At 41.5% G+C, this 71,369-nt stretch overlaps 3 protein-coding genes across 5 annotated transcripts; all 3 read left to right on the forward strand.

Annotated features, from left to right (window-relative positions):
• The first annotated feature begins 229 nt into the window (after window positions 1-229).
• LOC142848722 (fructose-1,6-bisphosphatase isozyme 2) lies at window positions 230-14,062 on the forward strand. Of its 2 annotated transcripts, XM_075970903.1 has the most exons (8): window positions 230-511; window positions 3,859-4,021; window positions 5,477-5,569; window positions 10,013-10,153; window positions 11,139-11,276; window positions 12,298-12,323; window positions 12,396-12,489; window positions 13,658-14,062. In XM_075970903.1, the coding sequence occupies exons 1-8, from the start codon at window positions 342-344 to the stop codon at window positions 13,853-13,855; spliced, it is 1,023 nt and encodes a 340-aa protein (XP_075827018.1). In that variant the 5' UTR covers window positions 230-341; the 3' UTR covers window positions 13,856-14,062. The 2 variants fall into 2 exon arrangements, with proteins under 2 accessions (XP_075827018.1, XP_075827017.1); XM_075970902.1 differs by lacking the exon at window positions 12,298-12,323 and having other exon boundaries at window positions 12,370-12,489.
• A 9,906-nt stretch (window positions 14,063-23,968) lies between these two features.
• Window positions 23,969-28,297, forward strand: LOC142848723 (cathepsin M-like). 2 transcript variants are annotated; one of them, XM_075970904.1, is made up of 7 exons: window positions 23,969-24,094; window positions 24,369-24,491; window positions 25,633-25,779; window positions 26,199-26,423; window positions 26,803-26,965; window positions 27,533-27,650; window positions 28,198-28,297. In XM_075970904.1, the coding sequence occupies exons 1-7, from the start codon at window positions 23,969-23,971 to the stop codon at window positions 28,295-28,297; spliced, it is 1,002 nt and encodes a 333-aa protein (XP_075827019.1). The 2 variants fall into 2 exon arrangements, with proteins under 2 accessions (XP_075827019.1, XP_075827020.1); XM_075970905.1 differs by having other exon boundaries at window positions 24,372-24,491.
• A 26,601-nt stretch (window positions 28,298-54,898) lies between these two features.
• Window positions 54,899-58,953, forward strand: LOC142848724 (cathepsin 7-like). The gene is made up of 7 exons (XM_075970906.1): window positions 54,899-55,024; window positions 55,388-55,510; window positions 55,594-55,740; window positions 56,292-56,520; window positions 56,975-57,133; window positions 57,731-57,848; window positions 58,854-58,953. The coding sequence occupies exons 1-7, from the start codon at window positions 54,899-54,901 to the stop codon at window positions 58,951-58,953; spliced, it is 1,002 nt and encodes a 333-aa protein (XP_075827021.1).
• Window positions 58,954-71,369: the final 12,416 nt, after the last annotated feature.

Here is a 71,369-nt window from a genome sequence, read left to right on the forward strand (position 1 = left end):
CATTTTTATTAGTTGGCTTCCTCTCCTCTCACCTGTGGCTGAGCGTGGCTTCTTGGGATCTTCAAAGAGAGGTGCTCACATAGAGAATGAGGCAGTCCTTCCCAGCAGGGCTGTTCTATTTACAGCCTGCATACTGCGCTGTGCCAGCTGCCACACATCAGGGAGGCCAGGGAAGTTTCTTTGAGGGCTTGTCCAGCTATGCGAGTCACGTGGGCTGGGGCCCTTTTCCCTTGGGCCCTGGCACAGTCAGTACGGGTGTCTCTCCAGCGTGCAGGCTACAAGGCTGCTGCCCCAGAAAGCAAAGATTCCTGTAAGGAGGTTTTGAGGTCTCACCTGCCACAATGACGGACAGAAGCCCCTTTGAGACAGACATGCTCACCCTGACCCGCTACGTTATGGAAAAAGGGCGGCAGGCCAAAGGGACTGGGGAGCTCACACAGCTGCTCAACTCCATGCTGACTGCCATCAAAGCCATCTCCTCGGCTGTGCGCAAGGCTGGCCTGGCTAACCTGTGAGTCCCGGAGAGCATGCACGCGCAGGCACAGCTACCCAGAGCCCCAGGCCCGGGCCAGGGTGTGGGACCCACAGCTGCTGGCAGTAGAAACCCGGTCCAAAGCTAATTTGCCTTTTGCGCCCCAAGGATGCTGCATTTAAATCCTTTGCATCTGCTTTGATAAGGCAGCCTTTGGCATATTTTGCCAGAAAAGGGGAAAAATGCTTAGTGGGAAGCTATGGAGAAAAGTGGGATTTTTCCTATGACCACTGATTATAATGATAACATCTGTTGCCCCCAAACCTATGTTGAATTCTCCTGACTTATATTTGCACGAACAGATTCTTACTGGGACTTCAAAGTGTGTTTGGTGCCGTTTTCCTGTACAAGTGTTTGGCTCTCGTGACCTCTGCCGGCAGGGAGGGAGGTAGAGGTCACCAGAACAGATTTACAGGGCCCTGGCTGTCATGGAAGGAGTCTGTTCTCCTCATCTTCATGCGGTCTGTGAGAATCTGGACATGCTGGGCGGGGGCAGGCAGAGCAGAATGTCTCCGATTGGTTCTCTTTTGCAGAATGAGGTCAAGTTCATGCTGGAGCTGCTGGGGCCCACAGGCAGGGCTCTGGTTTTAAACCACGATGAAGAGAAACCAACTTCTTTTGGGCTTCTGTTCTGATTGCAGTAATTCCAGTGAAGGCTCTCTTGGAAGCTGAAGGGGTGGGGTGGTGTGGGAAAACCCCCAAATGGAGAGCCAACAGATTCCACCCATTTGAATATTTATTCTTAACAGTGCGGCACCTTTAATCCCCAAACCGTGACAGTGTTAATATCATAAATGCCTTTATCAAGCCATTAACGAGCTCAGTATATGAGTGTTAAGGACTGGTCGTGGGATTCACGTTAAAGACGTTTGTCTCCTTCTCCTACCCTTAACTGTATCATTACCTCACTTGGCAGAACGGCCAAACTCTGCCTTTAAGAATACACTTCCAGAATGTGAGTTGCCTTCACGCATGATGCTCGCCCTGAGTGATATTAAATAGCACCTCTGCCTCTCCTGTGTCCCAACTCTGCTATAATTAGGGTGGCTGCCTGTGACCCTTCAGGATTCTCACCCACACTTATACCGCTCCTCTGGGCAGGCTTCTCAGTACCACAGCTGCCTTGGCAGGGCTCTTATCTACCGGCTGCAACCACTTCTCCGTGGTTTAGTGTCCGACCAAGGGGTCTTCCCTTACCTTGTGGTTGTGGACAATGGTTTTTTTTCTTGCTGAGACCTCCATGTTTGTGAACTGGGGAGGTACTTACCGCTCTAACTCACAGGGTTGCCGTAAGGGTTAGTAACCTATTGTGATGACAATTCTCACAGTGCCAGGCCTGGGGTAAACACTCAAAAAATGCCACCACTTAGCTACCATGGTTCCAAGCCCCGACTGCAAGAAATTTGAAGCCTGGCCTATGTGGTGATTGACCACTAGGTGGCAGGCACCACTCTAGAAATGGTTTTAGTCTGGGCCGTAGGCCCCTGGACGCGCTCCTCACAGAGGATAGTAGCCACAGCTGAGGAGACAGGTACTGCAGGTGTCCTGGCATTGTCTCGTGTGGGTGTGTCCAGGTGTTTGGCACGGTGACAGCGCACTGTGGTCGACAGATGGCTACGTTCATAGCCACCCTCGGATGCACATGGCCAATGGGCTGCAGGCTGGACATTTGTCCAGTTCTTCATTCTCCAGCAGCAGCTGCCCCAAGGCTCCTTATTACACACGAGCCTGTGATCCTGATGAAAATAACCTGATTTTATCGTACTGTTGTTACTGGCTTGCATACTTCTGTCTTAAACCAAGGGGTCATGCCTTTGAGGTCATGCTACCAGGGTTATTTCCTAGGCTCATCATACCTGACATCAAATTCTGGCTGAGGGTGAAGTGGAATGGGGGCTGTAAGTCAGGAAGGAGAGGGGATGTGTTTGCTGTAGGTAATTATGGTTCTCAACCTGAGCACCTGTTTACATCACCTGAGGGTTTCTTCAACAAACAAGTGAAATTCAAATATACAGAAGAGGGTAAGGAGGCTTTTTTTTTTTTGCTATGCTTTCTCCATAGTGCAGTAAATGTGTATTGTGCACAGACTATGGGAATGCAGACAGCAGGACATGCTCTTGTTCTTAGCAAGTAGATGGTACAGAAGGGCATCCTCCACCATGAGGGAACCCCAGAGGTGTGCCTGGAGCAGAAATGGGACATGGAGAAGTTCTTAAGGTGCTTAGGAAGATTAGAAGCAAAAATCACGTTTTGGGGATGGCAGGAGCATAGGTAAGGGGAGGAACAGCACCTGGGGTGGAGCGTGGCAGACAAAACGGGTCTGTGCTGGTGGAACTGGAGCAGCCCAGGCAGGATTGACAGTCTCACTGCTGGAGTGGACAGTGGAGACACCGAGGCTGATCTAACATGCTGACGTCCATGTAAGGACCTGGCTCTGAGTGTGGGCTAGTTAGCTCCCATGTTGTGGTAAAGGCCATGATCAAAAGCAACTTGGAGGAGGAAAGAGTTTATGTCACCTTACAGCATGCAGTAAGAGAGACGCCAGAGCAGGAACTCAAAGCAGGAAGTTTACGGCAGGAACAGAAGCAGAGACCATAGAAGAAAGCCGTTTACTGGCTTGCTCTTCGTGGCTTACTCAGCCGCTTTTTTTTTTTTTTAAAACAAAATAGAACCCAGAACCTCCTGTTCAGGGGTGACAGCACAACACAGTTGGATTGCCCCCTCCCCCATCAGTCAGTAATAAAGAAAATGTCAGGTGGACACTCCCACAGGCCGATCTCGTGAACCTCAGTTGAGGTTCCTTCTTCCTAGGTGAATCTGGTTTGTTTCAAATGACAACACAATTAAAGTAGCACAGAGTGAGGTGAGATTGAGGCTATTATTGGGAACACCCTGAACAGGTGAGACATGAGAGGGGATGGTTGTATATTACTGTTCTGAGGCACAAGACTCTGGGGAAGTTTAAGGCTGAAGCTTGGTGCTCCAGCGTAGAAAAGCTATGCCATCTTTAGTTATCATGATCGGTGTGTTTTAGGAGCTCTCCCATCCTTCCTAGCTTCAAGCACCAAGCAGGGGCTTGCATTTTCGTGAGGCTGAATTCTGTCAATCTCCCTAGGAGACCAAGGAAATACGACAATTGCCCCAAAGGTGTGAAGGAAGTCATGTTGAGTGCCAGTTCTTTGAGTCATGGCACACTCCCTATATTTTTATAATTTGGAGATGGCAGAGTCACGGAAGGAGAATGGGTATGCTGTTGATTTGGACCCTGGGCACTCTTTACTGGAGTTACGACTCCTTCAATGACTTAATGCACACTATCTTCTCAGGTACGGAATTGCAGGGAGCGTGAACGTGACTGGAGATGAAGTAAAGAAACTGGACGTGTTATCCAATTCCCTGGTCATCAACATGCTCCAGTCCTCCTACAGCACCTGCGTTCTAGTCTCTGAAGAGAATAAAGAGGCAGTCATCACAGCCAAGGAGAAGAGGGTGCGTCCCCGGTGGACTGCAGTACCCTGCGTCGTCAGTAGATGGTGCTACTGGGATGAGAGAGTGGTTATCTTGCTTAGTCTTTTTCCGGAATTTTCTTGCCTTGGCATCTTATGCTTCTTTTGGGGAAGAGCTATCTATACATACAGTACACTCTGATTCAGTCCCTCACTATTTCTTAGCTATGGCCTTCACTACACATGTCCTCAAGAAAACTGGGATTCGTCAGAGGAGGTAGACAAATCCAGGAAATAATTCATGATGATCCCATGCTTTTGACAGAGTTATCCGGTGCAGGGAGGAGGTTTACATTCACCAAATTCACAACTATTTGTTAATGAGTGAAGTTTCTAGTGGCCAAAACTGCAGCCAACATTCAATCACAGTATCGTTCTGGTTAGTTTTTGTCAACCTGACCCCAACTAGAGTCTCCTGAGAAGAGGGAGCCACAGTTGAACTACCGCCATCAGATTGGCTCATGGGCAAACTTGTGGACATTTTCTTACTTTAACATTGATGTGTGAGACCAGCCTATGGTGGGCTGTGCCCTCCCTGGGAAGGCGGTCCTGGGTTGGTAAGGAAGCAGGCTGAACCTGCCATGAGGATTGCAAGTCAGTAAACAGCATTCCTCCGTGTTTCTGCTTCAGGTCCTGCCTTGGGCTCCTGCCTGGGCTTCCTTTGATAGTGGACTGTGACCTTGGAGGTGTAAATTAAACTCTTTCTGCCCAAGAATGGTTTGGGCCAGAGTGTTTTATGACAGCAAAAGAGAAACAAAAAGCTCTGTGTTCTGTGCTGACCTATTATTCTTTGTCACACACACTGGACCCGGGCCAGAGTGGTGATGGTGGTGGTGGTTTCTTTGTAACTGGAAGAACTGTGAAGATGAGTAAAGTCAAATTTATTAAGCCCTTTACCCGTTTTACATAACCCACATCACATCTGCTATCTTCAGCTTTAAATTTCAGCTGGTATGGTTCTCAGCCCTCTCCACCAGTATCTATCACTCCTGCATGTTAGGTTTTGATTGTATCCTAACCTACTTTCTATGCCAGGAACAGTCGAAGATCTGCCTGCCTGGCATTCTTCTGCCTAGTTCTTTGTGTGCCTGCTGTCCCAGCCAGGTCTATCCTCAGATGTTAGCTTTGCCTGCCTTCTACCCACACACGTGCTTAAATTATGCACACGGCACTTGCCACACCTGTGTGTGTGTTTGCCTGTGTATCGTGTTTTGGAGCTTGAACGTCAGTTCCCCCACCTGAGCCCCGCAGCATGTGATTCTTAGAGCATTTTCTAGCACATCACACACACCTGTGGAGCTATGCCCATAAGCAGTGGCTTTCGGGAACGAGGAAATGGTGGGTCCATGGGTCTAAATCTCTGATTAGTGTAGATATCGGTCATGCCATTGTGGTGATGGGCGGGCGAGCTGACTGGGTGCTTTTCTCTGTGATTTAGGGGAAGTATGTGGTCTGCTTTGATCCCCTGGATGGATCTTCGAACATTGACTGCCTGGCCTCCATTGGGACCATATTTGCGATCTACAGAAAGGTGAGTAGATAAGCTGGCATCTTTCCAGATAGTTCTGAGACTGACAGCTGAGCCTGGAGGCCTGTCTTTTCCTCCACTCACTGGACACAACACTACAGGCAGCTCCAGAAACATAGCAAGCCCCTGCCAGGGTTCTCCACTCTCCATTACCTTCTCCTAGTGTCTCTGGGGAGGGCAAAATGGTAGGACTCCCACGGGACCTTGTTTTGATTGTCTGGATGGAACAGACATGCCAGGCACCGCACAGACTGGACATCCTTTATCCAAAGTGCAGGGGAACCAGAAGTATTGGTGTTTCAGGTTTTAAAATATTTGTAAATACATAATGAGTTGTTTTAGGGATGAACACAAAATTCATTTTGTTTCTTACACTCCTTGTACCCATCACCTGCATATGACTTTACACTATATGCTTAGTGCACCTGCAATTTGATCTGCCTACAGCACCAGAACAAGTGTAGAATTTGCCTTGCATGGTCTTTGCTGGCACTTAAAAAGTTCTAGATTTTCGAGGATCTTATTTATTTATCTTTCTCTCTTTTTTATTTCATATGTATTTGTGTTTTTCCTGAATGTATGTCTGTGTGAGTGTGTCAGGTTCCTTGGAACTAGAGTTGCAGACGGTTGTGAGCTACCATGTGGGTGCTGGGAATTGAACCTGGGTTCTCATTTGTAAACATAGCATTGGTAGGTAGTTCTAGCTGGCTTTGAGCTTGCAATAGTCCTGCCTTGTGTCCCCAAATGCTGGGATTTAGACATGAGCTACCATGAGCAAGCAAGTAGGGACCCTCAACTTACATTGGTTTCCTGTTACTGCTGTGGTAGCTTATCACTCTCTCGGAGGCTTTTAAAACACCTGCTGATTATCTGTTTCTAAACCAGACAAGGCTTAGCACCCCCTTACCATTGAAACACTCTCCCTGACACTAGCCCTTGGAAGCCAAATAAGCTCAAATTTTCATTTGATGAGACTGGATTAATATTATCAGGACAACCCAGGGTCACCTTCCTATTTTAAATCTATAGCTCTGATGTGGTGGTTTGAAAGAAAATGGCCCCCAAAGCGAGTGGCGCTATTGGGAGGTATGACTTTGTTGGAGTAAGTACGGCCTTGTTGGAGGAAGTGTGTACTGTGGAGGTGGGCTTGGAGGTCTCATATATGCTCAAGCCACATCCAGTGTCTTAGACTTCTGCTTGGTGCCTGCACAAGATATGGAGTTCTCAATTACCTCGCCAGCACCGTGTCTGCCTGGACACTGCCATGTCCCACCATGAAGATAATGGACTGAATCTCTGAACTGTAAGCCACTGAATTAAATATTTTCTTTATAAGAGTTGCCGTGGTCGTGGCATCTCTTCACAGCAACAGAAACCCTAACTAAGACACCTGAGCATATAGGCAAAATCTGTTTTGGTCTGTAATGCAACAGACAGAGCCTGGGAGTTTACGTACGTAGTCTTGGGGCCATTCTGTTTACCTTATGAGCTTAACAACAGAGAGGATCTTAAGGGTTGGCCTATGACCAGCCAGTATGACCATAAATTCCACACCAGGCATCACAATCCAGACACCATTTGTCTGTACTCCTGTAATGGAATTCCTACGTGTGCCTTGCTGGTGTTCCCTCTAGACTGCAAACTCCTGAAGGAACAATAGAAGAACAGTGGAAGAAGAGGATAATGTTTCAAGGTTAGAGATGAAGAAGTGAAGGGGCTTTGTTTCTAGGAAGAGAGAATGACCTACAGTGTGAAGAGAGATATCCAGGCGTATCTTTAGGTAGCTTTCCATATTGTTTTCTTAGACATCATTCTTCTCCGCACCTCACCTCTGGTGCTATTGCTGTGATAAAACACTGTCCAAAAGCAACTTGGGAGGAAAGGGTTCATCACATCTTACACTTTACTGTGACTGAGGGAAGTTAAGATAGGAACTCAAGGTAGGAACCTGTGTTATCATTCATGATGCGGGTGATGCATGGGTCCCTTGGTGTGTGGGAGACAGACAGATACACCATGCAGAGAGAGCTTGGGTATAGAGTTTATTTAGTGGGTGTTGGGAATGGCATAAAAGTAAGGGACTATGGGCTGGGGAGAAGGGGAAAGAGAGAAAGAGAAGAAGGGGGGAAGGGGATAAGGGGAAGAAAGAGAGGCAGAAGCTGCCTCTTCAGAAGAAGGGGGAGGATTGAAGTGGGCGGGGCTTGTCTCTTAAAGGGACAGGGTACCCAGGTGACAGGCCAGGCCAGCAGGTTACAACAACCTGGAGATAGGAAATGAAGCCCACTCCTCTGGCTTGCCTTACTATAGTCCTTATAAAACCTAGGCTCACCTGCCTGGGGGTGGTGCCACTCACACTGGGCTGGGTCCTCCTCCATCAGTTAGCAGTCAAGAGAACATCCCATAGACATTGCCCACATGCCAATCTGATGGAGGCAGTTCTTTAACTGAGGTCCTGTCTCCCAGATGTGTTGATTTGACAACCACCGTATATGGGCTAGCCTTTGCCTCAGTCCCAGGAAGTGGGTACAGATAATACTGTCACCTTTTGACTGAGGGACAGTGGAAGGACAGGGAAGGAGAGTTAACTCTGCTTAACTCACAGAGTCAGTAATGGCAGAATGTTAATTCACATGGGTTCCCCAATGCTATCGTTGCAGCCGTTAACATCTGGAGACCAACTGTGTTGGAACCAAAGGAGTTTTATGTAGCCATTATGCTCAAATTTAGATGGACTCAGACACAGAAATTTTGTCTTAAATTTTAAACAAAGTGCAGGCTTGATGGCCAGTCCAAATAACCATGAGTCTTCTCAAGTGATATTTTAAAAGAAAAGTACACTTTAAACACACCAATGAAGGTGTGGTAGGGTGTTAAAAAAAGATATATTTCATTATACCATTGGGTATATGGAATACTAAATCATAAAATCTGAATGACAGGGCTGGTTCTGGGTCTGGGGCCACAGTCAGTAGGCAAAAGTGTATCAGTTACAAAATTGAAGACCTGAGTGTAGCCCCATGGACCCACATAGAAATATCAGGTGTGGTGGAATGTGTTTGAAATCCTAGTACTGGGGCTGTGGAGACAGACAGATCCCTAGGGCTTGTTGGCTATCAGTGTAGCCTAACTGACGAGCTCCAGACTAGAGGGAGACCTTGTCTCAAAGAAGGTGGATAAGCCTGAGGTTATCCTCTGGTCTCTACGTGTCTGCACACACACACACACCTCTTTTCTACCCATGCACACACATACATGTGAAAAACACGCCGAGGAGGAAATACTCATGGCTTCTAAGTTTCTATCAACTGAAATATTTCACCACAACATGCCACACGATGTTGTGGGAGCTTTTTGATTACAGACTTCAATTACAAAATTCTTCATTTGTAGCGTGGAGATAATAATGTTGTCTACCTTGCAGGGCTCCTGAGTAAAGATCATTGTACTGGATGAGGACATGGCTTGGGGCGGTGACAAAGGGGACGGCTTGAGCATCTTCCAGGGCTCTTGACAGGATGCAACCTTCAGAAAGACCCAAGAGCAGCCTTTGCTTTGGCTCAGTCTGAGTTGTTGGTGAGCCAGCCACTCACTGCCTCTGGATGCATTTGCTGCAGTTTGCCATTGTCCCCAAGTCAGCCCCATTTTTTCCACGTGCAACCATGAAATGCAGCATGCCAACCATTGAAATGAAGACTTTTTCAAAATATATAGTTAAACATAGGAAGGCGGAAAAGACAAGATTTCCTGAGTAAATTTGGAGTGTGGGGGTCATAGGAGAGGGTAGAAGGGGAGAGGGGAGTGGAGAAAAACGTATAACTCAATGAAAATAATAAAAGAGAGAAAAACATATAGTTTAAACATGAGGTAGCTGCATAATCTTTTCATCATGGTAACCAAATCCATGGTTGCTTGGTCACATGACTTTGGACAGACATCATGGTAGTGGTAGTATGTGCTGAAGAAGATTCTTCATCTAGTGGAGGGCAGGAACTAGAGAGAGACAGAGAGGGGCAAGAGAGAACCATCAAAGACATAACCCCAGTGGCCTCCTTCCTCTGTGTGTTTCTTCTGATAATGTTTCTAGCAAAAATGTAAATTGCAAAAACACTAATAAAGACATGGTGGAACTTTAGGTACAACATTGTCAAGTTTCCATGTCTCCAAATAGTTCCATTGACTGGGGACCAAGCCTTTGCTTAACATGTGAACCTTTGAGGTTAAGGATGCTCCTACCCAAACGGTAACAGCAGCCAAGTTTATGAAGATGGGAGAGCAAATCTCAGTTTTCCTTACTAGCTGAGCTATGTGAAGCAACTGCATTCAGGATAGGGGGTAAGAGCTATAGGGTATTTGAAAAGTTTTACCTCTCTGCGTGTGGCTCCCTTTCGTGGTTTCAGGAGCTCTGAAGTGCAGTCCCTGGTGAAGGTTTCTTCTTCTTTTCCACAGACCACAGAGGATGAGCCTTCCGAGAAGGACGCCCTGCAGCCTGGCCGCAATATTGTGGCTGCTGGTTATGCGCTCTATGGCAGTGCAACCCTGGTGGCTCTTTCCACAGGGCAAGGAGTGGATCTCTTCATGCTGGACCCGGTAGGTACTGAATGCAGCAGCATTTGTTCTCGGGGACTCCATGGGCTTCTGTGTTTGAATTTTTATTCCTTGGAATGATTTTTTTTTGATCATTTGGAACACTTGCTTTTGGAATTAGAGAACTATATCATGAAAAACATGTAATGTTTTGTATAAATAAATTTATTTTAACTGACACATTAAAAACACAAAATTGTTTATATCCAGTGGGTCCCATGTAAGGTTTCCAATGTTTAAATAATGTTAATATATCCTTCAAACATTTCTTCTTTCTTTTTGGTGAGGACACTCAGTCTCCTTTTGCATAGTTTCTGTACACACAAATGCATAGACATGAATACACAGGTGTGCACACAAATGAACACACCTCACACATACATGAACACACACACAAATAAAGGAAGTGAACTAAAGCATCAGACTGCCATGAAGTAAAGACGCACATAGTGACTGAGTGATGGCTAGGAGCTACAGGCTTTGAACGAGGAAGACACAGTACTTAGGATAAAATGAAGTTAGGTTTCTTTGACAAGGAGGAAGATTTGTGGGAAAGGAGCTGTATGGGCTTATTAAGACACTCATTTGGTGATTTAAGGGGGATTTGAGGAGGAAGAGGTCCATTCTGGATGAGGTGTCATCTAGATGGTGCCCTGAAGATATTAAAATGGGGAAGAGAACCTGGGGATTAATTCAGATAGGTTGCTTAGAAATGACGTTGACAAAAAAATCCACATAAAGGAAAAATTATCATGGCCTCTTTTCTTTGATCTGTTTTATTTCTTATTCCATTGTTGCTTGTACATATAATTTTATTCTTCCTATCACTTATGAAAATACCACATGGCAGGTTCCAGATGGCCCCGGGGAAGCCCAAGTTTCTCCCAGCAGGCTGTTATCTTCTAGTATTTCCTTACTGTTGTGTGGTATGCTGTTAGCTTCCTTTCCATGGCCTGGCTCACCTTTCTGAAGTCTCTTATCGCTCCAGGCTCTTGGAGAATTTGTGCTGGTGGAAAAAGACATCAAGATTAAGAAGAAAGGGAAAATTTTTAGCCTCAATGAGGGTTATGCCAAGTATTTTGATGCTGCCACCACTGAGTACGTGCAGAAGAAGAAATTTCCCGAGGTGAGTGAAGACAGCCTGGGACAAGAGCAGGGAGCTGGTGTGGTTAAGGTGAACTTAAATGGAGTCTGTGAGCAGTGTGTTACAAATTGCTTAAGGTCAATTTACACCCTCTGCATCCCTGGAGCTGAGACCGTGAGCATGGCTCGCAGAGACGGTAAACATGCTTCCACCATGTTGGACTGTGCAGAGCCAGGCAGGGCTGCGGAGTTGGTCCTAGCTATGCCCTCTTAGCATTAAAAAAAGGCTCTCCTGGTCAGAAAATGATTACTGATATGTAATAAAGACAGATTCAGATGAAGAATATCTCTAAATGGGTCACAGTGTTGGATAAATGAACTTGGGCTTAAGAGAGAGAGAAGAAAGGGTACAGACAGTCATAGATTAAACGAGTAAAGATAACAAATATTAAACAGTAATGAAGAAAAATAAGCCATGTAAAGATGGGAAATATACAGAGAGTCTTTATTATGTATATTATTGTTGTTTCTTTGAATTTTTTGACTGAAGAGAGACATTTGATTCTGGGGGATGTTCCATCAAACCACATTAACCTGGAAGGAATCCACAGGTTCTCATCTTCTTTGGAAACAAGAGCAGAACCTCTTTTCCAAAGCTACAAATGCTTAGACCCAAATTTAGAAGTCAAGATACCTTTATGTTTGTCTAACTTAGCAGCTCCTTCTCCATTCTTGCTAGTCTTAGCTGGGGTCATCCTTGTGGATTCCTGGGAATTTCCCTAGCCCCAGGTTTCTTCCTAACTCCATAATGGCTCCCTCTCTATCAAGATATCTCTATCATTGCTCCTCCATTCCATCCCTTCCCTGAGTCTACCTTCCCATACCCTCATTTCCTCATCCTTTATCCTCTCCCCTTTTACCCTGAGTTTACCAGCAAGATCTCATCTATGCTAAACTGGGTGGTTCTCATCTCTTCCCTCTTTTATCCTATAGGGTAGCAGTACACATTATGGGGCCAGGTATGTGGGCTGGTGGTTTTCATCTCTTCCTTTTTTGTCCTATAGGATGGCAGTGCACCTTATGGGGCCAGGTATGTGGGCTGGTGGTTTTCATCTCTTCCTTGTTTTGTCCTATAGGATGGCAGTGCACCTTACGGGGCCAGGTATGTGGGCTCCATGGTGGCTGACGTGCATCGCACCCTGGTCTATGGAGGAATCTTTATGTACCCAGCCAACCAGAAAAGTCCTAAGGGCAAGGTAACTTCCGGTGTCCACTGGCTGCCATGATAGTCAGTGAGCTATTGGGATTCTTTTGCTACTGTTATAGCTACTGATACGCTCCTGGTCACATGTTTCCTTCAGAGCTCAGAGGAAGAGAAATACATTTGTTCCTCTGAGTAAGTTTTGAAGCTTCAGTAGGTTTGGGGAAGAACAGGCTAATGTGGCTAAGACGGGCAAGTCTTACGAGCCCTCTGCTCCTCTGGCCTCAGGCCCATTGCTTGCTGCAGTCACAAGGTCATTTCCCACTTCTGTGGTCCTGTGCTCATCTCTCACTTTCTCTAGAGTCACAGGCTTTCATAGGCTGTGTCTGATTTTTATCAGCAGCACTAACTGACCATGGATTATTGACCCCCAGGGAATCAGTCTGTTTCACAGAGAAAGTGTAAGCATGGTCTTTGCGCTTGTTCTAGAAGGGTTTGCATGTACCCTGAGCTCCACATGAGAATTCAGAATAAAACCTTCTATTCAGATGGAAAAACCAAGGAGGCAGCATAGGCATAGGTGTTACCAGACAGATAGATGCGCTGCTTCGGATTCACTGGGCCAGTGGTGCCTCCTGAGAGGTTACCAGTCCATGGTACCCATAGGTGGATACCATCTCATACATCAGGCTCCCATGGGCTGATGGCCCAGAGAAACACTCCTGTGTAGTGGCATTTCAATTGTCTTTTAATAAGTAAACTTTGCCTGGTGATCAGAGAGTAAAACAGCCCCACTGGTCAGCTTTACAGACCAGACAGTGGTAACACACACCTTTAATCCCAGTAGCCACACTAGTTGCTATAGAAACCAGGTGATGCACGCCTTTTATTATAATGGTGCACACCTTTAATCCCAGCCCTAGAGAGGAATATAAAGCGGGAGGAGACAGCTCTCAGATACAGTTTCATTCTGAGATTCCAGGAGGTAGGATCGCCATTTGAGACTGAGGTTGAGATAGGAGCCAGTGGCTGTTGGCTTTGCCTTTCAGGTCTTCAGGGTGAACTCCAATTTCTGTCTCTGAGTTTTCATTAATCATGTTTCACTCATGCTCACGAGTCACACAGACAGCTCAGCAGTTCATGCTGCTCTCAGTATTTAGGGGCACACCTTGGGCTGTCTGGCCATTTTAAAAATGTATGCACCTGTCCTCCTTTTTCTGCAGCTCCGGCTCCTGTATGAATGCAATCCCGTGGCCTATATTATCGAGCAGGCAGGAGGCATAGCAACCACAGGCACCCAGCCTGTCCTGGATGTGAAGCCTGAGAGTATTCACCAGCGAGTCCCCCTCATTTTGGGATCCCCGGAGGATGTGCAAGAGTACCTCGCCTGTGTGCAGAGAAACCAGGCAGGCAGGTCGTGAGCCCGAACTCATGAGTCCACTTCTCTTGGCCTCGCACTTCGTTGTATGAAGGGTTAGATGAATGATCGACAGAGACAGAAGGAAAGGCGAACAAGCCAAGTTTGCCGGTCACTTTCAGAGCATCACCCTGCTGCTAAGGGCAGGTTTAGAAGTCAGAGGCGAAGATACGGCCCAAGGGCTAAAATAAAAGCATGGATGTGAAAAGAATCCCTTTCATGGCCTTCTGTCATGGGCAAGGCAGATGGGCAAAGCAGGACTTTCAGTCTATCTCATATGCAGCATCTACCCAGCCACCCAAGGGTAAAGACACGTGACAGTTAATTTAGCTACTTCCTCTGCCTATATGCATTATATGCATAGTGCATGCATAGGCTTACAAATGTGGTGATTATTAGTAGAGATTTTGTGGTTTATTTTGGGCAGGTTTTGAGTTAGGAATCTCATGACTACTGAACGCTGAGTTCCTCACTGAGCCCCTTTCAGTCTGTAAATTGGATAATTCATAGAAAATGTGGTTACCTTTTGGCAAATCCAGATGTCACACACAGTTTATACTTAAATTGAATACTTACAGTTTTTAATTTCTCTGTGTTTATTTTTTTTTGGAGAAAATATTTTAAGAGATCCTAGAGTCTAACAAAAATGAACTAGCCAAATGGTTCCACCTTTGCCCAAATTATGTCGAGACTAAACAAGTACTTATTTCTCTACAATATCAACTTGTTTTAATGATAGCTGATCCGTATGTGCAAGATTTCACAAGATTTCTACATATTTGACAGTGACTAATCCAAAAGACAAGTGTTCCTGCAGCTCTGCAAAATATGGGTCCTCCACAGGATCAGATTCTCATGGACTTGTCTAATAGATCTGTCAGCTGTACATTTACTGTATGATACCGTGGGCTCACCACAGGAATGGCAGGTTCAAAGCAGAGATATTTGTCACAGTCTATGAGACTGAATTAAAAATTGTCACGCACACAGGTTTGTCTAGCTGGCCCTTCTCTTTGTGAGTGTTCAGCTCACATTTACCAACCTGCTGACCTCAGAACCATGGAGAAATCTGCATAAGAGGGCCACAGGAAAGGAAGACACAACAGAGTATTCTTGCCACTCCTAGAGAATTGGAGGGAATCTTGGGTAGCATCAACAGCAATGGACTTAGCTCCCACTGTAGGTGTGGCTCTCATCAGGACACCTTCATCTTTTGGGATTTGCATAAAAACCTGTGATATTAGCAGCAGAATTTGCAGGCAGATACCTATAACTTTGCTCCTTTTAAGGTAAAGGGAAAAGAGAAAAAAGACTCAGTTGCTCCCACCCATCTCGTGGCAAGCATGAGTTAAAAACCACAATACCTTGCACTTTGCAGTGCACACTGAAGTCTGGGCTGTTATAAATCATCCCAGGAAGTGAAATGAACTGGAAAATTTGGAGCTAAAATAATTTTCCATGTTTTCAATGACAACCCAGAGGTCTTCCAGTCTATAAGAAATATTCACATGGAGAATTATGTGTTATATGTGGAATGGTTTGCATATTCTCTGTGTGCAGAGAAACAGGGAGTTATCTGGAACCCATTGCAGCATAAGGCTGTGCAAAGACTGGTTGTATAATGAGACCACTGATGGTCTACAGTGATTCTATCTTCCAATGTTGGTCTGAAGACAGTGAATTATCTCTACAATTGTCCTTTCCCATAACCTGAGCTGGAATGACAACATAGGTGTTGCAGTTACTACTTCCTCCTAAGGATAGGACTCCTAAATGCCTCCACATACGGAAATGTCCTTCACATATAGGAAAACTGATCAATCATGTCACCAGTGCAGCCCAGGCTTTCCCAAGACTGGGAGAAGTCTAGTAGGTTCTGTTTACTCACTGACATCAGCTTGCCGATTTTTCAGAACATCTGACCTTCAAAAAGCATCTACTGTCCAACAGGAGTGACAGCTGCCATGGAGAGAGAAAGGGTTTCATCTGCAGAGTCTACAGTAGTGTCTGACATCACACAGAGCAAAGCAGCACTTTGTTGATCAAAGCGAGGATGCCAACTTTTTCTTGGCTTCCCAATGGGCTCTGGATGATGGGGACGTGACTTGTAATAGTTGATCCTTCACAGGCGTCACATAGCCTTCCATTTTCCAGCCCACAGATCTGGGGACTTTACCCAACAGGGGTTTGGAAAACTCTTCCTTACTTGAGTTTCCAGCTTGTTAGGCACTTATCTGGGGAGTCCACAACTGAACACGTGCATTCAGCAGACTCAACTCAGAGGTTGACTAGGCAGAGGGACCGGTCCAGCTGCCTCTGATTTACTCATTAAAGTCTAGAGTCTCTGGATCCACAACCCTGACTCTATCTCCTGCCCTTGCTTTGATTGGCTGGGTCAGCAGTCGTGTGGGACTTCAGGTGTTGAGATGGGCTCTAAGCCCATGTGAGGCAGGTATTGAGAGTTGGAGGATGGGTGAAGAAATGGAGGCTATTTATCCCCAAATCCATGTTGGAGTTCATTTCTTTTCAACAGTATAGGAGGCTGGATAGGGGATGAGCAGGCCAGAGGCTATGTATCAGTCTTCACGCTTTCTGAGGTTGAGTTACTTCTCAATTGGAGATGTCATGTTTTGTTTATCTGCTCAGCCCTTGATGGGCCTTTGACAGCCTTTATAACTGCGTCTTGCTAGTGCCACTGCTGTCTCACTAGGCCACAAATGTATTTCCAACCTCTGCTTTTAACTCTCTTGGGCACACATTCAGAAGGCCTGCTGATGGGTATCTAATTCGGCTTTCTCCTTGCTCCCACAAAGCAGGCACCACTGTGCTTTGCCTCCAGCCGTGACCAAGCTGACCAAACTGAAGTCAAGCAGTTAGGCATATTGTTTTAACACAAAGATGACACATTTTACACTCTGATAGTGTGTGTAGCTTTCTTCTTCTCAGTGCGCAGCCACTGTCTCCAGATCCCCAATGGAGTCTCTGAGCAGAATGCTCTGGAAGCCACCGACCCTGTGTGACAGACACAGCCTCATCCCTTGCTCCAGGCGTCATCTGAACAGCAACCGCATGGCTAGGTAGTCAGCACTCAAATACATGAAGGGATGAATCAGATAGCAAACAGATCAACCATATGAAGAAGGTTTAGTGCTTTAGTTACATTATTCCTGAAACAGAAACTGACCAGGTGGAAAGGAGAAGGTGAAGGAGATGAATGTAAAATGACGAACATCCAAATCGAACCAAATGACAACAGTCACTAGAACACAACAGGAAGGGATACAAAACAGCAGGCGGGGACCTATACCCTAAAACCCATCTATAGTTTAGATGTTGGATCAATGACTGGACTGTTAAATTCAGTCTATGTTAAAGGAACAATAATTTCTGACCTAACCTCTACCCCAATGACAAAGAAATAAAGCATCCTTGTGTTGCAGGAAATTTAATCGCATTGTGAACCTCGAGATTGCGTTATTTATTGGAAAAACCTGTTTCTAGTTGTGGTGTGGCTCAGCCCTAACACATACCTTTAATCCAAGAGCTGCTGACTGAATAAAGTCAGCCGTCGGTCAAGGCAGAGCAAGCAACCGGTTGACAGGAAATGAAGATAGGATTATTAAGAAAAATACCATAGAAAGTGAGAGGGAGTTAGGGGGATGGATAGAGACACACAGGAAGTAGAAGGGAGGGATTTTTAGTTTGAGCAGTTTTGTTTGAGATGGCAGAGCAGAGGCAGAATTGAGGGTTTGAGAACACTTTAGCAGATAAAGCAGGCTTTAAATGGAGGGAGGGGCTGAGGAAGTCAAGGTTAGCAGTTTAGCAGGCAAGGATTTACAGTTCTAAAAGTGTGTGTTCTCAGAACAGAGCATCCAGATCTATGGATAGACATTCCTAGAGCTAAAAGAGATGGACTAGAAGCAACAGTAATAGGGGCTTAGCATTCCACTCTCATGGACGAACAAATCACCCAGATTAAAAACAAGACAAAACCCCGAGAAATTAAACTGAATCTTAGGCCAGATGGCAGTAACAGAAGCCCACAGAACATTCTGTTCAACAGTGGCTGAAGACACATGCTTCTCATCAGCAAAGGAACATTCTTTAGGAAAGATCATGACAGGCCACAAAGAAATTGCAACAAATTTAAAAGTAATCAAAATCATATCAAGCATTTTTCTAACCACAATGCAATAAGGCTGAATATCAATATCAAGAGAGGACTCTGGAAAATATGAAAATGCACAGAAACCAAACAATTTACTTTTCAACAACCAACGGATCAAGGAAAAAACCCTGAAGGAAAAAATAAATATATATATCACATATATATATACAACATATATATATATATATTATTTTAAAGAAAAAGAAAAGAAAAGAAACTAGAGACTGTGGGATATAACAGGAGCAGTCTAGGAAATTTAAAATAATCAGCGTCTTTATCCAAACACAAGAAAAGGGGAAAGATCTCAATACATGTTCATCCTGTATTTTAAAGAATAAAAAAAAAAAACCAAAAAAACCCAAGAACAAGCTAAACCCAGACTTGGAAGAAGGAAAGAAATAATGAAATCCAGAGCAGAAATAAACCGCACAGAGACCCAAACAGTATGAAGATCAGATAATCATTGCATCAGCTGTGCACCAAACAACGCGCCCACTAGTTTTCAGTGGATAGTCCTAACCTATGACCACATAGATGGTATCCATGAAAAGTCAGTGGGTCAGAGACTGGAGAGTTGGCTCAGGGACTGAAAACATTCTCTGCTCTTTTGGAGAACTTGGGTTCAGTTCCCAGCACCCACATAGTAGCTCACACCTGTCTATAACTCCAGTGCCAGGGCTTCTGACACCCTTACACAGGCATAATATCTATGAAAACAAAATAAAAATAAATTATATATTAAGTCAGTGGATCAAACCAGGCATCAAGCCTTTAAGGCCAGCAATCAGGAGTCAGAGGGAGGAGGGTTGTGTTGTGTTTGAGGTCAGCCTGATCTGCACAGTGAGTTTCAAAACAAAATAAAACCCAAACCAAACCACATAAACAGCCCCCCCCTCCATACAGGGGGTCATAAAACAAAGCACAAAGGTATAAAAATGGTAGAGAGCAAAAAAGAGGGAGGGACAATAGGTGTGGAAAGGCAAACAGGAGGGTGGAAGTGAGAAAAGACAAAAATCGCTGTAATATATGTATGAAACTGTTAAATATTACAGTCAATAAACAATGTAAAAACCAAAGCAATATTTGTGCTTATTTGGTTATAAACAGAGCCATTCCCTTGCCCCAAACCATTGGAATGGAATGAGGACCTGGTAGTCTTGGATACCAAGCTTGGAATGTGGTGGCTTGGATGACATGCTCCTCGAAAACACCTGTGTTTCAATATTTGGTCTGCAGTTGATGGAACTGCTTGGGAAGGGTTAGGAGAAGTGGCCTTATTGGAGGAGCTATGTCACTGGGGATGGGCTTTGAGATGTCAAAAGTCTTGTGCTCTTCACCCCTTGCTTGCAGTTTAAGATGTGGAGAACCCAGGTCTCAGTTTCTCCTGCCGCCATCATGGACTGTAAACTTCTGGAACCATAGTTTCATTAAGTGCTTTTTTTGGTAAGTTGCTTTGACCTTGGGGTTTTATCATAGCAATGGCAAAGTAATTAATACCTGCACATAGTATTAAACCAACTCCTAATGAGTTATCAGTATACTCAGATTAGTGTATCTCTCTGCCCTCCCCCGAGAAGCTTCTCTTTGCAGTAGATGCTGACAAACGTAGAGACCTACAACTGGCCAAGGTGCAGAGAACAGAAAAGTCTGGAGTGTTTAGTCATATGTGGAAAATAGATAGTCATATGTGGAAAATAGATACCATATTCCTCCTTTAAACAGGCAACATTCATTATGGAAAAGTGTAGAGGAAGAGTGTAAGAGCCAGAGCTGGTTTATGACTACAGGAAACTGTTTTGTGGACACAGTAAGCAACTACAAATGTGAACTCACAGACAGTGACCAGATGCACTAGACCAGTGCAAACCAAAGCAAGACCAAATGCCAGCACAGAGAGGGTAGCTGTCCACACAATCTTATCCCCAACCATGCTGCAATTGGCAACTTTTAGCTTCTTGGTGAGGGAGATTCAGTTTTCTCTAAGACTATACACACTGGTTAGCTGACTATACCAGCGAAAGGGCAACATCCAAGAGTATTTGGGTACCAAAAATTAGTCTTGATGGATTTAGAAAATAAAGTCATGGATTTGTGTGGGCAGGAAAGTGAGACAGACCTGGGAAGAGCGGGAGAGGCCGGTGAGTGTGATCAAACCACATTGTACAGGACTCTCAAAGAGCTAAACATCCCTGCGGCTGCTGCAGGCTGTGCTCTGTGCTGCCACCTGAAACCATGCAAGAGGATTGGAAAGGACTCAGTTTTAGTTTAGAGGCTGATCAATGGCAGTCTGGCCCCGTTACAGTGAGTATATGGGCAACACAAATTGACCTTGTTTTTGTTTTTGTTTTTTTTTTTTTTTTTGGTGGTGGTGGTGGTGGTGCAAGGTGGGAAGGTGAACCTGGAAGGATTGGGAGGTGAGCATGATCAGGTTGCACTGTACAAAATTCCCAAATAATTAATAAAAGTATTATGCTGGGAAAAAACAGAAAAAGAAGAGAACAGTTTCAGGACTGATTGATACAGTTTGCTAATGTTCTAGACATGAGGCTTCTTCCTTATTGGTGGACAGGGAAGGTCATGTAACCAATGTGTTAATGAAAACATGTTATTTTCTGGGAAACCCCTATAAATTTTGCTGATGTCTGTGTTAGTGCAGAGTTCCAAGAGCTTCACCACCTCCTGTTTCCTCAGGTGTGGTGTTAACCCTTATCCTAGAGACCAACACCTGTCCACAGCGTATAAAGATCCATGGTTATTCAGCAGATAGATAACTTGTTGAAAATTCAGGCCAGGTCCAGGTCGCTGTGGGTTGAGCTGAGTACAAGTGAGAGAGTCTGATGGTTTAGACACAGCTTCTGAGTTCAAGCTGCATCCACTTCTCATGCGTGATGGAGGGCACCTTTAGTCCCTGACCAGCATCCTACTGAGGTGATGAGTGGCACAGAAGACTTTATTTAATGTCATTAAACATTCTATTTTCCTGACGAAACTGGGAGAAGTGGAATTTGCCCCCATCTTAGTTTGTAGCTAAGGAAAAGGGTGGGGACCCGAAAGTGTGAAAATAGCCCAGAAATACAGAATTAGAGTTCAAAAGATTTCTGGCGTATATGACCATCAGAGTTCAAGGGATGTCTGTCCTGTATGACCATCAGAGTTCAAGGGATGTCTGGCGTGTATGACCATCGGAGTTCAAAAGATGTCTGGTGTGTATGACCATCGGAATTCAAAAGATGTCTGGCATGTATGACCATCAGAGTTCAAGGGATGTCTGGCATGTATGACCATCGGAGTTCAAGGGATGTCTGGTGTGTATGACCATCAGAGTTCAAGGGATGTCTTGTGTGTATGACCATCGGAGTTCAAGGGATGTCTGGTGTGTATGACCATCAGAGTTCAAGGGATGTCTGGTGTGTATGACCATCGGAGTTCAAGGGATGTCTGGTGTGTATGACCATCGGAGTTCAAGGGATGTCTGGTGTGTATGACCATCAGAGTTCAAGGGATGTCTGGTGTGTATGACCATCAGAGTTCAAGGGATGTCTGGTGTGTATGATCAGACTTCAAATGGGTCACAGTGGAGGAGGAGAACCTTGATCGGATTTGAAGGATGATCAGGTAGAAATAATGATTTGTGCTGACTCTATTTCCACAGTAAGGACCAGCCTTCAGCAGCTCAGGAATTGTAAGGAAGCTACAGAGTAGGTGAACTAATCTTGCAATTTGATTCAGGAATTGGTGGGGAGCTACAAAGAAGGTGAAGTAATCACTCAATTTGATTTTCCTATCTGAAGGAGTAAAACTTTATTTTCTGGGGCCAGTGATTGGCACAAAACTTACCAAGAGCCAATGAAAAGGGGAAAAATACACACCTTTAGGGTCTTTCTAGCCTCTCTCTCTCTCTCTCTCTCTCTCTCTCTCTCTCTCTCTCTCTCTCTCTCTCTCTCTCTCTCCTCATTATTTCTTTCCTTACCTTTACCCAGGTGTATCCTTCTGTGTAGTTTTTCCTTACAGCTTAAATATCCCAGCAAAATCTCTTAAGCACTATGAAAATCACCACATTGCTGCATTCTATTTTTAAGTGAATGATTACAATGAATGCAAATAAAAACATAATGTTTTCCATATCCCTTACGTGATTAAACATTCTACATATCACAGGTGATGGATCTCGTTCTTGGCTGTTAATGTAAATTGAAGTAAAGAAGAGCTAGATAGTTTTGGAGGACTCTGAGAGCAAAGATCTTCACTTTTCCTCTTAGGTTTTAGCCTTGAATATTGCTGTCTTGTGTAGGAACCACCTCCCCCTAAAGATTCCTGTGAAAGCATCTGTTACACTGTGAGAGTGAGGAAAAAGACTGCCCAAGGCCTGTGTTTCCACAGAATATTACTTTAGATGTGAATTAAACAGGAACAGTGGTACTTGTTTACCAAGAAAAGCTTATTTCTTGCTCTACCCATAAAGCAAAACATCAAGCATCAAGTGATTGAATGTGGAAAGTCTAACCATCTGCTTCTGTAACAAGGTCCATAGGTTCAGCTCCTCACAGGCCACTGAGGCAGCCCACACCTGCCTCTTCATGACAGGTGGGATCAGATCTCGTAAGAGCCTGGAGTCCCAGAGCTTGGAATTCTACAGTACAGAGGCTTGGAGCCCCGAGGCCCAATCTTGTAATCAGCACACCAAATCAGAAGGGCAAGGTTGAGAGGTGGGGCCAGCTAGAGAGAGACTTGGGATTTAAAGCTTGAGTGAGGTGTGACTTGGCCAGATCCTGCGACCTCAGTGACTTTTGACAAACTGTGGGGCGCACCAAGACAGCAGTGGTCACCACAGGTGAGGCCCGATCTCTGCTAGGGTGGAATGGGGGAGACACCGAAGGAGAGCCTTGGGAGATTCCATGGAGAACCGGGCAGAGCCCCAGGAATGAGAATGTCTTCTCAACCTCTGCAGTCCTGTGTGGAGGCGGATCTGGGTGAGGAAGCCAGAGAGGAAATCAGGCACTGGGTCCAGGTTTGCATAGATTCCCATTAAGTGCAAGACTGCTCCGGTCTAGAGTGACAGCTGGTACCATGTACAGTAGGGACATGCTTATTTCATTCTGGGTTTACAGAGATCATTTTCCTGCATATTACCACAGGATAAAAACTGCTTTTCATGACTGGCATGAGCAGAAGTGATAACAAGCAGAACAACAGAAGCCATGGTTTAAGAGACCAAGCGTGTCTTGTTCTGAAATCCTGGGAGTGGCTTCCTCTAATACTCCAACTTCACTGGTGGCTCTGTCTTACGATCTTATGAGGACATTTCCATGGTACCCTTTCCTCACTGAGGTAATGTGTGTGGATCCAAGATCCACGGGTGGGTCAAATGGATTAGGAGCTATAGACCTTCCCCTATATTTTAAGGAGGACTTAAGAGGTTCAGAAGCCCATCTCTTGATGCATGTTAGGCAAGGATAGAACAGCATATGGCCTCAGTTCATGCAGTAACCTTGTGATTAGGATCAGATGCTATGCAATAGAAGTTTGCTTCATTACATCCTAGGTTACTTACGCCACAAGTCCATAGTTGTATAGGTTTTGAACTTCGAGTGTATTGTTATCCTTCTGATAAATTAAGTTTCTAGTATATATGGAGTTTGTATTCAGAATCCTAGAATTCTGGTCATATGCTGTACTTATTTATCTATTTATTTATTTTATTTTTCTCTCATTTATTACATCCCGACTGCAGTTTCTCTTTCCACTGCACTTCCTGTATTGAGTGGTGGAGCAACTCAATACCATTCAGTGAGCCTTTAGTCCAAATACATATCTAGCCATTTCCAAAATCTGTGCATAAATATTTGGAAGAATGGTTTTTATCTACCATGGATGTTTTCATTTCGCAGGAAGGAGGAAGAAGACATTTTAGAAGTCTCACTTCTCTCCCCCTCTCTACATTCTTGCGACATGATTCCTGCTGTCCTTCTGGCTGTCCTGTGCTTGGGAAGGGCCTCATCGACTCCATCTCCTGATCCCACTCTGGATGCGGAATGGCAGCAGTGGAAGATAAAATATGGAAAAACTTACAGTCTGGTTGGTAATGTTGAAACTGTTCAGAGGGAAGGCAGAGTGCTTGCTGTGGGGGTTATGGGCACAACAGAGACCACAGAGACTGCCTTTCTCTGAAGAATTACCTATACAGATGAGCATTGGGTGGTCAGGATCTCTGCTTCTAGAGAAGTGCCAAATGTTTTGTTTCAGTATCCCGAAATCTCTCTCTCTAGGTTCTCTTTACCTGTTGCAACAGGTATTTGGGCAGCTTGTGTGGGGGTTAAAAATAAATATCATCCGTTCTTGTTATTTCCAGGAGGAAGAAGCACAGAAGAGAGCAGTATGGGAAGAAAATGTGAAAATGATCAAATTGCACAATGGGGAGAATGGCCTGGGGAAGAACGGCTACACCATGGAAATGAACGCCTTTGGTGACATGGTGAGCGTGACATTGATAGTTGCATAATGTGCTGGGTGACATGGTGGGTGTGACACGCACTGCTGCACAATGTGTTGGGTGACATGTTGGGTGTGACATGCATTGCTGTACAATGTGTTGGGTGACATGTTGGGTGTGACACGCACTGCTGTACAATGTGTTGGGTGACATGTTGGGTGTGACATGCACTGCTGTACAATGTGTTGGGTTTCATGTTGGGTGTGACACGCACTGCTGTACAATGTGTTGGGTGACATGGTGGGTGTGACACGCACTGCTGTACAATGTGTTGGGTGACATGTTGGGTGTGACATGCACTGCTGTACAATGTGTTGGGTTTCATGTTGGGTGTGACATGCACTGCTGTACAATGTGTTGGGTGACATGTTGGGTGTGACACGCATTGCTGCACAATGTGTTGGGTGACATGTTGGGTGTGACATGCATAGCTGCACAATGTGTTGGGTGACATGGTGGTGGGTGTGACACGCATTGCTGCACAATGTGTTGGGTGACATGGTGGGTGTGACCCGCATTGCTGCACAATGTGCTGGGTGACATGGTGGGTGTGACACGCACTGCTGCACAATGTATTGGGTGACATGGTGGGTGTGACACGCACTGCTGCACAATGTATTGGGTGACATGGTGGGTGTGACACGCACTGCTGTACAATGTGTTGGGTGACATGGTGGGTGTGACACGCACTGCTGTACAATGTGTTGGGTGACATGGTGGGTGTGACATGCACTGCTGCACAATGTATTGGGTGACATGGTGGGTGTGACACGCACTGCTGTACAATGTGTTGGGTGACATGGTGGGTGTGACACGCACTGCTGTACAATGTATTGGGTGACATGTTGGGTGTGACACGCACTGCTGTACAATGTGTTGGGTGACATGGTGGGTGTGACATGCACTGCTGCACAATGTATTGGGTGACATGGTGGGTGTGACATGCACTGCTGTACAATGTGTTGGGTGACATGTGACATGTTGGGTGTGACATGCACTGCTGTACAATGTGTTGGGTGACATGTGACATGTTGGGTGTGACATGCATAGCTGCACAATGTGTTTTTCTCTCCAAATTGTTGCTGTCTTTGTTTTTAAAGATTTTATGTGTTTTTCTTTAAAGACTGGTGAAGAATTCAGAAATTTGATGATGAATATCCCAGTCCCCACTCTCAAGAAAGGGAAAATTGTCCAGAAACGTCTGGCTGGTGATGTGCCCAAATTTATAAACTGGAGAAAGAAAGGCTATGTCACCTCCGTGCGGAGACAGGTATTAGCATTTCACACGCTCATCAGTTAGGAGGTGACATGTCTGTATGAATCGAGTGAGTTTATTTTCTAATAATATTGTTATTCTTCTTGTGTTTTCATACAATGCATACCAAACATCTTCATCCACCACTACCTTAGCCTTACAGCTCCACCTAGTGTCCCCGTCACATGTTAAGGTGTCACATCCCTTTTCATGCTGTCTCTAACCTGCAGACATCAGTAGGTCCTACCCTTATGTGCATGTGTGTGGACAACCACTATGACCTGAGCGAACAGACATCTGTCAAGTCTCCAAAGAGACTGACGTCCTGTCAGGCTTCCATCAACTGCCAGTGGCTCATTTTCTTACACAGTACTCGGCTCTCTGATTTTGTTTGCTATTTGTTTGTGGATGATTGTCGTGTCTTCTCTGTTTAGGGTAGGTGTACTGCTTGTTGGGCTTTTTCTGTGGCTGGTGCCATAGAAGGACAGATGTTCCGGAAAACTGGCAAACTGATTCCTCTGAGTGTCCAGAACCTAGTGGACTGTTCTAGACCTCAAGGTAACAGAGGCTGTTTTAGAGGCAATACATTCCTTGCCCTGCAGTATGTGAAAGAAAACGGAGGTCTGGAGTCCGAGGCAACCTATCCGTATGAAGAAAAGGTAAGTGGATCTGCTGTGCTATTGTTTCTTCAATCCTGTGATCACAGCACTATCTTAGCGTGGTTATCTATTGATATGGTTTCCATGTAGCTGATCCTACTTCTGTAAACAAGGAGAACACTTAAAATCTTTATATGGAATATAAATTTCTTCACTATGAAAGTTTCTTATAGACAGCAAGACCTAATGGGGTATCACTTGCAACATGAGAGCTAAGTCTCAGTTCCAAATTTCCCGGTAACATTTTATTTCCTGGGGTGATTTATAACAGCCCAGATATGGGGATGCTCAGCCGCAAGGCGAGGAATGTTGTTCTGACTCTTGTTCTAGAGGGCTCAGAGGGAAGTAACCCAGTCATTTAACTCTTTCTATTTTTAAGGAAGGGCCCTGCAGGTACAATCTGGAAAATTCTACTGCTAGTATCACAGGCCTTGTGTTAGTACCAAAGAGTGAAAAGGCCCTAATGAATCTTGTGGCAACTATAGGACCCATTTCTGTTGCAATCGACGCAAGACATGATTCCTTCCAGTTCTATAAAGGAGGTAAGCATGTGCTCTTCTAGATATTAATTGAAAATGTGGACACACCTATGGCATTTCTGTTCAACAGACCATTTTTTAAAAAGTATCGAACATAATTTGAATATGTGGGTTTCCATATTTTACAGGTATCCATTCAATAATGCTATGTGTCATTGGTACTTGGCATGACCTCCCCTTTGCATGCAAACAATTAATAATCCATAAAATTTATTGTTTAACTTAATTTCTCGATTTTCTACGTGTGATATGTCTATAAGATTCTTCATGAGATGGCATTTCTAGAGTAAACCTAAAGTGAAATGTGAATTAAGAAATTTATGCTCAGTGGTGCTTGCTGGCAGTGGATCATCTTATATGCATATAGGCAAGTGTTTATCAATACATTTATGATCACTTGGTTTTTTTCCTGATTCTAATGGGGACCTGTGCCAGGATTCCTGTCAATGACTTATCCGGTTGCCACTGGAGTTTGTATCATTTCAGTGACATCAGAAAATGCCTCCGTTATGGCTGCTGACTCTTGCCAGGTTCCTGGGGCCTCCCCCGGTCACCGATGCTCTTTTCCAGGCATATATCATGAGCCAAACTGCAGCAGCTCTACTGTCACCCATGCTATGCTGGTGGTTGGCTACGGCTTTGAAGGAAGAGAGGCAGACGGCAGGAAATACTGGCTGGTCAAGAACAGGTAAAGATTGCTGAGATTATTTGTATTTCAGGTTGGGAGGAGATTTTTCTGTTTCTAGAGGCAACATTTTGGGTGGGAGTTCTTGTCTCCACGATCTTAGGCACTGAGCTATCTCCAGCCTCAATCCTGGCTTTCAGTGGGATTCTGGACTTGAATTCCAGTCCTCTATGGCCAGAACTTGATCCTCCGATCTGTCCCTATGCCCTGAGCAACCCGCTCATGCTATGTGGTCACAGTGTTCATATTCAGCTACTGGTTTTGTTAGGTTCTAATATCGCTTTTGTGCCGCTGATTTTCTAAAATCTGACACAAAAAATGTTACCTCTGGACCACCCATATAGATGGAAAGTTGTCCCATCTCTTCCTTGCTGTGGTTTTCACAGTCTTGTGTGAGGTTCCCAAGACTTGGTTTCTAAGAGTTGATCCTCTGCTTCTTCTGATGCTTTCTATTAAGCTGGCCTCTGGGTCAGTGCTCAAGAGAGGAGTTATTATAATAATCCACGGTGCTGTGTTATTTTTACTAAAGGGAAAACACGTTTCCTTTCAGCATGGGTAAAAAGTGGGGCATTAGAGGCTACATGAAGATCGCCAAGGACCAGAGAAACCACTGTGGAATTGCTACATATGCCATGTACCCTACAGTGTGACTGGCTTGGTGGTGACAAGGAAGAAATGAACGAAAGACAACATGTACAGAAGAGGCACTTCCTTCTCAAAGCTAGCAGTCACTGCTCTGTGCATAAGACACTTCGGCCACTGATGTGTCAGTTGTGATGTGAATTTCGTGACATACTTACTCTAGTAAGACATGATCACTGCTGTAATTGATGCTGTACACTGATTTGTATTTGTGTTTTCTGTAATAACTTGATTTTTATATTTCACTTTGCCCGGCTAGCTCAGTCGGTAGAGCATGAGACTCTTAATCTCAGGGTCGTGGGTTCGAGCCCCACGTTGGGCGCCATTTGTAGTAATATGAGTGGCGGGGCTGCATCCCCAGCACCCCGGCCGCCTGCACGGCTAGCTTATGCCCCGAAATAACAACACACAAACTGTATTCATTTAAACACTGCTTGGCCCATTTCTATCTAGCCTCTTCTAGGCTAACTCTCGCACCTGGACTAGCCCATTTCTTATCATCTGTGTAGCACCGGTCTTACCAGGAAGATTCTAGCCTATGTACATCCTGGGTCGGAGCTTCATCAAGTGCATCTTCCCGGGAGCGGGGAGCATGGTGTCTCTCTGAGGCGTCTGCTCCCTAGAGGAGAGCTGTGGAGTCTGAGCTCACTTCCTCTTCCTCCCAGCGTTCTGTTCTGTTTACTCCTCCCACCTATCTTCTAACCAATGATGGCCAATCAGTTTCTTTTTATTTAACCAATGACCTTCCTCAATCATTTCCCCTTTTTTGGTTTAAACAAAAAAAAAGGCTTTAACTTTAACATAGCAAAATTACATATAACGAAACAGTTATCAAGTAAAAGTTACAATAATCTTTATCATAACTAAAGAAAACTATAACTATAACTAACTATTCTTAACTCCATCAAAGACTCCAGAAATATACAATACTACCTAAGCAAACAAGAAAAAAGCAACTTTTAAAACTCTAGAAATGACAGAGACATCTCGCTGCCTGGACAGTCATCCAAAGTTCCTCTGTACCATTGGGGCATCCATCTTCAGCCTTTAGGCCCATGGTATCCAGCAGACATTTCCATAAAGCAGGAAAATTCAAAGTCAGTTCAGTCACTCTCTGTTGTGTCCTGCAGAATATCTCACAGACTCTTTCATGAATCAGGAACGCAGAAAGATCATCTCACCTTAGGCAAGTTCAGTAGTCCTCTCTCTGAGGGTTCTCTGTGTCCAGTTTATGCAATAGTCCAGGCAAGAGCAGTTTCTTGCCCAAATGGCTATCAAACTCCATAAGGTGCCTCTTTGATGCCCATCTTCCTCTTGAAGTAGATTGGTGCAGCCAGGAGCAGAGTGTCTCATTGTCATGAAAAGTCCTCAGTTATTAAAACATTAAATGTCCTATTCTGTAATCTTTGAAAGACATGAAGAATGTCTATCTAAAATATATATATATATATATATCTAGAAAATCTAACTAACATGACTGCAAGCTTTACTATTATCGATGATTATCCATTAACAACCTATATTTCTTAATTATACAGTACATATTTAGATGAACTACACAATCACAATACCTTAATCAAAATCAGAAACACTTATACATATAACAAAATTGACCTTAAATCTCTATCAAAATTTATACTAATGCAAATTATTCATATCTATATCATATCCCCCTTTAAATGTAAAAGAACGTTTATAAACCATATTTGGGAACATGGGCGCAGTTTTTTCTCTCCAAACTGCTTCCTGCTGAATGGGGGCGTCGTTAATTAGGTCTTTCATGGTATAACCTGTGTGCTAGTTTCATCTTAGTCGGCAGTTGAGCGAAGCAATTTTCTGAAGATGTTCACTGCAACCCTTCAGGAGGGCGTGGTCTATCATACCATATCGGAATAGAAGAAATGAACAGGGTCTCTTCCTCTGTGAAAACAAAATAAGAAACTCCTTTCCAAAGCATCATGTCCTTAGATCCAAATTTCAAAGTCAAGGCATCAAAATATCTATGTTGGATTAGTTCAGCAGCATTTATAAATAAATATCTTTTAGCATCTGTTGCTCTTTCCTCAGCATTTAAATAATTTAAAGAGAGCATAATAGCATACAGTATCAAAATTCTCTGTGTATTTTCCATCTTTGTGCAGCTTTGTTTTAACCTCTATTTTGTTTATTTTTACTTTTAACTCTTTGCTTTGATATAAAACCTAAATTAAAGGTTTTTCTAAGTGTTTCTCAGTCATTTGAGATCCATCCATTGAAAAGTCTTTGTTTAGATCTATACCACATTTTAATTAAAATTGGATCATTTGTTATTGCTGTTTTGATATCCAGTTTTTTGAGTTCTCTTTATATATTTTGGATATTAGCTGCTGCTGTAAGGACTAGCTGTCAGCAGCTCAGTAATTGAGGGGGAGCCATGAAGTTGGCAGACTAATCACCCAATTGACAGAGAGAGAGAGAGAGAGAGAGAGAGAGAGAGAGAGAGAGAGAGAGAGAGAGAGAACACTCACTCACTCACTCACTCATACACGTCTCCAACATGTCCGGATTTCGTCTAGAGTGCCGATAATTGGCAAGCCTTCAGCAGGTCAGAGGAACCGAAGAGGAGATGTAACGCAGACAACTACTGGACAGGCAGACACACAAGGAATTTTCTTAGGACCAAGGCTCAGTTATTCATTATTATTTTTCTTTTTCTTGTTTGTTCTACTCTATTCCTTTTCTGATCTGTTCTTCTATCCTGATGTGTCCCTTCTATATTTCCTGATGACTTCTTTCTACTACTTCCTGATGTCCCCCGTTTGTTATTTTTTCCCTTACAATTTATATACTCTAGCAAACTTTTTCCAGCAATATAAACGTCACAATGTGGTTACATCCTATTTTTTTAGTGAACAAATGCAATGAATACAAGCAAAACCACAATGTTTTCCATATCCCTCACATAATCAAACATTTTACATATTACAGGTGAAAACCAAGTTATTTCCAAGAACCCACATACATCCATTTCCAAGCAATTTGTTATAGCTTAGAAAAATGTAAACAAGAAAGGTTATTTGTCTCAGCCAATTCATTTACTGACAGGCTGCATTTTGTAGCTACAAAGACAGGACCAATCATTTTGTTATTTATCTCAAAAGTTAATCTTATAAAAATTTTAAAAGAATCACAAATCTACACTTTGATTTATATATGAAAACATTTAGCCAAGTCTACTCTAAATGTTAAGGTGTATGCCCATTCACCAACAGTTTTTAATCAAGAAGCTGAGGGAAGAAATGGGTACAAGAAAATAATTATCACCTTTGATCATGCACACATCTTAGCAGGATAGGTACATCAGCTAGCAATAGCCAGGCTGCCATTGTTTTTATTCCCTGACCTTAATGAGTACCTAGCTCAATTATTAAAAGTGTGCCTTCCTAAACTTTAAATTGTTCCCCAAGATTTTCTACCTCAAAGTCATTATCAAAAACATCATAACCCAACCTTAAGTCATTACTAAAAGCTTTGTTTTAGCTATGATACACACCGAAACCTGTGAACACATTCCCCAATATTCAGATGGAAAAAACTTGAACTAAGCTACCTTCTGGAACTCAGTTGTTTTCGTTGATTATCTAAGAGAAACTCGTAAACCCTAGCTGTGACTCATTCTTGACTCTACTTTCTACCCTCTGCTGCTCCTGTGCTCTCAGGGTCAGTGGCAACACTGTCTCCTTCCTTTGTTTGTGTTAGTTTTCTCACTAAACTAACGCCTACCACAATCCTTTACTACATTTGTTAGAAACCCTTGATCATCAAAATTCTATTCAAATTAACATTATTATGGTATAAAATCTTTACATCAGTTAAACAGTACAGCTTAAGAGGAAATAATCTTCATACTATTCCACAGGCAAAACTGCCCAGTAGAATAGGGTGTTTCCAGAGACAACCACACTACATTAAAGCAGTGTAGATCCCCGCACACCCACTCGCACCATTTCAGACACCAGAGAAAAACGGCAGCAACAAAACATGTAAAGACGCAGCAGCAGCAAGAAATATTCTGCAGCTGAAGCAGCTGAAGCCCTCAGGAGCATGCCTACCTGAGATCAACCCATTAGTGCTTGCTCTTCAGTGAACCAAACTCTGGAAACTCGATCGCCACCTGCAGCTCCTCTGATGTAGCCACCTGCAATTAGGCTTCTATTGGATGTGGAGTTTGTAAAAAAATCTTAATCCTATTCTGTATGATGCTGCCTTGTCTAAAGGATGGTATCCTTTCCCTTACAGAACTTTTCCATTTTATAAGGTTGTATTTATTAACAGTTGAGCTTATGCCTACACTATCAGTATTCTGTTCAAAAAGTCTCTTGTGCCGACGAGTTCAAGCCTATTCTCCACTTTTGCTTCCAAAAGTTTCATGTATCTGGTTTTATTTGGTGGATTTTGATATGCTTGGATTTGAGTTTGCTGCAGGGTGAGAGATATGGATCTATTTGCATTTTCTACATGTAGACATGATATTTGACCACACCATCTGTTGAAGATACTATCTTTTTTATTTCTGACTTCTTTAGAAAAAAATCAGGTGTCCATATGTGTGTGTATTTATGTCTGGGTCTTCAATTTGATCCCATGATCAACATGTTTATTTTTACGCCAATACCATTTAGTTTTTATTAATACAGCTCAGTAGCATAACTTGAAATCTGGAATGATAAGACCTCCAGTAATTCTTTTTATTGTCTCAGGACTATTTTAGATAACCTATTTTTTTCCATATAAAATTGAGAATTGTCCTTTCAGGGTCTGTGGAGAATTGTGTTGGAATTTGGATGAGGATTGTATTGAATCTTTAGATCAATGAATGAAAACCTAGACTTCACTTTTTGATCTATTCAGTCTGTGTCTTTTGATTAGATAATTGAGGCCAATAATATTTAATATTATTATTAAAATGTTTGTGTTAATTGTGGTCATTATGTTGATTATTATTTTTTTATGTATGCTCAGTGTATTTTGTGTTTTTAATCATGGTTTTTATTTCTGTCCACAGTCTCTTTTGGCCATACTCAGAGAAAGGAATCTCCTTCTATTCGACCAATTTATCATGAATTGACACACTTCACAATGTAGGAAATATTCCTTTCCAATCTTCAACTTTTGTCCTTGATCTGCAAGGAGAGGAGGTATCCATCCTTCCAGTACCCAAGTCAGATGTCACCCTGAGTTCACACTGAAGTGCAAACCAGCCTTTAGCCACCAGGGGGTGCATAGTCTCTGTTTATCGGATTTAGGTATGGTTGCTGAGTAGTATTAATGTCACCAAATGGTTTAACCTACTTAAATAATTTTGCACATCTTAACAAATTTTTTAATGGTCACTTTCATTTTGATCCAGAAAGGCAAAGTGGAAATAGAATTGTGGACAGAGTGCCAGGGTATCCCTTCTTATGACTGATTCAAAGGATAACGTAGAATAGCAATCTCACCTGGTGTAAAAATTTATGAAATCTTTCTGGAGCCAGCAGTTAGTGAAGAATTCCAGGAATCCATCAATAGCAATCCACTAGTTTGACTGCCAATAGGATATTTCTGTAAGTGCTTTCTGAAAAAAAAATGTTGCCTTTCCACACAGATATTAGAGTTGGGGTGATGTCTGAAGACCTTCCTTGTTAGAGAGAGGAAGGAAATCAAATATTTTTTTTATTTCTTCTTCTTCTTCTTCTTCTTCTTCTTCTTCTTCTTCTTCTTCTTCTTCTTCTTCTTCTTCTTCTTCTTCTTCTTCTTCTTCCTCCTCCTCCTCCTCCTCCTCCTCCTCCTCCTCCTCCTCCTCCTCCTCTTCTTCTTCTTCTTCTTCTTCTTCTTCTTCTTCTTCTTCTTCTTCTTCTTCTTCTTTTTCCATTCACATATTTACACTTACTTCCCTTCCCTCCCAATTCCCTCCTGCTCCCCACACTCCCTCCTCCCTCTCCCTGCTTGAGAGAGGGCAGGGAACCCTGCCCTATGGGAAGTCCAAGGCCCTCCCTGCTACATCCAGGCCTAGGGAGCTGTGCATCCAATATAGACTAGGGTCTCAAAAACCCAGAACATGCCGTAAAAAAAAGTTCCAGTGCCTTTATCAATGGCTTCTCAGTCAGCCCCCATTGTCAGCCACAATCAGAGAGTCCGGTTTGATCACATGCTCATTCAGACTGGGTCCAGCTGTATTTGGTGAGCTCCCATGAGAACAGGCACACTGCCTCAGATGGTGGACCAACCCCTCGCGGTCCTGACTTCCTTGCTTGTCTTCTCCCTCCTTCCTTGGACAGCAGAGGAGAGGGTGCCTGAACTGTCCTTGCCCCACTGTCACACTGATGATTATCTCAAATATCACCATAGACTCTTCCTCTGGCAACAGATGGAGATAGAGACAGAGACCCTCATCAGAGCAACGGTCTGAGCTCCCAAGGTCCCCTTGAAAGGCAGAAGGAAATCACATCTTTAGCCTGGTTGTAAACAGCCTTTGGCTGACTCTCTCCCTTTTTAAGGACCTCTATAGAGACCACACAGTAAGATATGTAAGATAATTTAGGTTTCTCTCCATTCTGACTTGGCAGATACTGAACTTGAATGTGTCCAGGGAAGTCCTCCAAAATGATGCCCACAAAATGAGTCCATCATGGGGATGGACTGCAAAGTTTGCTGTTCGATAACAAATGATCTTTTACAATCATCAGAGAAGATAAACCGCACATCTGAAGAGGCGTTTACATCGTCCACACCCGAGCAAAGAGCTGATGCAGCCTGTGAAAGTCCTGGCTGAGACACGAAATCATCAAAAGATCCTAGACAGCAGAACTCATGAGCTACGCTCAAGAGCAAAAACAAATTAAAGCTGATTTTTTTGTGGCATGTAGAATATAATTTTCTTTTTTACAGTACTGCACCATGAAGCTCAAGGGACAGTGCTGGGGTAAAAAGGGATGTTGTCTTTTATGCCAAGTCCCCTGGACTTTGTGTGTGACTCAAAAAGAAAAAGAAAAAAGGAAGAAAGGGAAGAAAATAACCAAACTGTTAGGGAAAAACATGACATGAATTCTCCATGGGACTGGGTTTGACATTTCATAATGGGAGGCCATTTTGGAGCCTGGCCACCCTTGGTGCAAGAAAGGTGCTTTCCTTTACACGTGAAATGACTTTTTGTGGCTAGGGCTTCAGAGCAGCAGTGATTCTTCCAGGGCAGTGAAGCCTGGTGGTGGTTTTCAGATGTGGAGGATGTTTCTGTGACTCATCCAGGAACAGTTCTTATATGCAAAGCAAGATACCCCTCATGAGTAATTTTTCATTGTTTGATTTGACAGATGAGTTTATTTCACTGAGGAAGAGCACAGGTGTGAACTTACGTGGGAAGACTATACAGCAGAAGGAAGTTGGATGTGAATCTCCCACCCACCTGAACCGTGTGTGAGAGCAGGAGAGCAGGTGTGTCCTTTGCCCTAGTAATGACGTTCCTGAACCGAGCGTGAGAACACTAGCAAGGCGCTGAATCAGCAGAGCAGGTGTGGCCTTTGCCCCTGTGATGATGTTCCTGTTGACGACCATTTTCCTGTTCTTTGTGTCTATCATTTAAGGCTCAGAAAGTGCCTCACCTCAGGAACCAATTCCTGACTCACTGAGATTCAGAGTGATGAAGTTCTGTACAAATCACAATCCCAGAGATCTTAGACAACAACGAGGACCCTAAGAGAGACATACATGGATCTAATCTACGGGTAGTAGAAAAAGACAAGATCTACTGAGTAAATTGGGAGCAGGGGACCTTGGGAGGGCTTTGAAGCAGAGGGGAGAGGCAGAGAAAATTGTAGAGCTCAATAAAAATCAATAAAAAATGTGTACAATGATACCACCAGCTATTTTCTCAGTATGGATGAAGAAAATTTCACAAGATACCAAGATATTAATTGACACTGGCAATATGGCACCGAGAGATGGAGAAGCAGCTTTCTCCAGGAACCTCCCTGGTAGATTGCTTAGTCCCAAGTGGTCAACCCCAAACACTGGTGTGTAAGATTATCAGCATAGAATCACTATGTGGTGTGATGTGTGTGTGTTTAATATATTTTTACATAAGTAGCAATGGTAATTAAGGAAGAAATCAAGAATTTGAGAAGGAGTGGGGGATATGCAAGGGTATCAGGGGAAAGGGAGAAGTAAAATGATGCAAACACAATATTCATATATAAAATTCAGAGAAAAATAAATATTAAAAATGTATTTGTTAAGCCGGGCGATGGTGGCGCACGCCTTTACTCCCAGCACTCGGGAGGCAGAGGCAGGCGGATCTCTGTGAGTTCGAGACCAGCCTGGTCTACAGAGCTAGTTCCAGGACAGGCTCCAAAGCCATAGAGAAACCCTGTCTCGAAAAAAACCAAAAATAAAAATGCATTTGTTAGTAAATTTTGAGAAAATGGAAATTTTTAATCACTATATTCTTGGTGCATTTGATACTTCCCTTTTTCTGGATGTTTCTCCATTTCTAGGAATTAATTTATTACATTATTTTCATTGTAACATTGTTTGGAAGATAGTAACAAATGTTGTAGGTAAACACACACAATACACACATTAGATTGCCATATGTGTATGGATTCATAAAACAAGGGAATTATTGTTAATTATGCAATAAAATATGGACTTACATAGAGCAATAGTGGACATTAGTGAATATGAAATAATGTCTGTGTGGTTTGAGGCTGAATATCTTGGGTTTAAGATATATTACTATAAAAGATTCATTGGATGTGCATACACACACAAACATACACAGAGACAGAGAAACAGACACACATGCACACATACTCACACACGGAGATAATATGAACAGTTACTGTGTAATGGAACATCTGTATATGACACCAGAGGCTAAGAAAACATCCAGCACCAGTAAGGAGTTACTTCTTTTGTAGGTATTAGCCAGCGAGGTTCCCTATACCCCAAACATTATAGGCTATAGCCAATTCTCTCGAAATTTTTAATTAAATAATAAAAATAAATAAAAACAAAATAATAAATAAATAAAAAATATTACCTGAAAAAAAGAATAAGTCACGTGATTTCTAATAGTGATTTATGACTAATTTTATCAGATGTTCAATTTGTTGCCTGAAGTATCTGTCAGTAATGAGAATGTGTTTGGTTCATACAAGATCTGGTTCGTAGAGATTAACATTAAAGTTGGAGAAAACAAATCACTGAAAGGAAAAGAGTCCAAGAATGAAAGCACACACACACACACACACACACACACACACACACACACACACACACACAAAACAGAGACCCATTAATTCTCACACTCAGGAATCACATGAAAATACTCAACTGGAAGTCATAATACATATGAAGAGGACCTGGTGCAGACCTGTCCTAGACATGCTTCCTCAGTCTCTCTATGAACTCACATGAGCTTTGCTCATGTTGATTTAGAGGACCTTTTTAATATCCATCTACTCTGGCTCATACTACCATTTCCTAGCATATCTTGAAGGCACTGCACCACTGTAGATGAAGGTTTGTGGCTGTCTTGATGTTTCTATTTCTCTTTGAATAGTGCACAGAGTACATTTCTGTACCAAAGATGTTAGAACATAGGGGTGAAGACCATATCTACGCACGAGCTCTATTTTTCCATGTTCAGTGAGTTGTGTAGATCTTGTTTTCAGCAATGTAGTTTGCTGTCAGTTTGTGGAGAGCAGCCTATAGTCTTAACATTAGCCTGGGTTGTTTTGGGGACTCCTATGAATATCCTTTGACCAACAACTCTATTAGATGAAACCCAATTCAGGTACTGTCCAGTTGGGGCTATGTCTCCTCCTTTATTTGGCAATTTCATTTAGATTACTTCCATATATGTACATATTTTAGGAAGTTTCTATTGAATTATATTCTCATACTACCACTCAGATGTCCCTTAATTCCCCCCATGCCGTTTTTCTACCCACTTCTCATTTTATCCTCCAGTTCAAGCCCCCAGTCATCCATAACTATCTATTCTATTTTTCTTTCCTAATGAGATCTACCTGTTTCCTCTAGTCCCTTACTTTATACCTAACTTCTGTGGCTCTAGAGGTTGTAGCTTGGTTATCATAGACTTAACAACTAATATCCACTTTTAAGCAAACACATGTCATATGTATATTTCTGAATTGGGGATACCTCACTCAGGATGATGTTTTCTCGCTCTGATTATTTGTCTTAAAATTCCAAGATATCAGTTTTACATGGCTAAGTAATAATCCATCGTGTAAATTAACCAAATATTATTTACTCATTCTTTTGAGAGACATCTGTAGTGTTTCTAATTCCTGGCTATTATGAATAGAGTAGCAGTGAACACGGGTAAGCAAGTGTCTCCGTGGTAGGATAAAGCATCCTTTGGGTATATGACCAGTAGTGGTATAACTAGATCTTGAGGAAGACTGGTTTTCATAATCCTTAGGGATGGCACGCTGAGTTTTGTAGTGACTTTATAAATTTTCATTCTCACCAGCATTGTGTGAGTGATCCCCTTACTCCAAATTCTTGTTGTTCTGGTGCAGAGATGGGGTGAGACTGGAGAACTGTGTTTGGAGGAGAGGAGGGAGTGGCCTCAACTATCTTACCTGCTTCCCTAACCCATTTAGCTGGTGTGTTTATAGGGAATTGCCTGTTGTTGTAGGGCCCTTGGGATAATGGGATGGGGGGGCAGGAAGGAAGGTTGGAGAAGGTTTCTGTGATCCTTTGGGAATGGGAGTCAGGCAGGAAAGAAAAACTGCTGCAGATGTTCTACTACAGATCAGAGGATGAGATTGGAGGGACTGGGACTGGAGGAGCAGAAGGAGAGATGAAAAGATAGCCTACTGCTTCCCTGGTAGGAGTGGCCTTTGCCTGAAGGAGGTCCCTGCTAGAGCTGGGGCTGGGAAGAAGGAAGGAGTTGCAGGAAATGGGGTCAGGGGGCAGAGAAGGCTGTAGCAAGTGTTCTTTTTTAGAGCTGGGATGGGGCTGATGGATTGGGTGGAAAGAAAGTCAGCTTTTAAAGATTTAAACCTATAGCTTCTTAAGATTTGCGATCTTTAAGATTTAAGGCATTAAATTTAGTATTTTAATCTTGAGCTTAAGACAACTTTTCTGCTAAGTAACAGAATGTTTAGAAGTACCTCAGAAATATCACAGAAAATCCTGAAGGAGAAAACATTTGAGTTTTTCCATATAAGTATGAGAAATTACATATTCAGTTGATACCATAAATAAAACAAAAATGTAGTACAGAGCTATACCAATAAAACAAACTTGGTACTGGAACATGAAACAGACAAGTAAATGAAGGTAATGGAGTAGAGGAGTCGGATATAAGTGAGAACACCTGTACCTACATTACTTTTTACAAGGATGCAAAAAGAGGTACATTGGAAAAAACAGCATCATCAACAAATGGTGGTGGAAAACCTTTACTGGCAGAAAAATGAAACTGGATGCTTGTATCTCATCCTGAACACAACTCAATCCTCAATAGATTAAAGATCTCAGCCTAAACCCTCAGGAATGGAAACTTTCAGAAAAGAGTAGGATGTATAAACTTCACCCTAGCAGCACAGGAAGGCCTTTCTCTAGGACTGTGTAGCACAGGAACTAAGATCGACTTCTGACAAACAGGAGTTTACTTGAGTACAGTTTCTGTGCAGCAAAGAAAACTTTGAGTTGAGTTGAGGCAGCCCACACCATGGGAAATAATACTCACCGGCTGTACATCCCACAAAAGATTAGTGTCTTTATTAAAGCATGCAAGCTCTTCCTTCAGTGAAGGAAGAATTTTCTGGATGGCTTTAGTTCTCATTACATCTGGCAGACAGTCTGATGTAACAGATTCTCAGGCTGTACCAAAAGTAATTTTAGGTGGGAACTTCAGAATAATCTAATTCTATTGAGTTTACTTTTGGTTTAACCACTTATAGTCTCCAAGGGAGTTTGAGAAAATGCAATTATATTTGCATTTCTTGGCCATTGTATTATCCAGAAGGAATATTTTTTTAAATAAACTTTCTTTATTCCAACTTACTCCTATTTTCCATCTTAAGTCTATCCCAAGCCTGTTTATACTTTTATTTTTGTCTGAAAATATAAATTTATAAATGAAGTTTTAGGAATTATAAATACAAAGCAATGCGGGTGTTGTTTGGGCTCTCAGTGCCTGAAATGAGAAAAAGACCACTTTTGACATTAAGGAAAAGATAAAATTCCTTATTTTGCTAATACTGTGAGAGCATGACTGGATGGATGTTAAATTTGGCCAGGCACTGGCAGGGAAAACATCTCCTACTGTCTAAGTAACAGAACTCACTGCCCCAATGCTGTGCAGTGGTTCTACCAGCTGCAGGGCTGTTCCTGGCTTTCCTCCTAGGCAGGCTCTTTCTGGGTGAGCTCTCTAGGGGCTAAGGTTCCAGCAGGTTAATATCGCTGTCATGTTTCAATGGGAACGTATTTATTATTTGCTTACCTTTGATTTTCAAAGCAAGGCAACTCACTGGAAGGAAAGCATCAAACCCTTTCTCAATTTCTGGCTTTTAATTTCCCATCTCTGTCTCCAAGCTACTCATGTCCCTTTCATTCCACTTTTCTATTTAGTAGGTTCTGTCCAAGAGGACCTCATCTTCAGTGTTTCCTTCCATTATACCCTTTGTATGCTCACAAACCTTTACAACATTCCTTTTCCCCATTCTATCCATCCCATGCTAATTTATATATGAAGTCAGTTAAGATATTCAATGGCCGAGAAACAGCAAACAAAAGCTTATTGACTGTGGCAAGATTAGACTGTTGAGCTATACAACCCAGGGTGGGTACAATTTTTTTATGGAACATGTTGAATTTGTATATAAAGCATAAGTTCCTTGTCTTTTTGAAGAGCCATCTTTAAAAACATTAGAAGCAATCTCTACAGTACTTTTATAGGTAATTTTAGTCAATAGCCATGGGGTATCTTCAGAAAAATTTCAGAGAGAATCTTTTGGATAGTGTTATGTATAGGTCCCAAGCAACGTGCTGATGCAGCCTGTCAGTTATTATCAATGTGGAACAAATTATCAACCTGTATTTTATTTAGTGGAATAATTATTTTTATAGGCTCTTTACCAGTAAGTTGTTTAAGCTGTGTCCTTCCCATCATTATCAATTCTATAATTTCTTGTAATATAAGGAGTTACACATCATTGTGGAGAACTACAGCATGCATGCATTTCTATAAACAATTACATTGCATTATAATACATAATTCTAGTAAGTATTGATATAGAGGGACGGGTAAGTAATTGATAAAGAAGTAAAGGATTAGTTCTGTAAGCTGCTTCTTCAGTAGCATCGTTATTTAATAGACTAGTAATTCACTCTGCTTCAGGTGTTATATTTCTTATATATTTCTTACGTATTTAAGTGAGAGTCTCCAGAAAGCAACTTAATGAGTGGAATCAACTCCTCAGTCGTGATAGACAGATAAGGGCATATCCAATTTACGTGGTCCAAAATTTTAAAATTTTGCTTTTAGTTTACTTACCATGAATTTTAAGCACTCATTCTACTTGTCCAATCAAGTAGAAGAGAACCTATAGATGGAGTTTTCCTGTTCCAGCTACCTGTTCCCAAATACCCAGCAGCCACTTCCCAAATAATTGACTCAGAGACTTAATATAAACTATAAATACTCAGCTGATAGCTCAGACTTATTACTGGCTAACTCTTATATTGCCGCCTGAAGGGTCAGCTTCCAGATAGCATAGGACTTGAGAGAAATGCATGGCCTCAGCATGAACTAAGACTTTTCTATCTGAGGGGGTTAGGGAAGATCTCTTGATGATTTCCTTCTTTTATTCTTTGTTTTTTTTTGCATTCTCTATTTATTTTCTCATTTGGATGTTTTCTTTCTAAATCCTCACCTTTGATGTTTCCCTAATCATTTTTGATATTTTCCTTCTAGTTTATCTTAACTCCTTCTCTCTGTTCTTTCCCTTACATCATATATACCCCAACAAAATCTTTCAGACAATACAGGCGTCACAAAGGGGTTACAGTCTACTTCTCAAATGAGTGATTATTGAGAAAAGATTAAAAACAGAGAGCATATCTATGCAACTTGTCACAAAATAGTAGCTCGTGAGCGAGCAAGGAGGATTTTTTCTTAGTCAACTCTTATATGGGCAGGCTGCAAATTGTGTTTGTGAAGAAAGAATCCATTACTTTATTATCTGTCTTAAAAGGTAACCTTATCAGAAATTTTAAAGGAGTCATAAACCTAAACTAATAAAGAGCCCAAGAAAATGAGAAAATTGTATACTTATAACCTATACTTCCAAGTATATTAGAACTTACAACAGTTTTATCCTTTCGCCCTGCATTTTCCCAGGCAGGGGAAGGCAATGCAAACTAACCCAGGACTACTTATTGAGGAATCAGCTATGATTCTGATGGGTTTTCATCTGTATGACTTGGACTTTTTCTCTTGTAGCATAGTTTTCAATACACTTTCTACCTTATGCATACTTAGTGTTTTAATTGTGATATGCTCTGGGTGTGATTTTTTCTGGCACTGTCTACTTGGTGTTCTCTGTGCTTCTTGTAGCTGCATGGATATATCTTTCCTCAGTTTGAGTTTTCTTCAACAATGCTGAACACCTGGTCTATGCCATTGATTTGGGATTCTTCTCCCTCTTTCATGTCTAAAGTGAGAAGGTTTGTGCTTTTCACTATGAGTGACATTTTCTCTATGTTCCTTTCTTATGTTTTACTTTTTTCGCATTCCTTGCTGATTTGGTCTAGATTCTCTAATTTATTTTTGAGTCCTGATATTCTGTCTTCTGTTTGATTAATTATACTTGTAGGTTATTCCTTTGAACTTCCTGCTTTGCTTTTAGTTTTATTTTCATTTCAGATTGAGTCCTCGTCAGTGTACCTATCTTATTTACTTAGTGCATTGTATTTTCAAATCCTGTATTGTCTTTGTCATTTTCACCATGCTTTGTGTTTTCTTGGGCATCGCCTATGCCTTTATTCTTCTTAATTTCATTCTCCTTAATTTCAGTTATCTATTTCTTTGAGTCTACTTTAAACTCTTTGAATTTGTTGTTGAAGTTTATGACTGTTCTTTTAAGTTATGCATCTTAGGAGCCATCCTATGAAACCTAGATCCTTTCCACCAAATGAGTTGTCATAAATGTCAGTGAGTAACCAAGAGGACTTTAAATGTCTGGGGATTTGGAAGACTTCAGAAATGATTCATGTTGATAAAAGATGAAAATTTTGGAATAATCTACCAAGAAACAACACTTGAAATAGTCTTAGTGATATGATTATGTGTTGTTTTAATGAATGAAGGCTTCAGGTTTACAATGTGCCTAAGCTAGGCATTTTCCTCCATTGTTACTCTCTTGAGTTCCTTCCTGATTTATATCACTTATATGTCCGATTTATACCACTTATATGTCTGATTTTTATCACTTATATGTCTACTATGTAGAGAGAAAATAATATATATTAAGTTCACATTTGTAGAAAGCCTGAAATCACAGAGTGTCCAAGTAGTCTGATAAACACTGAGGGATATTGTATCGTATTTATCACTTTGAACTTTGACAATGGATCTGTAAGTTTTGCTTCATATGGTGAGATTCTATCAGCTTGACACAAGCTAGGGTTATTTGGGAAGAAGAGACTTCAATTGAGAAATGACTCTATCACAATGGTATGTTTGAAAGTCTTTGGAGCATTTTTGTTTTGTTAATGATTGATGTGGGAGGATCCAGCCTGTGTGTGGGGTTACCACTGGACCAGTATCTTTGGATGGTTGAAGCTGAGTGAACAAACCACGGAGAACAAAGTAGATGCAAGATTCCTCCAGGATCTCTGCTTCTGTCTTTGCCCCAGGCCTCTACTACATTCCTTGCTACAGCTCCCTTCAGTGGTAGAAGGACATGTTGTTGGTCATGATGTTTATCATAGCAACAGAAGAGCTGCTGATACAAAGTTATTGTGAAGAGTAGATCAAATCATAACAACACTGTTTGGAAAGAGCCAGGAATACAGATTCTCAATGTAGGGTAAGAATTTTTGTTACAGTGATCAAGGTGCCAATAGCATGATGTTGGAAACAGCACAATTTGAAATTTTAAGGAATATGATTTTGACGTTTAGAGAACCTGAAAGTAAATATGAAAAATAGACAACAAATTAGATTAGTTTTTCTTATAAAATGCATTCCCTTTTCCAATTACCCCCTTCTCCAATGTTCCACCTCCCACCAATGAGAGCTGCCCACATTGTGTTCAGAGTCTCATGGACTCCCTTGTCTCATGACTTGAAAGAAGATTTCCAAGGCCTGATACTGAACAATCGATGGCTCTTTGTGGGGAGCAGTCCTTGTGTCATAAACTCTATTTAAAAACACTCTTGGTGAATCCAAAGACAAACACATAGGCATCCTCCTGAATATTAACCTTCATCAAGCGATGAAAGGAGACACAGAGACCCACATTGGAGCACCAGACAGAAATCTCAAGGTCCAAATCAGGAGCAGAAGGAAAGAGAGCACGAGCAAGGAACTCAGGACCGCGAGGGGTGCACCCACACACTGAGACAATGGGGATGTTCTATCGGGAATTCACCAAGGCCAGCTGGCCTGGGTCTGAAAAAGCATGGGATAAATTTGGACTAACTGAACATAGCGGACAATGAGGAAGAATGGGAACTCAAGAACAATCGCAGTGGGTTTTTGATCCTACTGCACGTACTGGCTTTGGGGGAGCCTAGGCAGTTTGGATGCTCACCTTACTAGACCTGGATAGAGGTGGGCGGTCCTTGGGCTTCCCACAGGTCAGGGAACCCTGATTGCTCTTCGAGCAGATGAGGAAGGGTGACTTGATTGGGGGAGGGGGAGGGAAATGGGAGGCGGTGGCGGGGAGGAGGCAGAAATCCTTAATAAATAAATAAATTAAAAAATAAAAATAAAAAAACACTCTATACATGAACATGCAAACCAGCACTACACACAAGCAAATAGGAATGCACTTTTTGTTAATTTTTCCTAGCTGTGATACCTATGGATCACTACAATGGCTACCATAGAGAGATATTCCCAAGGGTACCATACTGGTGCTTTTATCTTGGTGGTAACCAACTGCTGTTTCATTGGAAGTAAGGTCCATCATTAGAGGGAACTGGCTCCTGATACTGTAAACCTTGTCAACTACCTGTATCTGTTTCTGCCCTATATGACCACAGGTCTTATACTTTAGATGAAAACATACTACTACCATTTTCTTAAACTAAAATTTCCTAATTGTGGTCTAAGTATTTAACTTGACATCAAGAGATAAGTATAGATCTCATCAAAGTAGTTTTCTAGTAATAATGTCTGGATCAAGTTGATACATCTACAGAGCAAACTCTACACCTGAGGCTCTAGAAAAGTCATAAAGTAGAGGACAGAAACAATGTTAAGAACTAGTGGAAATGGATTTCTACTGATAAATAGTATCTTCTATTACAGGGAAGCTGAACTCTTGAAATCTCAGTAATGTGGTTAGTTAAACAAGACCTGTACTATGATATTGCCAATTGTTTTGGTAATATGCATTGGGTGAGATTTTGAAAGGATCCCCTAGATGAGGAGATACAGGCAATCAGTTGTTGCTGAAAGAGAGAAAGAAGTAGTTTTCTTCAAGACAAGCTCCCTGATAGGTATCCCAATCATATGTGATCAGCTTTAACTACAAATCTATTGTAACAATGCTAAATGGATTAATAATATGCGTATTTATACATATGTAAGAAAAATAAAGATGGGGTTATGAAATTCACAGGAAGTAGGTGGACATGGAGGGTTTGTAAGAAGCAGGAATATTGTAAATATAGTACTTGTGTATGAAATTCTTAACAAATTAAAAGGTATATTTCTTTGCAAACTTTGAGAAAGTGGATGATTTGCGTCACTATGTGTAAATGTGCAGATTGTGATAATTTTGTTCTGCATGCTGTTTCATTTCTTGAAATTAAGCTGTTACATTATTTGCCCAATACTCTAGGGGCACAGGGGCAATAATATTCATTGCAATATTGTTTGGAAGATATTGATAAAAAAATGGAGGTGTTCATCAGTATATGTATGTAGATTGTTAAATGGGTTTAGATTTATATAACAACAGGATTGTGTTCATGCAATGAAAATAAAGCAGAGAGAGAGAGAGAGAGAGAGAGAGAGAGAGAGAGAGAGAGAGAACGGAGTTACCCATAATGAGGAACAATGCTCATACTACACCTCAGATATCAACAAATATAACTCCCAATGCCTTAAATAGATTCTTTTGAAGGCCTTAGCCAATGTGGTTGCACCCACAGACTGTATAAGCTACATCCATCATCTTGGTTACCCAAAAGAACTTGATGGTAAGACCCTGCTGTTGAAAACAAAACCCACCTGAAGTCATAGAACAAGGGTAAAAGAACCTCGTATTGAACTAGAAGCTTCATTTCTGCTAGGTAGCCTTCATAGGGCTGGAAGGTGCTATTCATGGTACTATTGTAGAAAAGAACCATCAGTATTACCTTGCAGTGAACCCTGTGAAGTACAATGATTGAGCTGACATGACATTCCAACTGGTGCAATAGTGGCATGAACATCATGGGTATAGCCAATCAATTTCTGATTAGATTTAAGTCCTACTTCACAAGATGAAACCAATAACTGGCACTCTTATTGGGCTGAAAACCTATGACTACACAGATTATAGGCCCCAGGATAGAATCTACAACTGCAATGCTTCTAAACAGACATGATATTAAATGAACTCCTACCAGCTTATTATACTCCAAAATTAATGCATCTCTCAGCCCTTCTAATTGAAGCTTCTATTTGAGGTGGATGTCAATTCATATAATGACCAATAACTGGTCACGCAGACTTACGAACTACATCGGGCTTACCTGGAAATGGGACATACACTCATCTCCTCTTCCTCTATGGTTCAGAGATCACTGTGGAAGGGTGGTGGGAAAGAATGAGAGCCAGAGGCTTTAGATGACTAAAAGGAAACAGTGTTTCCAGGACACAATAGCACAGCTGTACCGATGAAGTCACAGGTAATGTCAAAGCATACAGCAGCCCTGCGTTAAGTCAAGCAAAACAAATCCCAGCTTGGACAAGGCAGCTAGGCATGAAGGCTCACCCTTAGTCAGGGAGCTATCAACAAGTTTTTTGCTTCTGGGAGAGTCAGAGTCATTGTTCTTTAATACTGTAGCCCCTGAGAAGCCAATCATATTAGTGAAAGGGAACACACCCAAGAATATTTAGATAGCAAAATTAGTCTTGGTGCTTGAAAAAAAATGTCACAATGTAAGGCTAGTAGTTAAGGATGTATACATTTGGAAGGGTAGGTAGAGGGGGCTAAGAGTGAGCTAAATAACTCAAAAAACAAATCAGAGAAAAGGATCATTTCTCTAGCTTCTTAATGTTCTAAACACTGAGCATCCTGACCTGTAGTGATTGACTGTGGAAGGCCCTGTTACCAGTGTACTAATGCCAACATGTTATTCACTGAGAGCACTGTCTAATTCTTGATAGTGTCTTGGTTAGACCTGGTTCTTCAGAGTTCCAACAGCTTCAATGTCTCCTTTTCTCTTGTCTAAAAACTTTACTATTATCCTTGAGATTCTGTGGTAGAATGGCAATCAGAGGGCAGGTTGAAAATTCAGGCAAGATTGCTGTAGGATGATCTGTGGTAGGGTTGAGTACATGTGAGAAATTCTGATGATTTAGGACAGACTTGTGAGTATCAAGCAGCATTCACCCTTCATGCATCATAAACAGAGGGCAATAGGAAGCTTTGGCCAGACTCTCCTTTGAGACTAGTGATGGCAGGGTAGACTTTTTAAAATGTTGTCGAATGTTACCCCCACATCACAAATTCTCAAAAAGGACTGAACCCACCTCACTGTCTTTCCCACCTCATTGTTCGCCCACTGTGATGAAGAAGTTTTCACATACATGTGTCTGGTGTAGGAGGCCCTTCTGTATTTGTATTGATTTCATTGGTTGAATAAAGAAGCTGCCTTGGCCTTTTGGTAGGGCAGAAACATAGGTAGGCAGGAAAGACAGAACAGAATTCTGGGAGGAAGAAGTCAGGCAGAGAGAACCGCCATGGAGTCGCCAGAGTCAGACATGCTGAATCTTTCCCAGTAAGCCATGACCTTGTAGTAACATACAGATTATTAGAAATGGGGTGAATCAAGATGTGAACAGTTAGCCAAGAAGAAGCTAGATATAATGAACCAGGTAGTGTTTAGGTGAATACAGTTTCTGTGTAATTATTTTGGGGCTAAGCTAGCTGGGCAGCTGGACACAGCCCGCCTCTCGCCTCTTACTACCTGTGTCACTGTTCAGGGATTCTCAAAGTGAACACTTGTACAGATACTTTGCACAGTGATCTTGAATAGTTCACAGTTTATTTTACATAGGTCAGGGATGTTTACTCTCTATTTTTCTTTTTAGATACAAACTCCTTGGTACAAAGAAGGGAACACTGTTGCTTCATATTGTTTTTTTTTTTTTTTTAGATCATAGCATGACTACCCTTCATTGCTGTGATGAATGCCATGACCAAAAGTAACTTGTGGGGGAAAGGATTTATTTCATTAGCAGGTAACAGCCCAACATCAGTAGAATCCAAGTAGGAAGTCCAGGGAGGAATCTGTAAGTATAAAAGGAAGCAGAGGCCACCGAAGGCCATTTCTTGCTGTTTCCCCCCATGGATTGCTCATCAGGCTTCTGATACAACTCAGGACCAAGTTCCCAATGATGGCACTTCCCACTGTGCATTAAGTCATTTCCACGATTCATTAATCAATAAACTTTCTACAGGCCAGACTGATGGAGGCATGATTTCAGTTGTGGTGGCCTCTTCAGAGACTCAAGCTTGTGGGAAAAGAAAGACAAATCAGAGTTTGACCAAAGAAAGGTTACCAACACATTGAAATATTAGTTGGTCAAGAAGAATGTGTATATTAGCACAAAGCTATCATAGGCATCTTGTTTTCTCTGCTCTATTCTTCCTGCTTTTCTACTCCAACATCTAATCCACCTTTCTATAAGAACTGTCATATAGAATCCCTGTGGAGGAGTCCTGGACATTTATCTAAGGGGATGAGGAAGGTGACGGCCTGACTGTGTATAATTGTGGACTCAGGTTGCTCCTAGAATACCATCTGAAGAATCTAACCTGCCTTCCAAACTGACTCTTACAGTGGCCGCAGTCCAGGAGAATGGAAGTGTATTTCACAACCCATCACACTTGGAGGACCATAAGCAAGTTCCTACATTCTCACAGCCTTCCTCATGGGAGAACTCCCTGAACAATACAGTAAAAAGGGAAGAACACTTGCAGAACTTTTTTTTGGGAGGGAGACTCAGCTGCTACACCCCATTGTTGCACAGGGGCTTATTTCTGAGTTCAGTAGTCAACTAAAGGTCAGCATCCTTGGAGTGTAACAGTAGGATGTTCAAGACCGTAACCACCATTGCATCCACTTCCTCAGAGTTCCCAGCTGCTAATATAATTTGCCTCTGGGTGAAATGTCATTTCTAAAGGATAAGTGAGGTTTTGAGGGGGGAATTCATGACTGTCTATATGAAAATGTGGATTTAATCTTAAAAATTCAGTTGTGACTTCATAGGTATTAGAAATAAATTCTATGAATAATACTGAAGAATGTTTTCCCTTGGATCCCCACTCTTTTATCACCTCACTTCAAAATGCCTGAAGATCAGAGGACAAATCAGCCACACTAGTCAGGCATCCAGGTCAAGGAGTGGTGGCTCACACCTTTAATCCTAGGACATGGGAGACAGAGGCAAATGGATCTCTGTGATTTTAAGGCTACCCTGAGCTACACAAGGTTGACCTAGAAACAGATCCAGGTGGTAGTGGCTCACACCTTTAATCCCAGTGTTTGGAAGTCACACACCTTTAATCCCAGCACTAGGAAGGTGGAGATAGGAGCGATATGGCTGAGTGGAGAGAGGAATATAAAGGGGAAGAGACAAGAACTCACTGTAGTGTGGAGGCTTAGGATTCATGGAGACAGGAACTTGCTCTTTCAGTCTGAAGATTTGGAAGAGGTAAAGGGTCTCTCTAGTTGGCTGCTTTGCTTTTCTGATCTTCTGCTAAAATCCAAATGTCTGTCTCTGGGATTTTATTATTCATGCTAAAGGAAATGTAAAATTGTAATTTTCAGAAAATTCTGAAATTGAGTCACCAAGCATTTTCCTTTCCAGAAAAATGAATTATTAATAAACCCCTTTACCTCTTCAATTAGAATGACTTTAAGGAAAAATAAGTTTAACAGATTAACAGGTTATTTCTTTTGTGTATCAAACTAGAAGAAAACTAATATAAAATAGTAGAAAGAAGTCAGGTTTGAAGAGGATGGATCTCGCCATCTTGTGCCAGCAAGTTCCCAGGAGGATCCCTGGTTACCCCTTAAAGCCCTCTTTATCTGACATTTCTGGGTCTGTGAAATGTAGCTTGGTTATCATTTTCTTTACAGCTAATATCCATTTATAACTGAGTACACACCGTGTTTGGCCTTCTGGGTCTAGATTACCTCACTCATTCAGGATGGTCTTTTCTAGTTCCATTCATTTGCCTGAAAATTTTATGATAATAATTTTAACAACTGAGTAACACTCTATTATGTAAATGTTACACAATTTGTTTATCCATTCTTCACTTTAGGGGCATCTAGGTTGTTTCTGGGTGTTTTCAATAAATTCAAATGAGCATACTTGAGCAAGTATCCCTGTGATAGTGTTGATCATCCTTTGAATATATGCCCAAGAGTGGTATAGCTGAATCCTGAGGTAGATTGATTGTCTTTATTCAGTAATTACTGAGGCAGACACAGTCAGATCACTGTCAGTTGGCAAATCTGGTCTAGTCAGAAAATTCCAGGTCAGACACTGTCTCACTGATGAAATTAAAATGTAATTATAAATAAAACTCAATCCAGGTGTTTTATGGTGATCAGAGAAGGGACAGTTAAAGTGTTTTACACTGGGAGATTCATGTGCATACACACCTGCCATGGGGTGTCTTCTAGGGATGTACATCACTGCTGTGAGGACCTGGAAGTCAATGGAATGAAGCATTGTTAGAAATGATTCTTCCTGTTATAGATCTTATTTTTAATATGGGACTTATAGAGAAATACTAGTGAGGTTTCCAGTCTTGTTCTAAACTGTTTACACATGTACTTCCTCTCATTTTTACAACTACCATTCAAAGGGCTCCCCATGTGTCAGGGGAGGTCAGCACTAACCTGAGGGCTTTGTTCAGAAGATCTTGGGTAGATTTAAGTATTACATTTTTCCTAGCAAGATCTCAGAACGGAGTTGCCACTGATCATGACCTCGTATGAAAATCTGAACATAGATGATGAGTTGTCATCTATGATCACACTTATTCATGGAAGCATCCACTGTAGATGAGAATGAAGGGTGCTTGTAGACAAAAAGTGGTCCTACCTACCTTTCTAATGTGGGGCTATAATGTCAAGTTATGTCATTTTAGAGCAACTTAGGAAGGACAAGCTAGCTTTAGATCTTTCCACCTTATTCCTGGACCACACATAATTCTTGAGGACATCTGAGAGGATCCCTAGGTCTTAACAAGAACATGGTCCTGATTTGACAAAGGTGGTCACTCACTTGATGCTATATTGGATAGCAGAAGTCCAAGGGAACTGCTGCCTAAAAGGGACTTAGCTTGTGATATTCACTACATCATTACTAGGAAAAATTATTAAGGACCCTGGATACAGGTAAGGTTGACTCAGTGTGGAAAAGTGAGTCATTCAACATATGGGTCTTGTCAACATAAGTCCTCTTAACAGAGTTTATAGCCAAAGAGAAGGGTGGGGATTTGAAAATAAGAGAAAATATTGTAACAAACAATCAGAGTTGAAGTATGGTGGCTAGACAGATGTTCAGTATGCAGACCAGCAAGAACTAATCCTGATTAGATTTGAAGTGTGATCAGACAGCAATAATGAGTTCTGATGTACAGACTTTTCAGGATTCTGGGCTAAAATGAGATAATACAAGGACGTGCAGTCATTATTTGCAGAAACTCAGAGCTCTGAATGGGGCAGTCCAGTTTTATTTAGCAAGAAATGAATAATTAGGTATCTCAAAGACATGTGGCCACAATACTGAATTACTCTGTATGATGTATATATTCCCCACTGCTTGTTTTACATTTAGAAATTCATTTGTTGAGTTTGGATTTTGTGCAAATTTGGCAGTGTCGGATGTAACATAGAAAGGTGTCAGATATTTCTTTGATGATTCAAGGAAGCAAAAAAAATTACAATGAATAGACAAACAGAATATGGTGTCTCCAAGTGATAGGAAAAGTCACATAACCTGGGTGAAGAGATTTTTTTTTTTAACAGTAGCTACCAGACACTAAGTTTGTTCTTAATCATCTCCTTTTCAATACTGGGACAGTGGAAATTATTTCCAGTATGGCGTTGGCAAGGAAAAACACTCCACCTTTGGTAGCAGGAAAATTCCTAGACAGAGAAATTGAAGTGAAGGGTAATGAGGTTGAAGACAGGGATTAAAGGAATACTGCCTAAAGAATCCACATTTTCCTGAAAGCAGATAAAATCTTCCTGGAGTTCTACGTGGTGATGTTTGCACAACAATGATGGTGTCCCTAAGGCTACTGAGATTTACATCTAAGACTGTAAATGTTGACGTTTCAGGTGGTGCATGCGTTACTGAATGAATTGACAGGTCTCAGGGTGCTTGGTAATGGGTTTCTAACTTAACCTCAAGCAGAGAAATGTCAGACAGTGTTGTGAGACCATGCACACTAGGGCCTTCATTTCCCTCCTTGCTTTGGTCTTGAGCAACTCTTCCTGTATGGAGTCAGCCCTCCAACATTGGGCTTTTTCTGAGACATACCGGCTTTCCTCTGAGACACTGAAAAGAAAGCCTGCCAAAGTTAGTCTTCACATAGCATCCCAATGTAGCTACAAGAGTAGAATATGCTGACAGCATGCTTCATAGCAGCAAATCCTCTTATTATAACTAAGTGCTAAGACGAAATTCTACCTAGTTTTCCTTGGGAATTCCTTGACCCATTCTGAGCTACCGTTGAGAGATAACATGCCAGGCTATTGCATGATCCAAGGTGTGAAAAGTGGTTCCCTAACTTCTTGTGTGAATGTCTGCAAGTTCAAGTTCACACATTCTGTCTAGGTAGTCCACACCCACTTCCCTGGGATAGGTAAGATCAGATCTCAGTAAGAGCCTGGAGGCCCAATCTAGTCACATGATAGTCAATCAGTAGAAGGGAAGGATTGATAGAGAGGGCGGACTCACCAGAGATGTGGGATTTAAAGCCAGGCTGAGGTGTTGCTGGACCAGGTTCTGACACCTCAGCAACCTCAGAAGAGCTTCTGGAGTGGACTGAAGGAACAGAGGTCATCACAGGTGAGGCCTTGCTTCTGCCACGGTAGACTGGGAATTGACCCTGGAGGAGAGCCTTGAGAGACTCCATGGAAAATCAGGCAGATCCCCAGAAATGAGAATATCTTCTAAACCTTAACAGCTGTGAGGTGTTGAGGAAGCAGGCGGTGTAGAAGTCAGAGGGTAAACCTGGGTTCTCCTAGGTCCAGGTTTGCAACTCAGTGCAAGTCTGGTCCTGGCCAGAGTGAGTGACAGCTGATATCATGCACACCAGGGCCATGCTCATCTATCTCATCCTGAGCCTACAGAGATCATTGTATTACACATCAGCCCTGGACAAATTGTTCTTTTTCTGATTGACATGTACAGAATGAGTAGCAGGTGGTATGTCACTTGCCAGTTCTCCTAGGGAATGTTGCTTAAGAGACCCAGCAAGGCCTGAACCTAGGACTTTAGTGTTGTCTAACTCCCCATCATCATGGTTTCTCTAGCTTCCATTGGCTTTTCTGTTTGGGATTTTTCCTCATTGATGCAATGAGTGTATTTCAAAGTCCCAATGGTCTGATAGAGTACTAAAAACTTTGATGTTTTTCCCCATATTTTCTAAGCAGGACAATCTAGAATATTTCCACTCAAGAGAGAATGTTTCAAATAGCCATATGCTGCTCAGTATTAAAGGTTCTCATGCAATGTGATTTCAAGTCCTGGGGAAATTTGTACTTAGGATAAGATGCCATGTAAGAGAAGATTTTTACCATTACAAATCCTATGCTCACTTTATCCAAGCTCCTAGATATGTGACTTTTGAATTTGATGTCCATGCTCATCTTTCTGATCATGTCAATTTGCAGTACACGGCAGCTTCCAGGAATTTCTAGAATTTTTCTCACAGTTTCTGTAATTTTGTGTAAAAACTAAATGCTATCCATGGCATCCCTAGGTAAACTCATATTTAACCATTTCCAAAATCTTTGAGTCAGTATTTGGGAGAGTAGTTGGAATAATTTTATCTGGCACAAATTGCTTAATTTCTCAAGAGTGTTGGCGTGTTTTCCTCTTCATTTTTCTTCTCTCTACAGGTGTTTGAGACATGATTGCTGCTGTCTTCTTAACCATCCTGTGCTTGGGACTGGCCTCAGCTGCTCCAACACCAGATTACAGTTTGGATGCTGAGTGGGAGGAGTGGAAGAGGAGCTTTGAGAAAACATACAGCCAAGTAGGTCACATGGACACAGTAGGTCACATGGACACAGTCAGGTCACATGGACACGGTAGGTCACATGGACACGGTAGGTCACATGGACACCCGAATCAGTGTCTTTGTAGAGCACGTTCATTGCTGTTGGGGGTCCATGGATATAACAGAGACCATAGATGCCATCTCTCTTGAGGTATCAATGTAACAGAAGATGAGCACAAGGTGGCCACTGTCTCTCTCATTGGGTGTCGAGAGTGGCTTGCTTTAGGGTCTTGAGATTTCTCTCTACAACGTCTATGCATATGCAGCAGCCAGTCCCTGTGGTCAGGTAGTACAGGGGTGTAATTAGAAATGAATGCCATTCATTCTGTTTATTTCCAGGAGGAAGAAAGACATCGGAGAGCAATATGGGAAGACAATGTCAAGATGATCAAACTGCTCAGTGAGGAGAATGGCCTGGGGATGAACAACGTCACCGTAGAGATGAATGAATTTGGTGACATGGTGAGTGTGACTCAAACTGTCCTGCACTCGTTCTTTTCCTCTTCTGTTGTTTAAATTGAGTCTTTATGTGCTCTTCCCTGAAGACTGGTGAAGAGATGAGGGAAATGATGAAGGGGACTTCAGTTCTGACTCTAAAGAACGGGAAACACATCCAGAAACGAGGAGATACCAACATCCCCAAAACTTTGGATTGGAGAACACAAGGCTATGTCGCCCCCGTGCGGAGACAGGTATGACATCACATGACTGTCTTCTACTGGGGATGCAACAAGCTATTGACATGCATGTATTTGACTGGTATGACATGCTATTAACCAAACTTGTTTTCATATCTTGAACACCACAGGTACTGTCCTTAGAATTCTGTTGCTAGTAACAAATGTTTCTTGGTTGTCCCCCAAAATGAGGAATCCCTAATTCATGTCTTAGCAATTATGGGGCCTATCCAGGTGTAGAATGTATATCTAGCATTTCCACACACTACTTATTTATTCTTTAACCTCCTTCTAGTGGTCCCACTATATCTCTCCCCAGACTTAGGTTCTTCCATTAATGACATTCATCACACCTGGCCACAAGTATATCAAGACTTTATGTGCATCCGTGTGTGTTTGTGTGACCACCCACTGGGGCATAAGACACCTCTCCATGGAGACTGACTCTTCTCACCTAGGCAACTAACAAATGCTAATAGTTCATTTTTGATAAGGACTCAACTGCTTGAGTTTTTACTGGCTATTCGTATTTGTTTGTGGATGACAATATTATCTTTCCTACTCAGGGAGATTGTGGTGCTTGTTGGGCTTTTGCTGTGGCTGCTGCCATAGAAGGACAACTGTTCAAGAAAACAGGAAAACTGACCCCATTGAGTGTCCAGAACCTAATTGACTGCTCTAGATTTTTTGGTACTACTGGCTGTAAAGGAGGCAGGATCTATAATGCTTTCCAATATGTAAAGAACAATGGAGGTCTGGAGGCTGAGGCAACCTATCCATATGAAGCAAAGGTAAGTGGACTTACTGGGTTGTCATTTCAGTTAGGCTGGTGCAAGGAGGAAAAGGCAGAAATAATCCATTGCCTTCACAGTTCCCATTGAATGTAGACTCTCTCTGCACAGCACCAATGTTGATCTTACAGTATCCACCATGGCACAGTTGCCTGATTTCATGGTTCCATGTAGGTGTTCCTGCTTCTGTACACATGGAGAATGTGCAAAACATTCCACATATAATACAGATTTCTGCACCATGAAAATTTCTTATAGATGGAGGTATCATTGAAGACATGGGAGCTGATTTTCAGTTCCAATTATCCTAGTAACATTTCCCTTCCTGGAATGATTTATGATAGTGCAGATGTAGGATTGGTCCTCTGCAAAGTGCCAAGGTTTATGGTTCTGGCTTTTGCTCTCCAGAAGGTAGAGGAAGTAACCAAATCTTTTAACTGTTCACCTTTCAAAGGAAGGACTCTGCAGGTACCGTGCTGAACGTTCTGTTGTCAAGGTTGCCCGCTTTTACGTTGTCCCAAGGAATGAAGAAGCCCTACTGAATGCTTTAGTAACTCATGGGCCCATTGCTGTTGGAATTGATGCTGGACATGAATCTTTTAAAAAATATACGGGAGGTAAGTATGTGTTTTTCTAGATATTAGTGAAGAATGCTTGTTACCCTTTGGGATGTGCCAAGTTGATATCTTAACAATGTATAAAATTTGATGTGAGTGTTAGGGTTTATAAATTTTACACTTGTTAGTGCAGTAATCACATGTACTGTTTCTACATGACAAGACGTACCTATGCATGTGTGTGCTTCATTATTTATCATATTGTTTAGCTTTGTTTACTCTACTTTTCTCTACTTGGTGTATATTAATATATGCATCTGTTGCCTTTCTAAAACTGCATTCTAAAGAATGCCTTCAATGAAAAGGTCTATGTTCAGTTATGATTTCTTGGAATGTGATTCTATTAGCAAAAACCAAAGATATGAAAGAGTAATTTTATGTTAATAAGGGGAAGAGCTTTTCAACAAAGTTATGCTCATTTTATTTTGTTTTAGGATTTTGATGAGAATTTATAATCAGGATTTCTGTCAAGAATGGTTTCTATTTTTATTGGAATTTCTGTCATTACTGTCCAATTAGAATATATCACACTTATTGTTGTTGACCATGGTCATATCAGGTTCCTGGTGCCTTTTACTCCACTGATTTTCTTTTTAGGTATGTACCATGAGCCAAACTGCAGACGTGATTCTCCTACGCATTCGGTGCTGTTGGTTGGCTTTGGCTATGAAGGCAGAGAGTCAGAGGGCAAGAAATACTGGCTGATACAGAACAGGTATAAATAGCTACCACTGTTTGTATTTTAGGTTTCAAATGGAACTTTCTGCTTGTAGTGATAGTTTAGATAGAAGTCATAGAAAGCATTGTCACAATTAAGTTGGAAAAGCAACATTTTTCCCTTTTAGTGCTCAAATGTATGTGTTGTGTGTGTATGTGTGTTTATGTGTGTGAATTTGTTTGTGTGTTTGTATGTGTGCGTGTGTATTTGTATATAGGTCTGATATTGACATTAATTGTCTTTCTAACTTGTCCTCCTTATGTATTGAGGAGTTGAGTATCACTGATCCTAGAGTTTTCTGGTTTTGGTAGTGTGCTCATTCAGTTTGTTCTAGTTACGTCCGGCTTCTGTAATTACATGTTGGCTGCAGAACCATCCTAGTTTTAAAAAGCGATTTTCATTTGTTGTGAGTGTGTGTCTGTGTGAGTGAGTGCTACGTGAGAACAGATGCTCATGCAGACCAGACAAAGACACCACATTCCTTACAGCTTCAGTTACAAGGGGGTGTGAATGAGTTCACACGGGGACTCTGCTGGTGGGAACTTTTGTCCTGTGGAGGAACTCCAAGTGCTCCTAGGCACTGAGATTGTCTTCACCCTCATTTAAGCTTCCAGAGGAACTTGGACTCAAACCCCAATCCTTACCCTTGCATGATCTGGCTTTATTGTCTGATCCCTATCTTCTGGAGCACTAACATATAATATATGAATGAAAACAGATTCTGTCGTTGCTTTCCTTGGCAATCAATATAACCTTTGCATCATTGATTTTCTATTTATTATTGGTTATTTCTGAACAACCTGTGGGTAGAAGATGTCCTAATTTTCCCTGCTGTGACTTTTACTGCCCTCTGTGAGATAACTCTTGGTACTCTGGAATTGACTCTGCCTTTTCTGATTCTTTCTATTTCATTGGCCTCTAGTTCAGTGTTCATAAGTGGAGTTATTGTAATAATCCACTCTGTCATATCTTTTCTACTAAATGGAAAACTCAATTTTTCAGCCATGGTGAAAGTTGGGGAGAGAAAGGCTACATGAAGATTCCCAGAGACCAGAACAACTACTGTGGAATTGCTTCCTATGCCATGTACCCTGTATTGTGAGCTGCCTGGTGATAAGAAGGAAGGGAAGATATTAGGGCAAGACATACAGAAGAACCCACCGTCTTCAAAGCGTCCAGCCTCTGCTGTGTGCAGAAGACACTGCAGTCATTGAGAAGCCAGGGTAGGATGTGAAATCTAGGATGTTTGCTAGTCGCTGCTGCGCTGCAGTGATTCGTGTCGTGGATTCCTGTCATGACTTGATTTTAACATTTTCACTGGACTAAATGGCGTCTTTAAAAATAAAAGTTAAATCCAATTATAGTGTCTACTTTTTCTTTTTTGTGAGGTGGCTTTTTTATGTTCAAACATGACATTTGTCTTGAAGCCAAAATTAAATGTGGTGCTGGTGTTCTAGAAGGAAGAGTGAATGACTTCTCTGATGGATGATCTTCAGTCATTGGCTGCAGTCTGCATGCAGAGTTCTATTTATATACCAGCAATCCTGCTCTGGAGGACTATATGAAAACTTCTGGATTTGATATTTTTAGTTGACATGAATTCACCCAGTTCCAATTTTTTACCACTCTGTAGAATGTGATGTTACTGTGTCCCCAATGCATTGTGCTGGGCTCTGACTCTTCCTTTCCAGCAACCCAATCCTGTACTAGCTTCCCTGAGTTATAGAAATCAAGGTGACCATGTCTGCAATTACAGGTATTATCTTCCAGAATGTTCAGTGCTACAATGTGCTGAGTGCTGACAGCTATTTCAATATAGGCTTTTGCTGTTACAGTCTTATTCTCCTGTTGTCCGTAGCTGATAATCCTTAAGCTTACCTATCTAATGCATTCAACTTTGCCATACACATGTATGTTCAAAACATAACATATATATGCCACTATATATGTGTTCCTTTGGTATACACTATTTAGTACTTTCTGTGGGCTCAAGCATGTATCTTTTCTCAGGTCATAATAAATCATAGTTAGATTTCTTTTCAGTTTCTTAATGCTTGACTTCAGAGACTGGCTATTGGGTCTTAGTAACCTTACCTGTATGGGCATCATGGAGAGATAAATCAGGGCACGGTCTTCTGTAATCTAGATGAATTAGTAAATCGGCTTATCTAGAATCCTCTTTATCATGTAGGTTAATTGTTAGCAGGCTGTGAAGGTTTCACCAGCACAATATCTTACAATGACACAAGTGATATTAAAGACTATGTTGGGACAAGAAGGTCAGAGAGCAATAAGGACGGCCCATCCAATGAGGAAAATAAACTGGGCTTAAACTGGGTGTCTCATTCATGAAGACTCATCTGACTCAGGAGGTATTGACCTACTCTTTTGCACACTCAAGAATTCCATATAACCTTTAAATAAAAAACCATTACACACACACACATACATATATTATACATACACATACACACACATACTCACACAACCTGGTACAGACCTCTGTATGGCCCTATGCTTGCTGCTTTGTCTCTGTGAATTCATATAAGCTTGGCTCATGTTGATTTTGTGAGTCTCATTTTATTGCTGTCTTCCAATATCTCCGATTCTTACACTTTTTCTGCCAATTTTTCTACTGGGTTTCCTCAGCTCAGATGGGGAAGGTTTTTGGATGAGTGTCCCAAGGTCTCTCACTCTCTGTGTAATTTTGGCTGTGGATCTCTGTATTTTGATCCCATCTGATATAGGAAGGAGCTTCTCTGATGATGGCTAAACAAGGCACTGATGGATGAGCATAGCAGAAAATCATTAGAAGTCATTTTATGTGTTTTTTTATTTGTTTGTTTTGTTTTTAGACTAGTGGTATTTGGTTTTACTTTCTGTAGATGGAGACTGCTTGTTCATTCCCAACCACCCAGACCTGAAATAATCACACAGAAACTGTATTAATTATAATATTGTTTGGCCAATGACTCTAGTATATTTCTAGATAGCTCTTACATCTTGAATTAACCCATTTCTATGCATCTATGTGTCACCACTAGGCTGTGCCTTACTGGAACTGGCATGTTACTCCTTCAGCAGCTACGTGGCATCTCCTTGAATCTGTCTACTTTCTCCCTACATTCAGATTAGTTTTCCAGCCTTGCTCTATTCTGCCCTGTCATAGACCCAAGCAACTTATTTATTCATTAACCAATAAAGCAACACACTTTGTCACTCAAGCAGTGTTAATTATAACTTCCATCTTGTGGAGTGGGCCTTAATTAAGTCAAATAAGATATTGGTTGGTCACTCCCACAAACTTTGTGCCATCATCGACCTAGCAAATCTTTGGCAATGTGGCTTGCTGTCATTTTGTGGAGAGCAATCTATTGTCTCATTAACAGCCTTTGTTGTCTAGAATTTCCAAGGGACCCCTTAGTTCAACAACTAGATGTAACCCAGTATAAATACTGGAAGCTTCATTTGGTGGGAAGAGATAGATATTTGTCTCATTATTTGACAGTTTCATTTAGATCATCTTTATATCTTTGGAAGTTTCTGCTGTAATAGGTTTCCATACTATCCCTCATATGCCCCTTTATCTTAGCGTCTCTCTCCTTACTTTAAGATTCCTTAATTCCCATCTCTCTTCCTCCTCTGTACTTGTTGCACCAATTGCAGCTGCTTCCCATCCATCCATAATTATCTTTTCTCTTCCTTCTTCCTAACAAGATGTATTTGTATCTTCTAGTCTCTTACCCTATATGCCTTCTGTGGTTCTCAGATTGGAATTTGGTTATCATTGATTTAACAGCTGGCATCAATATATAAGAGAACATATACCATATTTTTATTTCTTTGTTGTATGGGATGCTTCACTCAGGATGACTTTTTTCTAGTCCTATCCATTTGCCTGCAAATTTTATGGTGCCATTTTTAATGGCCATTGTACAAATGTACTATATTTCATTATCTATTCTTCTGTTAGAGGACATTTAGGTTGTTTCCAATTCCTGGCCATTATAAATAGAGCAGCAATGAACATGGTTGAGAAAATGTATCTGTGGTAGGATTAAGTGTCCTTTGGGTATATGCCCAAATGTGGTATAGCTGGATCTTGGGGTAGATTAATTCATACCTTCTGAGGAACTGTCATACTGATTTCCACAGTGGTTGTACAAGTTTTCACTCTTACCAGTAATGGGTGAGTGCTCCATTACTCCACATCCTTGCCAGCATTGGCTGTTATTTGTTTTGTTGATCTTGGCCATTCTGACAGGTATAGGTTGAAATCTCAAAGTAGTTTTGATTTGTATTTCCTTGATGGCTAAGAATGCTGAACATTTCCTTAAGTGTTTCTCAGTCATTTCAATTTCCTCTATTAAAAATTCTCTGTTTAGATCTGTACCCCATTTTAAAATTTGTTTATTTGTTTTCTTGATAGTTAGTCTTTTGAGTTCTTTATATAATTTGGCTGTTATCCCTTGATCAGTTATGAATTTGGTAAAAATCTTTTTCTATTTGTAGACTGCTGTTTTGTCCATATGACCATATATTTTCTTACCTTGCAGAAGTTTTTCAGTTTCATGAGTTACCATTTATTAATTGTTGATCTTAATGCCTGTGCTAAAGGGTCCTATTCAGAAATTCTTCTGTGCCAATGAGTTCAAGGGTATCCTCACATTCTCTTCTATCAGGTTCAGTGTGCCCGCTTTTATGTTAAGGTCTTTGATCTTCTTGTAGTTAAGTTTTATGCAGGCTGATAAGTCTAGATCTATTTGGATTCTTCAACATACAGTCTTTGAGTTTGTCCTGTACCATTTATTAAAGACCTTGTCTTTTTTTCCAGTCTGTGTTTCTTTATCAAAAATTGGATGTCCGTAGGTGTGTGAATTTAAATCTGGGTCTTCAATTCTATTCTTTGGATCAACATGTCTATTTTTGTGTCTATACTGTTTTTATTACTATAAATTTGAAGTACAGCTTAAAACCTGGAATTGTGATATCTCTAATAGTTCTTTCATTATTTAGGATTGCTGTAGCTATCCTATTGGTTTGTGTGTGTGTGTGTGTGTGTGTGTGTGTGCATGTATGTGTAGTAGTAGGAGGCTCCTTGTTTGTTCCCACTGCTCAGCCCCAAAATAACCACACAGAAACCATATTATTTGCAATACTGTTTGGTCTGGATAACTCATATCTTAAGTTAACCCATCTCCATTAATCTGTGTATCACTACAAGGCTGTGGCTTACTGGGTAAAGTTCCAGCATCTGTCTCTGGTGGGGCTACACGACTTCTCACTGACTCTGCCTTCTTTTTCCCGGAATTTAGTTTAATTTTCCCCGCCTAGCTAAATACTGCCTTGCTGCTGGGAGCCGATTTGAATAGCTGCCATTACAAGATGGCATTTGGCCCCAGCCTCGCTTGATAGATAACTCCATATTAGGGTTGCAGTTCTTCCACCGGAAAACCGGGTGAGTTGTTGTGATCTAGCTGCCCACACTTCCCCTGAACATCCTGGTCTGTAATTGACAAGGATGTTCCCCTGCTTTCTTTCCTGCAGGTGGGTCTCCAGAACAAAGTATCAAAAGTTGCTAGGCAGACTCCCTATATAAGCAGCTATAGTTCAGAGCCCCTTGCCCCTTGCTTTCTGCTCTCCCTACAACCAAGAGGCTCCAATAAAGCGTGATTTGAGAAGAATCCTCGTCTGGTGGCTGTTCCTTCCTGCTGGTCAGGGAGCTCGCCGCACCTTGCTATATGCCAGAGCAGTTTCTTTGTTCATTAACCAATAAAAGCAACACATAGACAGAAGGACCTCTCATGCCGTGTGTGTGTGTGTTCCCATATGAAGCTGAAAATTGACCTTTCAGAATCTGTGAACGAATTGTGTTGGAAGTTTGATGGGAATTGCATTGAATCTGTAGATTGATTTTTGTAGAATGGCCATTTTTGCTGTGTTAATCCTACTGATCCAAGAACATGAGAGATTTTTCTATCTTCTGATCCCCACATATCTTAAACAAAATGTACTTGGTCATGGTGAATGAACTTTTTGATGTGTCTTGTATTTGGTTTTATAGTATTATATTAAGAATTTTTGCATCTATGTTCATAAAGGAAATTGGTCTATAATTCAGTTCACTATCTTTATTTGGTATTTATGTGGCTTTATTGTCTGAACTAACTGTGGCCTTATAAAATGAACTGGGCAATATTCTTTCTGGTTTTATTGTGTGCATTAATTTGAGGAGCATTGGCATTAACTTTATTTTGAAATTCTGGTTGAAATCTACACTAAAACCACCTAAATCCATTTAGTCTCAGGCCTTTTGGTTGAGAGACTTTTAATGACTGCTTGTATTTCTGTTAATAGCTGCTTGGTGTATTTTATTTATGACATTTGTTAGTTTCAGTTTGGAACATTTTTCCACTTATTTTTTTTTTTGAATATCCCATCTTTTTGCAAGAGTGGAGTTTTGCTGTCATCTACTCTCAGTGCATAAGGGTCAGTATATAATTTAAACTGTAATAATATTTCTTTATGAACTTGTTTCTCTTTGTGTTTGGTGCTATAACTAAGAATTAAAATATCTTCATGGTGGATTTTCTTCTGATAGTATGAAGCTCCCTTCTCTCTCTCTCTTTTCTGGTTAGTTTTAGTTTGAAGTCTATTTTGTCAGATATTAAAATGACTACACAGCTTGTATCTTAGATCCACTTACTTGAAATATCCATTTCCAAACCCTTACCCTGAGCTGATGTCTATATTTTAGTCTGTGTCTTTTTATTGGCAAAATGAGGTATCTATGCTGTTAGTCTGTGTCTTTTTATTGGTGAAATGGGATTGCTGATGTTAAGAGACATCAATGACCAAAGATTGTTGGTTATTATTATTTTGTTGTTCTCTCTCTCTCTCTCTCTCTCTCTCTCTCTCTCTCTCTCTCTCTCTCTCCCCCTCTCTGTATGTGTGTGTGTGCGCATGAGTGTGTGTGTGTGTGTGATTCTGTCTTTGTTTCCCTTTTTGACTTTACTTGTCTGAGATTATTTGTTCCCTGTGGTTTTTTTGTATGTAGTTAACCTCTTTAGCTTTGACTTTACCTTTCAGTAATTTCTGTAGGGCTTGGTGTGTAGGTAGACATTGCTTATATTTGGTTTTGTCAAGGGTTGTCATATTTTCTGCATTAATGGTGATTGAATGTTTTCTGGTTATATTAGTCTGGGTTGACATTTGTTGTCCCTTAGAGCCTACAGCATATTTTTTCCAGGCTCTTCTGGCTTTTAGAGTCTTCATTGAGAAATCAGGCATAATTCTAATAGGTTTGCATTTTTTTGTTACTTGGCTCCTTTTCCCTTGCAGCTTTTAATATTCTTTATTTCTTCTTATAATACTAGTGCTTTGATTATTATGTGCTGAGGGGGCTTTCTAACCTGGTCCATTCTCTTTGGCATTTTATATGTTATTTTGCACATTGAAAGCCATGTTTTTCTTAAGACTAATGACATTTTCTTCTATGATTTTGTTGAAAATATCTTCTATGCCTTTGACCTGTGTTTCTTATACTTACTCTATTTCTCTACTCCATTTCTTGTATTCTGTTGGTGAACCTTGTCTCTGAGGTTTCTGTTCAAGTTCCTAAATTTTTTCATCTCTGGATTTCTCTCAATTAGGGTTTTTTTATTGACTCTTTTTCCATTTTTATGTCTTGAATAGTTTTATTAATGTCTTTCCATTGTTCATATTTTTATAGATTTTAAGATATTTATTTGTTTCCTCTTTAAGGACCTCTATCATATTCATAAAATGCATTTTAAGTTATTTTTAGTTGTAATTAAAATATTTTGGAATATTCATTGCCTGCGGTAGTAAGTTTTCTGGGCTACAATGGAGACATGATGTTCTGGTTGTTATTGATTGTGTTTTCTTGCTGTTGTCCTGGCACTTGCGATTGAGAAAAACGCAATTCTAGATGCTGATATCTGTTTTTTGTTGGATGGCTGTTTTTTTCCTATGTTTTCTCATTCTTTTCTGGTTCTCAGTAGAGTGTTGTGGCTGTGTGTCACCTGTAGAAAAAATTTCTGCCTCTTATAGGTGTGGCCACAGGAGGGTCCAGCAAAATGTGTTTCTGGGTATTAAGGACATGACACTTAGGAATAAGGGTGGGCTGTGGCAGTTGAGGGGCTCACAAGAGGGAGGAAAGCAGGCTGTTCTACCAAGATTCGCTTAGTTTGTCCTTGGGAAGGGGGGGCAGGGATTGAGGAGAGGTGACATCCGAAGGTCTGCTGCAGAGCTGGTGGTAAGATTGCTACAGGGAAGCCGGGTGGCGGTGGCACACGCCTTTAATCCCAGCACTCGGGAGGCAGAGGCAGGCGGATCTCTGTGAGTTCGAGGCCAGCCTGGTCTACAGAGCTAGTTCCAGGACAGGAACCAAAAGCTACAGAGAAACCCTGTCTTGAAAAATCAAAAAAAAAAAAAAATGCTACAGGGCTTTTTGATGAGACCAGGTCCCAGGCAAGAATGGCCTGTGTATTCCCAGGGAGTATCTGCTTGAGCTGGGGAATGAGGCAAAGCAATAGGTTTAGGGAATGATGTTTAGAGGAAAAATCTGTGTGTGCCAGTAGAAATGGGTTCAGTGGGGGAATGGAGGCCACAGCAGGTGTTCTGCTTTAGAGCTGAGCATCACAGTGGATTTGGAGAAGACAGAAAGTTGAAGTCTGCAGTTAGCTTATGTACTTCCCTGCCCAGAGTGGCCAGTGTGGCCAGTGTGTTCCCAGAGAGTGCCTGCTGGAGATGCGGGTTGGGATAGAGCAAAGAGTCAGGAGAAGGAACTTAGGTGGGGAAGATCTGAGGGATCCATCAGAAATGGGTATGGTGGCAGGGCATGGGGAAGGAGGAAGGCTGCATTCTGAGGACATGGGAATGAGACTGTGGGATTGTATTGGAGGAGCAGGGGGGGAGGCGAAGATCTGCGTCCATCTACCTATTTCCCTGCTCAGAGTGGCCTCCTGGTTTTATTTCTTGAGCCGTTCATTCTATATCTTTTGATTAGATAATTAAAGTCATTACATTTAACTATAATGAAAATGTGTATGTTAATTGTGGTCATTATACTGTTGATTATTTTGTTGTTTGTTTCTCCTTGGTACTTACTTTGTGTTTTAGTTATTATGGCTCCCATTTTTTTCCCTAGTCTTGTGGCTATGCTCATTCCTCTTTTTAGCATGAAATAAAATTTCCTGTATTTTCTTCTGGTTTTGTTTGTACACGTGTTTTCAGGCTGTTTGTATAATGGAAAAGTTTTTCATTCCCATTCAGCTATGGTGAACAGTTTTGCTGGGTAGACTTGTTTAGATTATCTTTTATTGTACTTAACTTTTGGAATGCATCACACCAGGCTCTTCTTTCAAAGTTTTCATTGAAAAAGCAGTTTCTATTCTGGTGAGTTTTATCTGACTTGAATTCTTTCACTTGTGGCTTTCAGTACACTTTTTTGTCCATTATTATTAATGTGTTGATTATGATGCCAGGGAGCATTTCTTTTCAGGACTTGCCTCTTTGGTGTTTTCTGTGTTTGTAGCTATATGGACATGTCTTTCCTTAGTTTGAGGAAGTTTTCTGCAATGATATTGAGTGCCTGGTCTATACTATTTATTTGTGATTTTTCTTCTTCCTCTATGCATAGAATTAGAAAGTTTGGACTTTTCTTGATGTTTGACCTTTCTTGTATGTTATTTCCCATTGTTTTAATTTTTTAATATTCCTTGCTCATTTGGTCTAGATTTTCTTCTTTATCTTTGAGTCCTGATAATATATCCTCATTTTAATCCATTGTATTGTGTAAAGCTTTCTTTTGAGTTCTCTGGGTTTTTCAGTTCTATCTTTATTTCAGGTTGAGTCCTCTTCGATGTTTCTATCTACTTAGTGCATTCCATGTTCAAATCCTGTATTGTCTCTGTCATTTCTTTCAGCCCCGTGTTTGTATTTTCTTGGGCATCACTTAAGATTTTATTCTCCTTAAATCATTTCTAGTCAATTTCCTTTAGCTGTCTTCGTGTCTTCTTTAAACTCTTAGAATTTGTTGATGAAGTTCATAATGTTCCTTTATATTCTGAGACCTGTTGGTCATTTTGGAAATTCTCATGGAAAATATTTTTACAGAACTATTAGATATTAAAGGGGAGATACTGACTTGCTCTTTCAAACTGTTTGTACTTTATGTGATGAAATCCAGACTTGCAGACTTCTTGTGACAGTTCCATGTCTGATATGGACAGAGAAGGTTGGGGCAGAAGAGAAGATGTACAAATAGGTTGACCCTAGAGATTATACATCAATTAGGGGGCCAGAGTTATAGGGATTGGCATGTAGGATGTGTATCCTGATCCAAACATTAAGTGTGAGGGTAGATATGGCTGCCTGGAAAAGTTAGCTATGGCATGAGAGAACCTGTGGGTTGGGGACAGGTAGGACATGTCCTTGTCAAAACCTAGTGGTTACTTGTGGCATAGGTAAGTGCGATCAGATTTGGTTATACACTGGGTGATAGGGTAAAGGTGATCAGGTAAATCATCAGGCTAGACCCTGGACAGGACGAACAGTATTAGTGTTATTCAAAAGCTTGGATCATTCCTTATTCATTAAATCATTGACTGTGGAGAATTTTTCCTCCCTGGCTTGATGCTTTGGGGAATATTGGTTTTGATATGGAAATAGGAGGGATATTCAATGTATATGACCTCAGGAATGACTCTTTTGCCTTCTTTGGGTTGTTCCATTTATCCATATTGACATGTTGATATTATTTCCTTGGTCTTGTTGTCCTGGAGAAAGAAGCAAAGGGACTTTGAACCTAGACCTCAAGGCTCTACCAAATAGGGCATGGACTGTGAAGAATTATTGTGTAGGAGTGTTTTAGTTTGGGTCTTTATTGCTGCGAAAGAAAAGACACCATGACCAAGGCAACACTTAAAAGGAAATCATTTATCTGGGGTGGGTTGGTTACAGTTTCTGAGGTCCAGTTCATTATCACCAGGACAGACAGCATGGTGGTGAGCAGGCAGACATGGCGCTGGAGCTGAGAGTGCTACATCTTCCAGGCAACAGGAAGCTGACTCACCGTCACACTGAGGAAAGTTTGAGCAAAAGAGACCTTAAAACGCACCCCCATAGTGACACATTTCTTCTAGCAAGGCCGCACCTCCTTTGGGAGGCATTTTCTTTCAAACCACAACAAGGAGTGACAGAAATGGAGATCTCCCGATGAACAGACAAGCAGCTGAGTAAAATAGCATCTTATCAGTTTAGCTGAAATTCATGAGTGGTACAGCCATTTTAGACTGAAAAAAATATGATAATAGTAGGGCCCCAAATCTTCCTCTCTTTTCAATCATGAATCTGATCTTATGGTCCTAAACACTCAAATTTCCCCATCTCCTTTATACTGAAGGGCAATGGCAGGATCCCTTAATCCAGTCACTCTGGGGACAATAGTAATGGGAAGAAATCTAGTTTTGGGAGCATCAGTTCCTCCATTGTTTCCGTTGCAGTTTGGGCAGGCTCCAAGAAGGTGGCCTCTTCTCTGGGCACAATCATTTTAAAGTGTCCTTTCAGCCCAGAGTTGAATCATATTCCTGGCTTACTGAGACTGTGTCTTCATCCTGACAGCTTTTGTCAAGCTGTCTTTCATCATAGCCATTCATTCCCTTAACATCTAACTTTTCCTGCTCTAGATTTTGAAAAATGAAGAATGTACCTTGAGCTAAAGCATGCAGAGTCATGCTTGGTCCAACCATCACCTTTTCATACTTCCTATGAACGTCTGCATCTAACTGTGTTAAAACTTTGCCTTTTAAGAGTTCATATTCTTTCTGTATCATGGCTCTGTGTTGGTATGTATTCCCACTGCATCCCATATCTAATGTGGAATAACTGAGAGTATTTGAAGGGTTTTATTTTAATATTTCTATGATTCTTTATGGTGCAGTAAATAAAATTACTGAGATATTTTTTGATCTCCTCTCTCTCCTTTGCCCTAAAAAGTAAGGTATTTCTTTCTTTCTTTTTTCTATTTCGTTAACATTATATCTCTTTTTGTAGCTTTCAGGGTCTCTTCTAGTGTTGCATTGCACCCTCCCAGACTAATTTACATATCTGGTTTAGGTGCGCAAAGGACAGGAAATTGTCTGGGTTACAGGTATAGATTCCTAGGTTATTTTGATTTCTTTCGTTTCTGACAGCAGAAAGGAGATGCAGACTACTGTAATCCCATTCTTGTCTCCAGGCACTTCCCTGTCAGGAAGCATTCCTTCTGGGGTGGGAATCTTAGTAAGATGGGTATCTAACTAGTTGGACCTTTAAATAATAAATATGTACAGGTTCTCCTGGGCAGGAGAGTTTTGCAATTGCTGGAAGTCAGGATGATCATTTGAGGATCTGTCACTGAGTGGTGACATCTTGTAGGAGGACAATTCCCCTTCTGATCCTTTACTTTCCTTCTGAGATTCCTGTCCATGTCAGACTACTCAGTAGCTAAACCCCGAAAGCCCACCCTTCAGTATTTAGCTAATTCTGGGTGATCTCAAAGGTCTTAGACTTGGACTCAGTATTTCTGAGGGCTTCCTTTTGTTCTTCAGTATATGTCTAATTTTGTGATGACTATATTTAAGACTGCCATCTGGTGACCAATTCAACCTACTTTCAGATGACTTTGACGAAGCACAGTCCAAGACATGCTTTCTGAACACTTCAGTGTCTGGTTTTCTTTGTGTTCAAGAAGCAAGACAACAGGGACCAGAAGGTATCATGGCTTCTTTGATGTTCATCTGCTAAGTGAAGATGAAGATGGGAAAGCTCATTTGATTCCTTCTTTGATTTCCCAGTCATGTGTCCAGAAAGGCTGCTCTGATCAATGTGATCGGGGATCTATCAGTGCTATCCAGTGCGATCCAATTTAATTTCCCTGGGATAAGTTCCTAAGACGGATGCAGTTTGCAGTCTGTGCTTTCTCAAGACCACTGTCCCGGCCCTTGCTATTTTTACTGATACACTAGATATGTGTGATGTTTCATTCCAGAAAGCATATCAATTCCTTCATGACTTTTTCTGCAGAAGGGTGGGACAAAGTAAGATTAGCTTTGTGTGTGTGTGTGTGTGTGTGTGTGTGTGTGTGTGTGTGAGCGAGAGAGTGAGAGCAAGAGAAAGAGAGAGAGAGAGAGAGAGAGAGAGAGAGAGAGAGAGAGAGAGAGAAAGAGAGAGTCTATAATGAGGCTTAGGGACCTTTTTATTTGTCTGATGAAAACTATGGAGACTTTCCATCTCATGCAGAGGGGAAGTGAAGCCCATTTTCTAGAAATAATAGGTTTATTAACTAAGAAAGCATCAGATTCTTGGCTGGAGACTTCCTTGCTGCCTGAGGGGAAAGGAAAAGGTTATGATACCTCAGGGGAAATAGACAAGAATCCCCTCTGCTCAGGGACTCCATGGTCCCACGTCCAATCCCTCTCAGACTTGGGAAAGGACAGGCAAAGATGGGGGTTT

This window comes from Microtus pennsylvanicus, chromosome 4, assembly GCF_037038515.1.
Source record: "Microtus pennsylvanicus isolate mMicPen1 chromosome 4, mMicPen1.hap1, whole genome shotgun sequence".
Taxonomy (NCBI): Eukaryota; Metazoa; Chordata; class Mammalia; order Rodentia; family Cricetidae; genus Microtus; species Microtus pennsylvanicus.

What these genes read in the sequence shown, in the direction of transcription:
- LOC142848723 (XM_075970904.1), top strand. Translation starts at nt 23,969, where the DNA reads ATGATTCCTGCTGTCCTTCTGGCTGTCCTGTGCTTGGGAAGGGCCTCA. An exon ending in TCACCTCCGTGCGGAGACAG is followed by an intron (nt 25,780 to 26,198) that starts GTATTAGCATTT and finishes TTCTCTGTTTAG; the next exon opens with GGTAGGTGTACTGCTTGTTG. An exon ending in CTTCCAGTTCTATAAAGGAG is followed by an intron (nt 26,966 to 27,532) that starts GTAAGCATGTGC and finishes GCTCTTTTCCAG; the next exon opens with GCATATATCATGAGCCAAAC.
- LOC142848722 (XM_075970903.1), top strand. Translation starts at nt 342, where the DNA reads ATGACGGACAGAAGCCCCTTTGAGACAGACATGCTCACCCTGACCCGC. An exon ending in TCACAGCCAAGGAGAAGAGG is followed by an intron (nt 4,022 to 5,476) that starts GTGCGTCCCCGG and finishes TCTGTGATTTAG; the next exon opens with GGGAAGTATGTGGTCTGCTT. An exon ending in ATCTCTTCATGCTGGACCCG is followed by an intron (nt 10,154 to 11,138) that starts GTAGGTACTGAA and finishes TTATCGCTCCAG; the next exon opens with GCTCTTGGAGAATTTGTGCT.
- LOC142848724 (XM_075970906.1), top strand. Translation starts at nt 54,899, where the DNA reads ATGATTGCTGCTGTCTTCTTAACCATCCTGTGCTTGGGACTGGCCTCA. An exon ending in TGAATGAATTTGGTGACATG is followed by an intron (nt 55,511 to 55,593) that starts GTGAGTGTGACT and finishes TCTTCCCTGAAG; the next exon opens with ACTGGTGAAGAGATGAGGGA. An exon ending in TACTGGCTGATACAGAACAG is followed by an intron (nt 57,849 to 58,853) that starts GTATAAATAGCT and finishes TCAATTTTTCAG; the next exon opens with CCATGGTGAAAGTTGGGGAG.